The sequence below is a fragment of the Urtica dioica genome, chromosome 9 (assembly GCF_054948205.1).
Source record: "Urtica dioica subsp. dioica isolate 48M chromosome 9, U.dioica_male_clone48M_v1_H2, whole genome shotgun sequence".
NCBI classification, from domain to species: Eukaryota; Viridiplantae; Streptophyta; class Magnoliopsida; order Rosales; family Urticaceae; genus Urtica; species Urtica dioica.
The window spans coordinates 20,201,914-20,271,562 of NC_142764.1; the positions used below are offsets into that span (position 1 = coordinate 20,201,914).

The 69,649-nt window shown below is 36.5% G+C and overlaps 5 protein-coding genes, 1 long non-coding RNA gene and 2 pseudogenes across 7 annotated transcripts; 3 read left to right on the forward strand and 5 right to left on the reverse strand.

Moving 5' to 3' along the window:
* Window positions 1-2,861: 2,861 nt before the first annotated feature.
* LOC149385636 (copper transporter 1 pseudogene) lies at window positions 2,862-3,164 on the reverse strand (annotated as a pseudogene).
* Window positions 3,165-5,796: 2,632 nt separating this feature from the next.
* LOC149385637 (nuclear pore complex protein) lies at window positions 5,797-16,121 on the reverse strand. The gene is made up of 24 exons (XM_089626033.1): window positions 15,858-16,121; window positions 15,057-15,424; window positions 14,655-14,724; window positions 14,359-14,477; window positions 14,214-14,242; window positions 13,918-14,043; window positions 13,084-13,242; window positions 12,340-12,432; window positions 12,094-12,261; window positions 11,642-11,740; window positions 10,281-10,510; window positions 10,138-10,195; window positions 9,793-9,881; window positions 9,423-9,554; window positions 9,160-9,282; window positions 8,617-8,715; window positions 8,336-8,515; window positions 7,628-7,802; window positions 7,390-7,546; window positions 7,047-7,249; window positions 6,788-6,929; window positions 6,393-6,553; window positions 6,176-6,292; window positions 5,797-5,994 (listed from the first exon to the last, which is right to left on the reverse strand). The coding sequence occupies exons 1-24, from the start codon at window positions 15,935-15,937 to the stop codon at window positions 5,926-5,928; spliced, it is 3,246 nt and encodes a 1,081-aa protein (XP_089482159.1). The 5' UTR covers window positions 15,938-16,121; the 3' UTR covers window positions 5,797-5,925.
* Window positions 16,122-17,818: 1,697 nt separating this feature from the next.
* On the forward strand, window positions 17,819-19,727 carry FLU (Tetratricopeptide repeat (TPR)-like superfamily protein). 2 transcript variants are annotated; one of them, XM_089626035.1, is made up of 5 exons: window positions 17,819-17,969; window positions 18,309-18,415; window positions 18,667-18,832; window positions 18,938-19,258; window positions 19,339-19,727. In XM_089626035.1, the coding sequence occupies exons 1-5, from the start codon at window positions 17,867-17,869 to the stop codon at window positions 19,539-19,541; spliced, it is 900 nt and encodes a 299-aa protein (XP_089482161.1). In that variant the 5' UTR covers window positions 17,819-17,866; the 3' UTR covers window positions 19,542-19,727. The 2 variants fall into 2 exon arrangements, with proteins under 2 accessions (XP_089482161.1, XP_089482162.1); XM_089626036.1 differs by having other exon boundaries at window positions 17,832-17,969; window positions 18,318-18,415.
* Window positions 19,728-19,873: 146 nt separating this feature from the next.
* LOC149385639 (oligouridylate-binding protein 1B-like) lies at window positions 19,874-24,933 on the reverse strand. Its single transcript, XM_089626037.1, has 12 exons — window positions 24,601-24,933; window positions 23,220-23,281; window positions 22,737-22,839; window positions 22,525-22,601; window positions 22,383-22,444; window positions 22,188-22,275; window positions 21,955-22,030; window positions 21,842-21,872; window positions 21,430-21,560; window positions 21,047-21,130; window positions 20,673-20,849; window positions 19,874-20,581 (listed from the first exon to the last, which is right to left on the reverse strand). Exons 1-12 carry the CDS (start codon window positions 24,703-24,705, stop codon window positions 20,297-20,299), a joined length of 1,281 nt encoding a protein of 426 aa, XP_089482163.1. The 5' UTR covers window positions 24,706-24,933; the 3' UTR covers window positions 19,874-20,296.
* Window positions 24,934-30,259: 5,326 nt separating this feature from the next.
* On the reverse strand, window positions 30,260-32,462 carry LOC149385640 (jasmonate ZIM domain-containing protein 1-like). Its single transcript, XM_089626580.1, has 5 exons — window positions 32,072-32,462; window positions 31,801-31,975; window positions 31,101-31,513; window positions 30,944-31,001; window positions 30,260-30,657 (listed from the first exon to the last, which is right to left on the reverse strand). Exons 1-5 carry the CDS (start codon window positions 32,187-32,189, stop codon window positions 30,537-30,539), a joined length of 885 nt encoding a protein of 294 aa, XP_089482706.1. The 5' UTR covers window positions 32,190-32,462; the 3' UTR covers window positions 30,260-30,536.
* An 18,565-nt stretch (window positions 32,463-51,027) lies between these two features.
* Window positions 51,028-52,774, forward strand: PUP5 (purine permease 5). Its single transcript, XM_089627234.1, is given in 3 exon segments — window positions 51,028-51,208; window positions 51,623-52,443; window positions 52,446-52,774. Coding segments are annotated over 2 exon segments (1,131 nt in total). The 5' UTR covers window positions 51,028-51,208; window positions 51,623-51,641.
* LOC149385642 (uncharacterized) lies at window positions 52,686-55,295 on the reverse strand. The gene is made up of 4 exons (XR_016301467.1): window positions 54,928-55,295; window positions 54,491-54,617; window positions 52,867-52,956; window positions 52,686-52,789 (listed from the first exon to the last, which is right to left on the reverse strand). It is a non-coding gene; the product is annotated as an uncharacterized LOC149385642 (long non-coding RNA).
* A 2,934-nt stretch (window positions 55,296-58,229) lies between these two features.
* On the forward strand, window positions 58,230-60,577 carry LOC149385643 (pollen receptor-like kinase 3 pseudogene; annotated as a pseudogene).
* The last annotated feature ends 9,072 nt before the right edge of the window (window positions 60,578-69,649 follow it).

The following is a 69,649-nucleotide window of genomic DNA, read 5'->3' on the forward strand; positions in this document are numbered from 1 at the left end:
CTCTTAGTCTGTAAGCAAATATTTGTCAAATAAACAAGTTATTTTGGGCAAAATTGTATAAAAAAAAAAAGATTTATTTAGCAAAATAGCCAAATCAAACCTTTAACATTGTTAAATAGCCAAGGTTTTGTAAATACTAAGTAAATAGCCAGATATCATTTAAGACACATCTGCATTTACTAAAATGCCCACGCTTCCCCGCCCATAAGCACACGGTTGACTTAAAAAAAAAATAAAAGAGGTATAATAACTGCAAACGAGAATCCAGGAATAATAACTGCAATTAATTATCCATTATCTCTCCACCAATATTCAATTTGCCATTATTAAGAAAAAAACTCCCACACGACACAGCACAACCCCGAATCCAATCGGAATTGAATTGACCTTTCTATCGCTATCATCACCCCCGACGATCACCGCACAGAGCTCAGCTTCTCTTCTCTCCGAATCCCAGATCGGTCGGCGATGGCGATGGAGATGGGCGATCCGGAGGGGATCGACGGAGTCCGGATGACGTGGAACGCGTGGCTGCGGACGTGATCCCACACGCGGCTTGCGTGTCTACGATCCGATCCCACCCCGAAATCCCGACCCTTCCGTACACCCCGAAATACCGACCCTTCCCACACACGAGTGGACCTCGCCGCCAAGATCTGGATCTGCCCAGGTATGCATGTGTTGTAATACAAAATCATGTGTCATTCAGTGATTATTATGTTTATTGTAAATCCTTTTGAATGTTTAAATGTTGTTGGAACGAGTTTGATGTATAAATCTTGATGTGTTATATCTATATCTTGATGCGCAGTAAAATGAAATCATGTATCAATGTGTTAGTTTTCCCGATATACCATTGTGAATGCGTTTAGAAAATTGGGTGTTTGGATGTTAGAAGAAAAAATTGGAGTCGACATATTTTGCAGTAAATCTTCAGTAAATATTGGATAGTCTAAGTTATTTGGACCTTTTCTTTATTTACACATATTTACTGCTGAGTTTGGATGTTAGAAGAAAATAATAGTAGTCGACATATTTTGCAGTAAATATTGGATAGTCTAAGTTTTTTGGATCAAATATTTATTTACACATATTTACTGTTGAGTTTGGATGTTAGAAGAAAATAATAGTAGTCGACATTTTTTGCAGTAAATCTGAGTAAATATTACACATATTTACATCTCAAGAAGAACGGCGAACCAGTTGCAGTGAAGCTTGACATCAGTGAGAGACCAAAACGCGTTATAAAGAAACCAGCAATGCTAATGATGTGTATTTTGAGATTTATGTTTGCTAACTCTTTTGGTACTTTGGATTCTTCGTTAATCCAAAGAAACATATATATGAGTAAATTTTGTCATTACTAAGACCTATATTTTTTGATGTTATTGGTTAAACTGAAACATGACTTATGTAAATCTGGGTAAATAACATATCGACGCAAATGTAAATGAACACTCAACCAACATTATTTACATTAGTTTACTGATCCCTACAGAAATCAAGAATGCAATATAAATCTGGACGAAGAATATAAGAAATAATATATAAAAAGAAACAAAAAAATTACAACTGCCACGTCCATTTAGTTCCTAAAATAAAGGGATCATTAATAGACTAAATCATGTTCACACTTATATCAGGAAATACAATTCCAAAAATTTCGGGAATAAATTTCATCCGAAAATTCAAATTAGTAATTCAAAATTCAAATGCTCATGGGCAATTTCGGAAATAAAAAAACCTCTTATTGGGCCACGTCATCCGAATGACTATTTACTTAGTATTTACAAAACCTTGGCTATTTAGCAATTTTAAAGGTTTGAGTTGGCTATTTTGCTAAATTACCCAAAAAAAAAACCATATTTCGTGACCAGTTTGTCACGAAACATCTAGTGTATTTTGTGACAAAGGGGTCAAGATATTCTTTTGTTTCGTGACACAATAGTCATGAATTCGTATGTTTCGTGACAAAAGTGGTCATGAAAGTCCAATATTTTGTGACTTGGTTGTCACGAAAGTCCAAAATTTCGTGACAGATTTGTCACAAAATAGATGTATTTCTTGATCAGTTTGTCGCATAATTCAAATGTTTAGGGACAAATTTACCCAAATAATTGAGAAATGATTTTCTTACAAATAGTTGTTTACAAAGTGGTCGAAGAGTGGCGATGGAAATTTAAAAAAAAAAAAAAAAAAAAACTAAGAACTAATAAGCCGTGGATAAATTTGGAAATAATCATGACGTGGAATATTATAACATTTAAAAAAAATTCATGATCTGAAAACTTTAAAATATGTCATCTACTTGAATTTTATAATAATAACATTAGTCAATAAATACATTTCGACAAAATACTACAAGTCATTACATCATAATCTTTAGTTTAAAGGATGTCAAATATGTTGTCACTAACTCATTTTACACTTCTTATTAGTGGAATAGCCCAAGTTTCTTTTAATTAAGGAAATAGCCCATTTTTTTCTTAGCAGACAATTATATCATTCGCGAATCAGTTAATTAATTAACAGACTGAATTTAGTTAGGTTAATTAATTAACTGAATGTTTGGATTGGAAATTCACAAAAAAATTACAAAAATCAGAACTTATGTCAATTCCTATTCAAAGCATTCAATTAATTAACCTAATTCATAATTCAGTCAGTTAGTAAATTAACTTTGCTATAAAAAAAATCAGAACCAAAGCTAATTCTTAATTCAACCAATCAGTTAATTAATTAACCTAACTCAATTCTGTCAGTTAATTAATTAACTGATTCGCGAATTAGCAATGAATCAACAAAATAGCTCAACGATTCAACAAACCGATCGATCGAGGGTAGATAGAGCCGTAAGGGACTCAACAGCCCATGGGCGGGAGATTAGAGGTGACTTTCACGGTATCGCCGCTCCGAAAAAGACGACAACCGAAAACCACGAACCCAACGGCGTGACCAGTGACGGAGACGAAGAAGACACCGTCATTAAAGGATATGATGGCGAGCATAACGAGGTAGGCGAGGCCGACGCGCAACGCGTGGAGGAGCGTCTGGGTGAGGGCGGCACCAGTGGAGGAGGATCGCGTGTTGAGGAGGCGCGAGTGGAAGAGCCACTCGGTGACGATGACGAGCGCGAAGACGAAGGCGAGAGCGAGGAAGTACATGGGGTAATTTAGCTAGTTTAGGTTAATTGAGTTATTCCCTTAATTTATGAGAACTTTGGCTATTCTCTTAATATTAGTGGGCTGATTGGGCTAGTGTACAAAATAGCCCTTAAAGGATTACTTTCATTTTTTTTTAAATTCCAAGCTCCACTTGACCGCTAGTCTGTAAGGAAAATATTTTCAAAGAAACAAGTTATTTTGGGTAAAATTGTATAAAAAGAACCCTATTTCGTGACCATGTTGTCACTAAACTTTTTTGATTTGTGACAATGTGGTCAAGAAATTCTTATGTTTTGTGACAAAATAGTCGCGAAATTCCAATGTTTCGTGACAAAGTGGTCACGAAAGTCCAATATTTTGTGACGATGTGGTCATAAAATTCCCAATTTCGTAACCTGTTTGTGACAACACATATGTATTTCGATACCTCTTTGTCACGAAATTTCAATATATGAGGACAAAGTCACCAAATGATTTTTTTACAAATACTTGTTTAGAAAGTGGTCGAAGGGTGGCATTAAGAATAAAAAAAAAATAAAGATCATGAGATAATGACGTTGAATATTATAACAAGTTTTATAAAATTATTTATCTGATAACTTTAAAATATGTCATCTCCTTGAATTTTATAAAAATAACATTAGTCAAGATATATATTTTGACAAAATAATACAAGTTATTACCTCATGATCTTCTATTTAAAGGGTTACGTACATGGTTTTGTATTGTCACGAACCTGCTGAATATCGTGACAATGTTGAGCTGAAACTGAAAATTTAGCCGTTTCGTGACAAGATGGTCACAAAATTTAGGCTTAAAAGAAAACATGGTCAAGACCGGTTTTAAAAGAAACTAGTGTTCGAGGGCTTCACGTTGATACCATTTTTTTTTAAACAGAGGTTGAAATCAAGAGCTATGGACTTTTAAAATTTAGGTTTTTTTTTCCCTACTTCCTCTCTTTTCCTTTTTTTTAGGTTTAAGGGTAGATATAGAAGGAAAAAAAAAATCTCTCTCCTACCTTAGTCCTATACCTGACCTTTTTTTTTTTAAAAAAAAATGTCCGAAAAAGTCCATTGGCCTTTTGTTACTCTTACTCGGAGCAATTTCTCTAACCTAATATAGTGAAAATAGTCGAAAGTGACCGTTTTTTCTAACTTTGTTCAATATTACCCGCTGAACCTTCTAATTTTCATAACTAACCGTTTTCAATAACAGTTAACCAGATTTTAATAACGGTTAACCAGATTTTGTTGACTAGATTTCAATAACAGTTAATCAGATTTCAATAGTTGTTGACCATATTTCAATAACTATTGACTAGATTTCATTAATTTTTAACCAAATTTCAATAACGGTTTACCAGATTTCAGTAACAGTTAACCAGATTTCAATAACAGTTAACTAGATTTCAATAGTTGTTGACCAGATTTCAATAATTGGTGATCATATTTCAATTATTGTTGACTAAAATTCCGAAACATGAGGGTATTTTTGTCCGAAAAAAAAGAGAAACGATTACTAGTGAAATATTTTGAAAATATGAGTGATATAAAAAGTAAGTTGGTTGTGAAATTTTCTCCATAATATAGACTACTATAGATCTGGGTTTAAACAGCGCAATCTTTCTTTTTGCACAAAGCAAATATAAAACGTAAAGATGGAAAATGAATAGAGTTTGGATAGGGTCCGATAAAATCAAACTCTAGAAAGAATTTAAAAATCATATCCAACCCATACAATTTCTTTTAAAAGGAAATGAGTTTGGGTATACAATGGGCCTAGTGGTAGTTTGAGGTGAATAATGGGGTTATGAATTTAGTTTACCCATTTTATGTTTCGTTAAATTAAAAATAAACTGAAGATAAAGTACTTGAAAATCATAAATGAGTCTACCGAAGTTCTATAAAATAAAATCAAAATTAAGATTCAAATTAACACTAAATAAAATATAATTTTAAAGTCAAAATAACAAATAAAACATGAAAAATATATTTCACGTTACATGTAAAATTTGAAAATATAGTAGTAATTTTAATGTTAATTACTACATGGCATAATAGGATAAATGGTAAGGTTGATAACAACCAGACGGTCCAGACCCCCCACACTTACTTTTGATGGGTAATACTCATATCTTATTCTACACTGTCTATATGAGTAAGATTTTATTCAAGTTCTATCTATGACGAATAGGGTCTTACGAGTACGTTACTCCACGGCTAAAATAACCATCCCTAATATCACGTCATTCACTGTTAGAAAATCAACAAATCAAATTAAATAAAAGCTAGGCTACAGGTTTTAGGGGTTCTCTGGTAAGACTTGCTTGCAGTTTCTGAGTAAGCTTATACCGAATTTTAGTGGTGAAGTCGTGTGAAGTTATAAATCACCTCATACTCAATTTTCAGGATTGATTCGAATTAATTACCGAACTCGCCCCTTATCATGTTTATTACCCATTGCGTTGGCTGGGGCAAAATAAAAGTTTTAATACTTCGATCATTGCTTGACCGTAACTTGATCCGATGCCTATAAACTAAAATTTAGTAACTTTTGAATTCACCAGGTTAACATTACCAAAAAAAAAAAAAAAAATTAAATGCTTGCACCCATATGGGTAAAGAAATATAAATAGAAAAATAAAAATAAAAAGCAAATCTTGCATTAAAACCAAGCAATCTTGGAGTATCATTCTATAAGAGTTAAAAACACTGGAAACGACAAATCTTCTTGATGTCGCAAAGCAAAGACGACAAAATAATCAAGGAAACTCATCCTCTTGAAGCTCCATTTGGGATATTGAGTATTCCCTCTCGAATAGCAGAAACTCCTGGACATCACAAGATGGATTTTACAAATTAGCCGATTCGATACTTTAAAATAAAAATATAAATAAGTATTGTTCGTACGAAACAAACCAAATATGTAACTGGGAAAAATAGGTTAAGTTCAATACAATTCAGCTTTCATCCATACCATCATGTTTCTCAACGAATACATATGTAACTTACTTGCAATTGTTGCTCACTAAACAGCTGAAGAAATCCTGTTTCTGGGCTAGCCACAAGTTCAATTAACTCATCATGGCTTTCAGGTGCAATGCCAGACTCCATGAGCGACACGGAGAGCTAGAAATTTCAAATCCATGACAAATATGAGCACTCCAATACAGAAAAAACACGACACAAGAGAATAAAAAATGAGAGACTTCCCGGGGAAGAAGCTGACCTGCATGGATCGAAGAACGAGTTCTGGAAGGCAACACCGACGGCAAAGTCCCCGCACAATGTACGTCGCGGGGCCATCTAAAGAACTCTCTTTGATTGAATACCAAGCATCTAATCGAGAAATCTCTATCGAGACCCCAGCTTGAAATAGGGGAAGCTCACCTGTAGCAACAGTCGACTAACTGATTCAGTCAACCCTCTTTCAAATGAATAAATTACCCTATTAACGGATGATGATATTTTATCTTTGCTAAAAATCCATATGAACACGGTTCTCTTGCATTTTTTATTGAAGCATAAACCAACCCAACTTTTTTTACACAGAAACAACAATACGATGAGAAGAGTAGGATTGGAAAACACGAGGCGTGAAAGATTGGTAGAATTTCCGAATACCTTTGAATCCAGCAGCCATGATGGTACCAAGAATACCACCATCATTGAGTTCATTAGGACTTAAGCCATCACCTGCCACAGCCGAGCACCGAAGCACAACCTCTATGCAGCAACTATCCGATGATGATATCGAAACATTTACCTGGAAAATATGTCAAAAATAAAAGGTTTGCGAAGATATTGTTTCACTGACAGCTCATGCCTGGGTACTATATAGTTTTATCCATCGCGAGAGAATGTTGTGTGAGAAATAGCATACCATGAGTTGTCGATCGGACACAATATCCTCACTCACTGAAGAGTAAAGCGCACTCGTGAGCGCAGTACAAATGGAGGCATCTGGGTACATGCATTCGCCGGAAGGAAGGCAGAGCATTGCAGTGGCATGCAATTCCAGGAACACTGCCTCCATCATTTCACTATTGTCATCTTCGGGGAAAGCTAACCATGGATTTTCTTTCCCTAATAAAATGAGACGTCAAGTAAGTAAGCACTTGGTTTAACACAACTAAAACACAAACACACAGAGTACATTAAATGAACTCCACCATTGATTTGTCCGATTATAACGTTGAGAGAGAGAGAGAGAGAGCTGAACTTACTCAAAAGCAATAACAAAGACGAATGCAGAGCCTCCTTTGCTGCTAAAATGGCGTTTTGTTTTTCGTCCGATGAGAGTTCTAGAGATGAAATTTCTGCATTTTCTACTTCAAATTGGAGCCACTTGCGATACGTTGCATCACAGGAGTAATACTCGCTCTATTTTAAAGAAAGATGAGTTAATATGCGTTGGAAGTTTAGTACATCTTCTCCAAACTCCCTAAATAGATAGATACATACCCAGTCCTGAAATTCCCTCAGATTCTCTGAAACATTACTAGTCTCCAATGTATCAGAAGCTTCAGACAGTTGCTTCAAAGGTTCAGCAAGAAAACTCAGTAACATGTGTGCTCCTATGGGCATTGCAGGTACCCTCCACATTGATATCAAGGAAAATTCCCTAAACAATATATTGCTATATGGAAGAAGAAGAAGAAGAAGAAGAAGAAGAAGAAGAAAAAAAGTAAAAAAAAAAACAAATTAATAAATAATTAATAGGACAAAAAACATAGAACTTTAATTAATTTTCTTAATGAGGCAAACTTAAATCTATATACATGGAAAGAGTTTAAGAAATGCACGATATGGACACATCTTAACTAAAGCCAACAGTCATAAAAGAAACATCTCTAAACTCATCAATCATAAACCAGTGGCACAATGCTACACAATAGTTTATTGTTCTCTAGGACCATAGATGATAATCGTGATGTTATGAAGCATCAAGTGTACAGTAACTTGTAAATATGTAGACATAAGAAACAATTACGAAACCAGGTGATAGTTTACAGTTTCTTATAACGCCCTAAAAACTATTTAGATTTTGTCCTCAAGCAATGAACCTTTCCTTTTATTACTAGCAAACTCTTGGGGGTACTTGACAAAAAAAAAAAAAATAACAGTATTATTTTTCAGAATCCTCAACTTCAAATTGTATTTTTCTTGTACCTGTGCATCAATGCTCGTAGAAGAAGTTTTGTTCGAATATCTTCAACATTAGAGTGGGGTGTAAAGCATAGCCATTGGGTCACCGTAGCTTTTTGAAGACTCTGCATGCGATGCTGCTCTGCAACATCTGATTCCTTGTCATGTTCAACAACTTTGATCTCTCGAGATCTAGTCAAAACCCTGTTTAGATTTTTAATGATTTATCAGATCAATCGAATGACTTCAAATGAATATATTGTCATCCACGTTGAATTAAAATATGCACAAGAGAGGACAACCACCTCTCAATAATTTCTTCAAAGCATCCTTTTGAATCGTCCCCAAGCGAAAATGGCAAGTACTCCATTGCAGAAAGGAAGATCTTATACTTGACATGCAAGCTTTAAGAGGCAACAAAGAATAACAGAGAAATAATAAAAAAGTGATAGCCACACCTTATAACAATCAGGAAAAATTGATGAAATCACGGGGGTACATATCCCATCTAACCAATCATGATGAGGACCAAGCAACAAACTTTGTAAAAGAAACAATAAACCCCTTTTCTCTAGTAGAGAGAGAACAAAATTTTATGAAAGATATTAAGAAACAGTAAACCCCTTCTCTCTAGTAGAGAGAGAGAGAGAGAGAATCAAGTTTTACAAAAGATATACTACAACCTAAAAAAATCCCAATAGCAAGTCTCCGTTCAGATAGAGCAACATAAATAAGTATAATTTTACAACAGGTCATCTGAATCTAAACATCCCACAAGACACGAATTATGGTGTCTTTATAATTAGATACGAAGACCATGAAAACATTACTAAGAATGTAGTTGCTACCTGCTGTTGAGCCTTAGTTCCATCATGTTCACAAATAGGTCAATACACCGGTGACGTGCAAGTTGAGAAGCGTACAGCCCAACCAACTCCTCTTGGTGCGTTGAAAATAGATACATAGCATACCTGAGATCAAATCGACATTCTATTAATTAATTAATAAATATTTATCCCAAATTGTTCAAGTAGAAAACATGTAGAGCATTATTTACGGTACAAACTTACACTAGAAAGGTGCATAAGGACCACAGCGTGAAGGTACTTACATGTTCAAAATGAGATCGCCGACGTTTACGAGTTTGTCTTTAAAAGCATCTTTCATTTCATCATGCAGTAAGTATCTAAGCACGATAACCAAGTGCGCTCCGAATCGAATCATCTGAGGATCTCCATGAGGCCTAGTCACAGAAATGTGCATTTGAAGAAACGTATTAACATGGAGAAAAAGGAGTAAAACTTCATGTAATAGTTTCTTTCATAAAAAAAAAATCAAAAAAATAAATCCAAAGTAAAAAAAAAGGTGTTTATTTTTTGTGTAATTTGTGTTTTCTTTTCTCTGTGTCGGCGCGTGCTCTGATTTTACCGTTAAAATCAGATTATACAAACCATCCAAGGTAGTAATAATCATGATATTACCTAATTACACCCTGACCCTCTTCGGAAGGTGCTATCCATGACCATATAAGGTCCAACAAGCGTGGTATGTCTCCTGACATCAAAATCATCTGTTAAACACAATAGGTCAGTTGTAGGCAGGGGCAAGCAGAATGGATGTCACATCAAGTAAATTTCTACTCTGCCATTTTTATTCATATGAATCCAATTAACAAATTTCATACATTCGACAACATATTTCTCCAGTTACTATTACACATAAATAAATATTATAATAAAGTATAAAAAGCGCCGAATTGTCCAAGTGAAATTTGTATACACTTTTTAGTTAAATGGAAACTGAAGCAAAGGTAAAGAAGAGCATACCTCTATTTGGCGTTGTTGTTCCTTGCAAGCACGGGTAACACTTTCATGCAACATTTCGCTGGTAAATAGTTTATTTTCGTTACTATTACTCATACACGGGACAAAAAGAAGTGATTTTCAAACGAAAACTATCATTACCGTACCTTGAATGTAGCTTCTGGATAAAATCAGATAGTTGTCGTGGTTGCTGGTTCAAAACTTGTAGTGGCCAATGATCTGGTCTATTAGCACGCTGATGGTCCTTATCTCCAGGACTTCCCTCCATTCCATCACCAGAGTTTCTGAATTGATCTAGGCTTTCTGGTTGCACTTGAGCCAGTTCCAGATCCACCTGAACTTCTAGCCATGACTTTGCCATTGCCCAGCAAGCGGACTACAGAAAATATACAGTTTCAGAGCTCGACGGCGTGGGCTCGCATAGGAAATAATCCATGTATTTACAATTTCAGTAAGCAAAACATGGAAATAAAATTGTTTAGTAAATCATAAAAAATAAAATACATTATCAACACAAGAGAAAAAAAAAATAAAGTGGCAATCCATTGAAATATACATGGTGGAATTTTTAGTCCCGAGGTCTCTGCCTGCCCCACGACATTTGTGAAGCTTGAAACACTAGCAATTGCTAGGCTATAACCCGGCCTCTTGGTTATAAACCAACGGCCTGACTGCTCGGCCAGCAACTCTAAGGTAGGCGTGTCAAATTATGGTCATTGTGTCATTGAATAAAGTATATACCTGTTTCTTGTGATATTAAGTCTTTTATGCTGACAAGAAATGATAGATCAGTGGTAAGCACCTTATGTTCCCAGATGAGGAGATGGATTCCAGACTCATGGAAATTCCTTTACTTATTAAAAAAAAAAAAAAAAAAAAAAAAACTAGTCTTTTGTGCTTAAGTTCCGCTTGATGTTTATATGACTACCATTAACTTGTACCCTATACACATCTTTTAAAAGCCAGGAGTCTTCTCACCGAATTGCAATGCTGATGGATTTTCACCTTAATGCATGCTTCAGAAAGAAATACTCAGACAGTAAAACCCCAACAATGTTCAATAGAATTCTATATGAACAAAGTACAGAGAGGCTCAAGACAACAACCCATTGCCTACGTTATGTCAATTAGTATAATAATATAAATTCAACGTGAGAATAAAAGTCTTAGATTTTACCTAGAAACTAGATCCCGCATATCAAATCAAGTAACGTTTATGCTACTTTTTCTTCTTGATCCCTTATTATACTATAATTCAGTTAAATAATTTTTTTTTTTTTCTTCTTGATCCCTTATTATACTATAATTCAGTTAAATAATATTTGTGTTTCTTTAAAGTAGAACGATTCTTACCAGTCCATATCAGTAATAATTAAATATCCTAGTTTTATTAAAATGTTGATAAAAGCATTTCCTAGCGATTTTTCTCAACTTCCCACAGGAAAAAAAAACTTAAAAAAAAATTAGAAAACTAGCCAGCGACTCATTTCAGTAAGAGAATAATTACCTCCCAGTCTGTGCAAATCGGAAGCATACGTTGCAAGTTGCTACAAAGTGCTGCATAAACTGCCACTTCATACTTTCCACCATCTTCATGAGAAATTTTCTATACAGATGAAATTACATACATCAGTGAGATAAATTAAAATTAATAAATTAATAAATACTAAAATATTTACACATAAGGCCCATAAATTTAATTAGCCATGTTATCCAATTCAAAATATGAAAGAAAACTGAAACTAATATAGCAAACCTGAAAGAAAATCGACATTATGGACAGGACAATATGTACAAGACTAAATAATGAAAAGAACATGTTCTTAAAAAGTCTCTACAGCAAAATCATGCAGTTTATCAACATGTACAATTACACACGTAATAAGCATCAATACTGAGCACAAATGGAACTCGTTCCACACATCAATTATTGAATTGAAAACAAGATCATTTATCTACCTCTGAAGCGCAATAAGAAGCCCATCTCCAGAGACGCCATTGGTTACCTATTCCACTTTCCAATTCAATGGCTTGCAATGTTCTATCTTTCCCATTTTTTAGGAGAGCTTCAACAGATGGAAACTGGTCCAGCCCCCCAAACGGACACAAAGTTGCAGCTCTCCATGCCTATCAAATCTCGGTGTCAATCAGAAGAGAAACCCAAAACACGAATAACATGACATTATTTACATGAGCTTTGCTTACTTGTCCTGCGGATCTACAGAGGTTACATGCCTCTTCAAGTCTCCCAGCTCTCATAAGAGTCCAGAGGTCTTCTAGAAGACATTCATCTTGTTTCTGTTTGTAAAAATAAAGAAAAAGAAAAACAATATAATCAGATGATTTCTTCATTAAAGAAAATAGAAAATTTGGGTAAGCAGGTCAATACAGACACGACTTCTCATACCCAAATTTGGGTAATCAGGTTATTTCTTTTTGACGCAATGGAAAAAGGTAAAGAAAAAAGAAGCCTAAGGGAAGTTTTACCAAACAACCAGAATTTGATCATTCACATCATGCCGGGGCTGCACACTTTTTTAGAAAATTCAAAATAGCAGCAACTTCATTGAGTTCCAGATTGCAGATAACCCTACCCTTACTTTTTTCTATAGCTGTTGAGAGTCAATTCATGTGGATTTAGTTTCATGTCTATTCTTGCGAAACAAACTGCAGCCTAATGGATGTAATTTTTGTTGATAAAGGTCATCTTTTATCAATTAAAACAAACCGCTTCATGTGCTTCAATTTAAACAATATTCTTAATTGATAAAACCCGTCTCTTTGAGAATATAATAATAACTTTTTGTAGGAAAACGCACAGATCCATGCACACCGCAAGAAAAAAAAAAAAAAAAAAAAAAAAAAAAAAAAAAAACACACACTCAATTTTGGAGATGAAATTTCAAAACAAATTGCAAAAGAAACCCATAAGACAGCAGAGAATTGTACCTTGTCATCAGATAATGGATGAGCATGTTCTCGGGTCGGAGCATCAAAATCTAAATGATGAATGGTTCTTTTATTGGAGGCTCCTTTTTTGAGATATCGTTGTGTCTGATGCCAAATTCCAGAGCTGGGAAGATAGGAACCAACATGTGATCCTCGCACCTACAATTTATTACATAGCTTGTCCATCTCAGAGAAAACTTATATAAAAAATACATTAAGGATCAATATGAGAACAACATGACGGATCAAGGCTTTCTATAAGAAAGAGGCCAAAACATAATTTGAGACACCAAAAACTCATATTCATCTCAGAAACGAAAAATTTATTAATAAATTAAAATTTGAAGATTAGGCTCTAGCACGACGTTAAAAGGCCTTGACAGGAATTGGGAAGTGCAAAATCAATTTAAACCTTTGGATTCTGGACCATATGTAAACCAACACGCCAGCCCGGTATCAAATGAATAAACCAACCGCTAAGAGGGCACTCGACAGACTCTTGAGAAATCAGAAAAAGAAAAATCCCTTGAATTCTTTACAATTGGCAAAAAGCCAGACATTGGTAGATAGAATTCAGGAGACCATCTAAATTATATTTTTTTTTCAACATGGTCAGTAAAAAGTTAATTGTTACATTAAATTACGGAGAAGGGAGCAACATGCTTGCAGTAGAGATCAAATTGGCGAAACGAAATCATGTTAAAAAATAAAGACTACAGAACTTTTGAAAGCAGCAAGAAAATGCATACATTTAATGTCTTCCCTCAGAATATGACAAGAATCAAAGTCACCACTCCCAATTTATCAGCTGGCAAACACATATAGAACGAGTACCTTGCTTTCTAAGTCAAGTGCTTTGGAAGCTAAACCTTCTAGCCACTGAACTATCCGCAAACATAACTGAGCATTATGGTCCTCTGCTACAAATTGGCAAGCGTCTATATGTGAAGTTGGGGGCAACTGTGAAAAGCGTAATGGACCAGATGAGCAATTTTTTTTTTTTTTTTTAAAAGACCAGATGAGCAATTATATTTTCACTAATGTGTTAAGCTTAAAAAATGGAGAAAATAAGTAATAAATAAAAGAAGATCGACTAAAAGGATTCTTTAAAATAAGATTGAAAAGATCACCATTAAGAGTTCTTTCGGAATCTCTTCAGTTCCTGCAAGAAGAAGACGAACTATCAGACGAGACATACTTCGAAATTAACTCAGATTTCCCAGAAAGCATTTGCATGGGATGTCTTTTCCACTGAAATCAATAGGTTCGGTGCATTTCCTTTCTCATAAAGATACCACAAGAGAGACCATGAAGCTGCCTCATCAAGAAGAAACTGGGACTTTTGTCTCATTAGCTTGTCCTCTACCACCCGATGCCGAAAATTGGATTCATCCCTATAGTATATAAAAAAAATAAGGAATGAAGTAATCCTAGATGATACACAGGTTGAATGGTCGCGGTATTGCAGTTAATTTAAAATAGGCAGTAAGATTACTTTCAATAGATCAGTATATCATTCAGGCACTACATGCGAATCCGCATACGTTGGTGAGTATGCAGTATCAACATACCTAATCGCCTCGGAGACATGTCGACACGATTCCTCAAACCCTAGAATAAGGTCAGGAATAGCCATTCTTCCTGCACACAAGACATTTAAAAAAAAATTAAGAGATGTGGATAGTTGAGCTCGAAATCAGCAGGAAACTTATTTATCTCGTTGAAGTTTAATAGAAGTTAACTCCGAGAAATGAACTTCTAAATGCGGGGAATTGTATAGAATGCTCTTACATTAATTTCCGAGCAGATCAATGCTTAATCACCGCTATTAACAGTTATAGAATAAATCAAAACCCTTAATGCTGAACAGCAACCATATGAATTCTCATAATGACCACAATAGAAACATATATGTGAAGCTCAAAAAGGTTCAGGGAGCAGAAAAGAAGATTTGATTGTATTGCTTCAAACACCTTGGAGAGCAGAATCGAGCAGGGAAGCGAAGGAAGAAAACGTGTCATCCCCACCATCATCCAGTAAATTGTCCTCAGGTTTAGAGGTTCTCAGCACAGAGCGCACTGAATCAAGACCAACGCCCACTTCTGGGATTCCGAGACCATCGCTGGATGAACTCCTTTTCAACGTTGAATATGCCTTCAAAGGTGATTCTTCTGTGTAAACCCCGTCGATGCTCTCAGCCTCTCGTTTAATATTTTCGAGAATTAGAGCAGCATTAGTTGGACTATGTATATTATGCCCATCATAAAACAACCCTGCTCCTCCTAACCTCGAAGGTGTAGCTTCTCGATGGGAAGATAGGCTTGAACCCTGGGTTTTTTTCCTGCATAAAATACAGCTTCAGATGCTAAAGAACATACATACATGTATATATATATATATAGGAAACTACACCACTCCAATTTCCGATCCCGATAGGGCTACTAGTAAACATTCACAATGCTGTAATCACTGCTAAAATAAATCGATCTGCATTCCCAAGCTTCTCTAAGAGCTAATCCAATTACTGCGTGTTCGAAGCTTAATCACTGAACTGCTACGCTCTCAGTTTCTTTATAATACATATATCCCTCAAAAGCCCTAGCTTTATAACTAACGGTTGAACTTCACCAATAATTTTAGGGGGGTTAACACCTAATCTTCATTGCCTCACTCGCATTTCGAAATAAACAAAGAAATTCAAATATCAACAACTCCAAATAAAGAAGAAGAAGAAGAAGAAGAAGAAGAAGAAGAAGAAGAAAACACAATCGTACCCGTATCGGCGATATTGCTCTCTGACGGTGAGGTCGTCAGGGTCGTAGTACTTCCGAGAAGCGTCCATATCGACGTCCATTTCCGGAGAATGAGTAATCGCGGAGACCCTGAGTTGCAACAGAGAGTTGGAATAGTCGGAGAAGCTTAAACCCTAGGAACTTGGAGACAGCGCGGGAATTTCAGAACTTTGGGTCTCTCGTCTCGGTGACACTGCGAGCGAGCGACCGAAAGAAAAACGCTAAAGAGACGTCGTTTGGATGGGTCTTACACTCTTACGTTTCTAACTACAAAATTTCATTTCATTTTCATTCTTAAGAACTTTGTAATTAACTTCATTTTCAAAATATATATACTATATAAATTATAAAATATAAACGTTTTACTAAAAAGATTTAATTTTTAGTTAAAAATAAAATAATTGCCATTTTTCACCGAAAACAAATTCATCGGAAAATGAAGACAAAAAACAAAAATATGTGTTTTGATTGATGGATGGAAAAATTCGGATAATATGCCGATTGATAAGTACGTTTAATACACATTTATTATATGATTTTGATATTTATCTAAGCTGAATATGAAATATTTTTCTTATAGCTTTTTCAGGTTAAAAGTGAGATTATAGATTTTGGAGCTTCATCAAACAAAATCGGAGAAATTCAAGACAATACGAATTATTTTCGTGGAAACTTGAGCAAAACGAGGAACGATACATCATTTTCTGCATAATTTCGTTGATATAAATGGAGAATTTGAGGTTATCTCTTTACAGCATTGTTACGTGTGGTGCGTCTTTCTAAAAAAACACTAACAATGATCAAAACGAAGTATGACAACGAGATGCATAACATAAATTTTGTATCAAGACTCTCCATTATAGTGGATGTTCTCGCGCTTTGATCCCAAATACGTGCCAGGGAAAAACCATCTGCTTCCATGTGAGTACCCAGACAAAAGATGATAGCTTAGCTACGCTTGACCTCAAGGTCCGACCTTGGGTAGAATCGCGGACGCTCATAAGTTTTAGCCTGAAATCAAGCACTAACAATTTGGACGCTATAAGGAGTGGGTCGCGAGAACACTTACGAGCTCACACCAACTTTCACAAACCCCAAGAGGCAGAACCTTATAGTGCATTGATGCTTCGAGAATATGAGCTTCTAGGCACACCACACATGTTGCGTCCAATGAGATAGCGGTCGCAGATCCAGAGGCTAGCCCCGCTCAAACACAACCAAGGCGCACTGAGACCGCCCCCGAGGTTAGTGTCTCTCTCACCGACGACTTACGACTTACGACAGTGGCCCAAGACAATGTGGAAGACGATGTAGTAGGAGATGGCGCAGAGGAAACGACGAATGCCACCATAGAAGAAAGCGTAGAAGAAAGCAAAGATCGACCGTGAGACGAAGATGAAGCTTTGGTCTGAAGCGCCGACGCCGGAGAAAATCAATGCCGTCGAAGACAACATTGAGAATAGAAAAAAATTAGTAAAAAATGAGATGGGTGTTTGTTCGTGACGATCAGTGTCTACTTTTTTTTTTTTGGAAACGTGCGTGTATGTGATGTGGTATCACGTGAGAGACAGTATGAGAGAGAGAGAGATATGTTAGTTAGAATATTTATTTATTTATTTATTTTTGTTTAAATAATCGATAATCGAATTTATGGATCTTGAGAACCGATAACCGAACTGAGTTTAAAAAATGGATCGAATAATCAAGCCGAATTTTTGGTTATGTGACATGACAATGAATTTGGTTTCGGATCGGTTCAATTATTTGTTTTATCCGATCTTCGATTCGGTTTTGTATAACTCTGGAATAGTTGTGGCATGTGGGACCAATTTGGGCTTCGAATTTCGAACAATTGGGCTCGTTGACTCTATTCTCTGTGTGGCACATTACGTAATTATAACCAAAACAAGGGAAGAATTGCAAACAAAAGCAAAGAGATAGATATCATTGAGAAGCCAGGCAAGAAAAAACATCCATGTAATTTCAAAGGCATGGCGGTGATAGTCCGTTGCTCTTGCTCTCCCACTCAGTCCCTCGTCAAATCCCGACGATCTCCGCCGTTGGATCCTCTCTCCGTGAGACCCTATCCTTCCGGTCAGTATACCTCTCCGCACTCGACCTTTCCTCGCCGAAAAATATAAAAATTTACACTTTTTGCCATTTCTCTATAAGTCACTCTCACTCTTTACTATCCATGTTGCGACGCTTTCGAGCCCTATGTTGTTGCTAGTCCTTGATGGGGCTTCATTACAGGACTCGTTGTATTGCATGGTTTTGATTCACAGGAATGCATGTTTGTACATAAATTCAGTTTATGATATGTTTGCTCAAATTTCTTGTAGCTTCACTGACTTGTCAAAATGTAGATGCTTTATGTGCAAATCGGTTCATGTTCTAATTTTTTTTTCCTGTTTGTTTGTTTGTTTGAATCAGGGAAATTAGCTACTTGTCACTCTACCAGAACAAAAAAACTCGTTGTGTCATCATCCAAAGACACTGTCCATGGTGTATTGCAAAAGCTCAAATTGTCAGGTACGATGGTGAGTCTCCCAAAAAGATATTTCTTTAGTTGGCTATACAGAGTTATAGACATAGTAGTTTTTGTTGCTTTTTTTGTTATAGTAATATAATTGGATGGACATAGAATTGAGATAGAATAACGATCCCGATTCTCATGCACATAAATCATTGATCGATCCACTAACCGAGCCCAGTGATAAGTTTTTCGAAGAAAACTGTGTGAATTGAGGCCTCCCAACAGTTTGTTATTGACACAATTTTGGGTTTGCAGGAAAAATCAACGATGGAGCGATCGATGGCAATGTGTGTCGGCAATGCTGTGATGCTAGCCTTGGTTCCTTTCAAGGCATTAGCGGAGACGTGCGTAGCAGATAATAATGCCATGCCCAACATGCCTATTCTTCTTGGCGTTGCCCTTATAGGGGCCACCGTTGGAGGTTGTGATAAGAAACCCGAGTAAAATAAATCCCTTCTTGTATGGTAACCTCGTCAAACGAGGTCTTAAAATCACGTGTGTGTGTGTGTGTGTGTGAAAAAAATAGGATTGGTGGCCCGGCAGAGGAAACAAGAGCTGGCGAAGCTGAACGAACAGCTTCGGCAGATAAATACGGCTCTAAGAAGGCAAGCGAAGATCGAGTCATACGCGCCGAGGCTGAGCTACGCGCCCACCGGCGCCAGAATATCAGAGGATGAGATAATCGTCGACTCGGAGAAGCAGGAGTTGATTTCTCATCTCAAGACCGGCAAGAATTTCTTGAGGAACCAAGAGCCGGATAAAGCCTTCTTGGAGTTTCAGGCTGCTTTGGAGCTTGCCCAGAAATCGAATGACCCGACCAAGGAAAAGAAGGCCGCAAGAGGCTTGGGTTTGGCTGCTTGTTATCCTGTGTTTTTTTTTTTTTTTTTGGGTGTTTTGGTGTCTCTGACTTTGTTTCGAATGTTGCAGGAGCGTCGCTGCAACGACAGGGAAAGTACCGAGAAGCAATTAAGTACCACTCCATGGTTCTGGATATCTCAAAGAGAGAGAACGAGGATTCGGGTAGCCCAGAAGCCTATGGAGCTATTGCTGATTGCTACACCGAGCTTGGTGATCTTGAACGCGCAGGGAAATTTTATGACGAGTACATTGCGAGATTGGAAAAGGATTGATATCGCTTGCCTTGCGACTCCCCAAAAAAAAGGCTTAAGAGTATATGTAATAGAGGTTGATGAAACATATCGACATTTGACCAGCGGATTTGTTTCAAGTTTTGATTGTAATTTGCTTAAATTACTGGCACTACCCAGACCTGTACCCGGAATAAGTACTGTATTAGATTTCGGTTTGTAAGTAAAGGTGCCATGGAAAAATAGACTTGGAGAAATATCAATCGAAATGCTAGTAGAACGGCCAATGAATAAATACCAATTTTATTAGAACCCAACCGTAACTTTAACAAAATTCCCTAATCAAGAAACCAAAGAAGATATTTAAAAAAAAAAAAAAAAAAAAGTTTACAACTTAAGAAACCATAATTCCGAAGGTCGCACAAAAAGAAAAAGAAAGGAAAACTCACTAAAACCATGAAACAATGTTCATACTAGTTTAAAAAAAAAAGTATAATAGCCAACTCCCTCTGAATACCGTAACCACTCGGGATAAAGAAAAAAAAACCCCACAAAACCATACAAGATAACAAACAAATCCACAGGGAAAATAAAATCACAAGGGAACAGAGGGTGACTGACTGACAAATGACACCCCTCCCAAAAAAAAAAAAAAAACCAGAAGAAAAAATAAATTAAAAAAAAAGCTTCCAAGAGGTTTAGAACTCGGAGAAAGCCTGCATATGTAGTAGTAGGGGATACAGCGATAGATATATAAATATTTAGTAACTAATATTATAATAATAATTATAATGGCATTACTGGTAGTACATGAGCTGTTGAGCGGCGGCGACGTTCTGGAAGCCGCCGTCGTAGATGGCCTGGCTGGCTCCGGCGCCGCCCATTCCGGCCTGCTTCATGGGATGATGCTGAGCCTGCGGGTGCATCAGTGTCACTCCCATCCCTCCCATCTTGCTCATCGCTATCTGCCTCTCGTACGCCAACAGCTCGTTGGCCGTCAGCCCCGGGATCGACCCCGCCACCGGAGGAGGCAGCGGGTTCGACGCCGTGCCCGCCGGAGTCGGCTTGCTTCCCCACGAGCACTGTTGTTATTATTTTTTATTCGATCATCATCACTTCACATATCTCTTCGAATTCGGAAAGAAAAAAAAATAGGAATATAGCGATACCCACCTTGATTTGTCGTCCGCAAAGGAGCGACTGGGTGTTTCCCAGCTGGATGGCCATTGCTGCCTCGGAGTGAGTGTTGTACCTCACGAAGCCGAAACCCTTGTCGCGCTGAACACGGACCTCCTCCAGGACGCCGGCACCGAGTGCGTGAAAGTGGCGGTGCAGATCAAGTTGGGTGACCTGGATGGAACAAGGAGTGTGATTGTCAGTTTTATTTATACATCTTAGATGTTTTGTTCCTTCCTTCGGTATTGCTTAAGCCAGTTTGGAGTTCGGGTAAAACATAGAGCACAAACACTGCAACAAGCTTTACAAGGCAATGGAAAAGAATAATGATGAATAAGTTCTGGGGTATATGGATTAAACAAGTCACTTGCCTCTGGAGCAAGATTGCCAACATACACAGTAGTATACTGGGGGTTGTTCTCAGGGGCCTCGCTGTTTGTTGTCTCTTTACCATCCTCTGAAGAATCCAGGAATAAAACCATGAGTTTTTCATTTTTCTCACAGCAAAAACGAGTTCTCAGCGTAGCTAGCCAAATTATAATATTAAAGCTTAATGGGGGATGACCATTCATTTATTACAGCAACAGAAATCTCAGCGTGCATCCAGAAAAATAATGGTATATATATATATATATATATATATATATATATATATATATATATATATATATATATATATATATATGTATCTTCTATGATGTGAAAGTTATTAAGGTGCTGGGACGATTCATTTTTCCGAATTCAAATTCTAAACAGCAATTGACTCGCCTGAACCATTTGTTAACTCTACCACACTTTTCCCGTCAGTGCTCTGTTTGTCCTCGTTCGAAACCGCACCCTTAGTCGCCCAGTTACAACGTATCTGTCTACTCCCAAGCCACTTGCCTGGAGAACGAATTCAAAGAAGCACAAGAACGTGCTCAGAAAGGTAGGTAACAAACATGATATAACTATAATCAGAAAGGTTTAAAGTTAAAAGAAGGTATGAATAAAAAACTTACATCCAGGCAAGTGTATCTTATTCATATACTTGAAAATTTTCAAATTAAACTACTCTATTTTTTATAATGGAATGATACTACAAGGTTATAACCATAGTAAGAAAAAAATTATATATAGTTCCTAAGCATATTAAAGAATAAGCATACTGATAGAATTGTTCTCACCAGTCAAGTCATTGATTGCACTTTGAGCCTCCTGAAAAAGAAATGGCAGGACTCCAATGAGAATCAGTCTAGCATAAAAGAGGGAATAAATCTAAATCAAAATGAAAATTAACCTGTTGGGTGCGGAATGAAACAAAACCAAACCCTCTTGATCGCCCAGTTTTCTGATCCCACATAACTCTTGCATCTCTGAGACAGAAATATGGTAAAATTAGGGGCCATTATAAAACAAGTGACCAGAAACTTTTCAAGGAACAAAGAACACCAAATAGGTAGTCATAAGTGGTATAATGTTCCAAAAAAAAGTCAATATACAAACAAATGGAGTCATGGTGCTGAGGCTTACGAACAACTGGGATAAACCGAAAAGCATGCAAACAATGTAGCATCAGTAACCTCAGGGCTGAGATCACCAACAAAAATGTTGAAATGACCTGCGCAGATGGTCGGTTAAATTTCATCAGTAATCAGGGTGGAAAACTTATTCGATGCACATTCCAGACTCACCCAGATCAGTAGATATGATAAAATATTGATTTACCTGACGTGTCTTCCCTTTGACCACTTGCATATGCCCAATTCACTTTAATGGGCTGCCCAAACCTACAATGATAAATCATCATGACATGTCAGCATAAACCCATGCAAGTTTAATTAATAAAGGATGCAACTTCTTTACTCACAGATGCCTTCCATTGAGAGACAATATAGCAAGTGCAGCTGATCTACGGTCAAAATAGTGAACAAATCCATAGGATGACTGCAAAAAGAAAAGCCACGAAATGATAAGGAAACAACTTCAATGTATTGCTGAGCAAACCAAATTACTAAATGCACTGATACTGCCCCTTGGAAGGCAATTTTTGAAAACCTTAACTACAAGTGTAATATTTACCTTTTCCTTTCTAATTAGTTTGCAGCCTTCAACAGCACCAGTACTTGCAAAAACCTCTTGAAGAAGTGGTTCCGTTACTTGTGAGTGAATGTTTCCAACATACCTGCGATTTCTCAAAAATAAAGAAACTAGAAGTTTTAAAAAAAAAGAAGAGAACAAACAAAAAAATTTGTTCAGTCATAAGAATTTCCCTCGGCCATGAATAATAAAAGCACAATGCAGTGAACTAATGGAGGATTTTCTGGTTAAAATGTAACAAGTTTATGAACGTTGATAACACGGTAAAGGGATATAATATAACAGAATTAAATAATTTCAGTACTAATCTCTAAAATCAATTATGTGGTGCGGTGACGATCACAATCATGATCTGAACTTGCATAAATAAATATGTAGAAGTGGAAGCACAAACATACAACTAAAGATAGACACAGGGTGAAAATGAAGAAGAAGAAGAAGAAAAAAGTCAAAACAAGCACTCACACACTGCGGCAAGTACTTGGATCAAAACCAGGAGGCAGATTTCCACTTGGGATTGGCTCAATCTGCAAAAATAAAAATGTAAAAAGAATAGAAAAAGAAAAGAAAAACTAGAAAATAAACTAAGATGTCCCAATGCCATCATCCTATCATTTTAGTCCTAAAAACAAAACAAACAAAGCCAAGAAAACACAAGAATATTTAACACTTGAAAACAAAAGAGACGAAGTCGTACAAACGAAAACTGGCAGATGATACACCTAGATAAAATTGTTTACACCAGGAAAAAATTGTGGCATGGAAAAAAAATTGTGGCATGGAAAAAAAAGATGTCAAAAATCTTAATAGAATATCGAAAATAACCCACATCATACAGAAATCAAACAATAAAAAGAAAGACTTCTCAAAGTGCGAGTACTAAATGATGAACACAGATGTCACAAAGCATTAATCCCACATGATATTGCATTTGCAGTTCATCCCATAAAACCAATCACAAATACTATAACATTACGAGCAAATCTCGCGAAAATTACATTCATAGCTCATAAAATTTTCATAGCAAGGTGAAAAATATTGAATTTTTCCTTAAAATTGACCTAAGGTGGTGCAATTATATTGAGAAAAGAGACTAACACCTTAGCTTATCGTAATTCATATTTTAATATCCAGCTAAGGAACTGAATGGTCCTGAAACAGTAGCTTTCAGCCACATATATTTTATACCATAAGCATTGCAACTTCAAATACCTATCAACGTTGTTTGTCATATAAATCCAGAGAACTAGCGTTACTTAGGTTAACACAATAAATAAACTACGATCCTAGCAATATATACACATAGCGGAGTAATAAATTGGTAGTAACCCAATATACCACAAGGAACTGAGACACTTCGAAATCTATAGCAGCTAAGTAACAAGCAAACGAAAGCAGAAAAAAATGAAAAATCTGCCAATATATCTAAACAGAAAATTCCCAAATCATGCTTTTAAAGGACTTGAAATAGGCAAAATAAGCTCTGGGAAGCTTCGAAACAACACAGCCACATGCAAAATAATCAGTATCCGAGTCTTGAGACCATACGAGATAAATACATATAAAAAATTACGAAAAAGAGGGGGAAAAAATTAACACAATCATTTGATGATCCTTCAAACACCCACGCCACTAGAACAATCCTTCAGAAAAAATCGTAATCAAAGCATTCGATGATCAAAATCCCCAACTCCGAAACGGAGTCTCTCCCTAAACAACAATCACACGCAAAATACCTAACCCCCTCGAGACCCGCAGAAAAATCACAATCGCAAGCCACGACCTAATTTTAAAAAAAAAAACGGAAGCGAAGAGAAATCGAAGGCCATGGATGTGGATGTCGAACCTGAGGAGGAGCGAGGAGGCCAGGGTGGTAGAGAGAATGTTGCTGGATCAGAGCTTGTTGCATCAGTGCTTGTTGTTGCTGCTGCTTCAGCCTCTGGTGCTGCATTTCCCCGGTCTCGATTTCCCGAGAGACGATCGAAAATTTCTGAGAGGAAGTTTTTTCTTTTTCTTTTTTTTTTCGCTCTCTTTCAGAGGTTAGGGTTCGAACAGGGAAAGAGAAAGAGCGCGTTTGGGAAAATGAAAGAATAAATAAAAATGAAAAATGAAAAAGAGAGAGAGAGAGAGAGAGAGAGAGGAACGATGCAATTTACTGATTGATCAGAGACTCGTGATGATAAGGTACGGTGCTGCGGAGACTGATTCTTCATTCACTACTATTTATTTGACATCTCAGAACCAAAAAATAAAATAAAAAAACTATTAATTTGATTATTTGACATCTGTTTTTTTTTTCTTTTCCTTTTTGGTTTTACAAAAAGTAACTTTTTCTTTACCCCTATTCATTAGATATCCACTAGAATAGTCACAATTACAAATACACCCCAATTTCTTTTCACAAGGATAATTAATACCTCAAATCATAACAAATTTTTAAAAAAAAGCATAGAAAAAATGAGATTATAATATATTGTTTGTAAATTTTCAAACCACGAAAGATTAAGATACACATTAAAGTTAAAAATATCTTAAATTTTAATAGATGAATCCAAATACATGATGATCATGTACCTCGAGAAAAGATTTTTGCGTACTTGTACAGCTAAAAGCTCAAAAATAAAAACCTAAAAAAAAGTTATTCGACCTTCAAACCATAAAAGCTCACAATTGAAATGTCAAAACACCAAACGGATATCCAACCATTACAACAACGAAAACAATCAAAGAAAAAACATCAAACAAATGTAAAAAAAAAAACACTCATGTGGATTTCATCCTTTCGATACTCATACTCCTAACTTGACTACATACTTGTCATGTTGCAAGCCCAAAAATGGCATAGGTGAGGTTAGACATTCCAGCACCACTAGAAATGGAACCACGTTGGGGATGAGACTCGAAGACGCGATTATTGTAAATCGGCGGTACACCAAGGAATCCACCATCAAAGAGGTCCACCTGAAGATAGAGTCACATGAAGTGGATAATCCCAGACCCCAGACCCATATAAGTGGATCAACAGAGATGCCACAATACTGACCTACAAAATAAATCACACAACGTAATCCCTTAAACGGCGATAAAATACATGTCAAAGACAAAACGGTTAAAAACGAAAAGCAACATAGCTTTAGGGGGAGCAAAGAGGATGAGTCTGGAGCCACACCGATCAACAAGTCAATAGTGGCGTCCAACATCCATACGAGGGATGGGATAGTGGCGGTAGACTCTATAATAAAGCTTTTACGGCTTTTTGTATATAGAGAAATTAAGAAAGGAATATAAGGAAAATTGAATCTATATTTACAAAGTTACCATCTTTGATTTTTACAAAAGAAAAGTCAACTTTTAAATGCATGCGCAAAAAGAAAAACGATAACAATGTAAAAAATCGAACTAAAAATTGGATAAAATCGATAACCGAACCTATCTAAGAATGAAAATAGGTGCCACGTCATATATTTATAGACATGGGAAGGTGTTCCTTGGAGTTGTTTGGAGCTCAAATCTGCGCAAAGTGGCCGCACGGATGAGGCCAGGTCGGCCAAGTTGTCTAGTCTGACCAATCGGCCAAGTGAGCTGGTCGGTAAAACTAATCGGCCAAGTTAGCAGGCCGATCGGACCAGTCAGCCAAATGAGCAGGCCGATTGGACCAGTCGACCATGGGAGATAGTCAATCGGCTAGTTGGCCATGAGAAAGGGCCAGTCGTGTCGGTCGTCCAGGGGAGATTTCCGATCGACCCGGTCGTCCACATGAGATGGATGGTCGGACCAGTCGGCCAAATGAGCAGGCCGGTCGAACCAGTTAACCATAGGAGATGGCCAGTCGGCCAAGTCGTAAAAGGGAGATGACCAGTCGGCCATGGGAGAGGCCCGATCGGCCCAATCGTCCACAGGAGAGGCCGGTCGTCCACGAGAGTTGCCCGGTCGACCAAGGGAGCACGCCAGTCGACCGATTGGTTAAGTGGGCTGCCAAACCAAAGGGACATGCCGCAGGGCAATGGGCAATCGGCCTACTGGTCTGGGTGTGACCCGGACGTGAGTTTTGACCCGTCTTGGCCAGGGTCTAATGCTTGTTGGCCTGGTTGAGCCTGAGCCGATCGATTTTTGACAAACGATCATCGCTCTTTGGGAGGCTCGGAACGGACTGATAACAACTATATAAAAGCCTGTGTTAGTGTAATGAAAATGAGTGAATGAACAAATCAGTTATTGTTATTCTTTTTCATGCTTTCTTTTGGAGTTTATCCTCACTAGAAGAGGAAAATATGATACCCCTGAAGCAGGATCGAATCATATACTCTTTGAAAAATTCTCATGGTATAAAATATCTTTGGAAAGTATAAAAAAAGTTCCAAAGAAAAATATAGTGACAACGAAGGAATAAAACAAAAATAGAGTATGTTTTTTTTAGTTTTTTTTTTACCGCGTTTGCTTTTTTTCTTATCGAAAAATTTTCATCGCTTCTGCTTACCATCGCCAAATCTCTTTTTCATTTTTCTACTTTTCAATCTTCAGTTAACATATTCGAGTACTTTTCAATCTAATTTTTTTTTATTATTATAAAATCTCAAGGCAATCTATTAGAAAAAGGGCATAAAACCCAAAGGTACAAACATCGTACGTCTTTTAACACTGAAGGATGAGACCTCAAGACCATAACGATTCACACCTAGCATCGGACGAAAGCACTTCCCGTGTGAGCTTTTGACAAACGGAAGACAAGGCACACTAAACTTTGAGCAACTCAATGGCTCTTTTAATGTGTGAACCAAAACACTCGAATACCACTGACTGTGGAAAAAGACATTCGAGTATTTACACCACCAAAACCCCAACAGAGAACTCGAACTCTCCCAGGTCAAGCTTAGCCGTTGGCCAACCATTACGACGTCCGGCAACCCAAGGGCGACGGCTAGAGGCAGAGGAGAGAGTTTTTAGAGAATCCATATTTTTGTACGAAGAGAAAACGAAGAGGGATGGGTTTTTCAATCTAAACTTTTCTTTTGGTTAGTTTATGAACTAAGAGAATTGTTAAATTTTTATTGAATTAATGTCGAACAATGAGAATATATGCTCAAGTTGTTATTTTTGGAGTGTAATTATGTTTATTTTTTGGTCCATTAGGAAAATAGCAAATTTAAACGTTTGACATTGTTAAATAGTCAACGTTTGGTAAATCGTAGATAAATAGCCATTTTTATGTATTTACAGATGTAAATATTAGATAAATAACCACCTCTATATATTAGGTCATATCATTATTTACGGCTATTTGCCTAAGATTTATCAAACGTTGGCTATTTAGCAATGTAAATCGTTTAAATTGGCCATTTTCTTAATTTTTATGTTTTTTTATATGTACAAGACTTGTTGCAAGTATTGCTCGTGGTGCCTTGGTATTTTACAGTCGCACACGTGCCTTGGTAATTCTATGAATATATCAAATTTACAGATGATTCTATGAATATCTCATTTTAAAAATTTCAGATGACTTTAACTTTATTATAAATGAAACTATAAACAACTAGAAAAAGTTAAATAAATATGTAAACCGTAAACAATAATAAAAATGAGTCAAATAAAATTGTAAAGAACAAGAAGAAATAAAAAAATTCTTGAAATAAAATATCATATTCGCAGAATAAAAATGAAAAGTGAGATATTCACGATTATTTTTTAAAGGTAGCTCTTATAATTTCCACCACTATTGTATTATTATTTTCGGGCTCTTAGCTGATGGCTTAAACCATCTTAAAGCGTGTTAAAGAATGCGAAGTGAGTGTGAATGAGATTTCTACTAACTTAGGTTAATTGGTTATATTTAACTTAAGCCCTTTTCAAAAGATTAGGTGAGAATTAGATGACCCTTTTCTTCAGCTTATTAGATTAATCATCTTTTAATTTTAATTGAAAACTTCTCGCCAAAATCACTACAAAAGGGTTAACCTTAAAATATGTGTAAAATCCTCACCTCTAAAAGTGAGCATGGCTTTAAAAGTTGGTTTGCTGAGCAATGTTGGGGTCTTGCCATGACCGATAGGCATGTGTGTAGAATATTTACGCATTCATGAATGTCGAGGTGGGAATAATGCGTCTGAAACTCTGAATACACTGGACCCAAAAATTACATAAACTAAGATAAGAAGAGAATGTCTAGGAGAGAAAAAAAAAATGTGATTATATAAGTTTTGTTCTAACCCAAAAATTGTATGAGTTTTGTATACAGAATTATAAATGTATATTGTCTCATAACTGTGTTACGATACACATTTAAAATCCGTATACTTATCAACAAATGTATATTGATGTTTTTATGAAAGTATTATGATATTTAATAGATATATACTGATTACTTAATTATATATCGCAAGTATATAATGAAAACTGTATACTAAAGAATATTATCTCTTAAATATTTAAATTCAACATTTTTGATATGTTTTGAAACCACAATTATTTCTCCCAATAAAAATCATAGCTTACCATTTTTTGTTTATTTGTCTACTTAGAACTTAATATAATACCATACATCAATATTATTAGATTGTAGAACATGCAATGAATACATATATGAAAGATATATCACAACATTCGTAATCATCATTATTCTTTGACCAAAGAATAGTACATGACTTTCCTCTTTTTTTTTTTTCTTTTTGGAATGAGTATTGCTATTTGTCAGCGCGCTAATGCATCAATGTCAGACACTATTGTGGGACCCACATTTAAGATGGGACCCACCTTACGTGTCTGCAATGCATCAATCATTTGTTTTTCAAAATTTAATTGACCAATTTTATCTTTTAAAATGCGTTCTTAGCCACATCGTCTGTATTCTACATAGTGAGTTAAGATGCAAGTTTCACTTAATAGTATTTATTATTTAATCGTACTAACAAGGCTTATTTTCTTAAATAAATATTTATTAGTGATACGGCTTAAATTAGATAAAAAAAAATTATTAAGTTATTGAAGAGTTATTAATTAATTGGAAAGCTATGCAGTTATCAAGATTAAGATAATTAAAAAAATATATTAGATACGATTTAAAGAATTGGCTGAATTTTGTTTACACAATCTTCTTTTTTTTTTCTTTTTTTTTTTGGGATACCCCTTAGCCGATTTTTTATTTATTTAAATACTAACCTATGTTAACCCCTTTATGGGCGAGTAATCTATTCCTAAAAATAATAAATAAGACAATTACACACTTTATCTGACCTAAAAATCTTCTAAAATGTAATCGCCAAAATTTAAATGTTAAAAGGTAAAATAAAATAAAATCAAAGTAATTAACATAAAGATCATAATGCATATGCGAGAGGTCGAGAGTTCAATCTACAGGAAACGCAATATTGACGTTTGAAGATTAGATTTTGTGGTTTATGTTTAAATGTTCAATGTAATTGATGATATGCTGTAAAATCGAGTAATTAAAAAACATATCATAATTGGTCTGAAAGGAAAACAAAACCCAAAAGAATTCAATGGGAGAAGAAGATAGGAGACACTTTCATACGTTAACAAACGATCATTTGTCGTAATTCAAGATAGTCATAACTTCAATGACGACTAATTACAGACTAATACATAAAACGCTAACAAATACTTGTTTGATAGTGAATCTGGGCATATAAATTGAGTGTAGTTAGGAATAGGATATCATAAATTTTCATGAACAAGTATCCATAAATAATAATAATAAATCATAGCCTAATAAACATGTAACAAAATACTCTTGGTGGTGAAGAGCTAAGTCAGTACATAGAGCATACTCTATAACTTGAGCTCTAACTGCTTCTCTGAACATTCGCCTCCATGAGAACTTCTTTCATCGGACTTTGGAGGAACAATCGCCGGTCGATTCGGAACTTGGTACGGCGCTTTAGACCCTACCCTGAAAACATAAGCACAAAATAAATAAATACCAAGCAATCATAATAATAATAAAAAAAAATCAATACGCTCATGATTTGATAAATTTTCTTCTTTAAGTTTAGTAATATTTTTTTAGGTGACATCTCACCTCTTCGAGATGTGGCTCATTCGGCTCACAAATCTCTGATCGGATCCTATTATTTTTTCGACCGAGTTCTCTTTTGAACTGAGCTTTTGATAACATGATTCACATGATTTTATTATCTAAAAACAACAAATAGAAAAAATATTCCTATAATTTTTACCTGTCTTTCCTCTTCTCCAGGAATCGATGGAGCGAATTTCTTCTCGCGATAGGCAGATCTGCAAAACAAGAAATAAACAGTCAATCGCGTTACTAAAATTTATTTTTTCTAAAAAAAAAAAAAAAAACCACAATGAGTTCTCATATAATTAAATTACCAGATCCATTGGCAGTCTCAGTCGGTTGTCGTCGTCGTTGTTCTGGAAGGCTTTCGTTCTTAGTAACACTAACACCATTATTGTTATGGTTACAGAAATATTCTTCGTCGTTTCTTTTGTTGATGTCGATGACGATCTCAGGCTTATTTTTCAGTACTGCCACGTGGACCGGTGACTCAGCTCTCGGTTTCTCCTCCGGACTGGAAGGGTTGGTCAAGTCTATGGTCTCGACGACAACAGGGTTTGAGAGAGCGCCATTGACGTTTAAACTTCCTTTTCTGGCCATAGCTATGATTTCGCCGGCTTTCTCCGTCGGTAAATCGTTGAACACCAAAACCTGGCCGGAGTAAAATATCGTCATCGCTGCCGGAATCTCGTTCTGCTTCGTTGCCTGTGTTGTTGATTTTGTCGTCCTGAGATAGAAACATTTACGGTTTTTTTTTCCTTATATGCCCTTAAGCGCGTAACTAAAGCAAGTCAAGTCTTTGTCGTTTGTTTTGGACTCGGAGCAAGGCAGGGTGTTTTCTGTAATTCGCTTGATATATATCCATTAATTTTTTTTTTTTCAAGCACTTGGTTGAGATTTAAGAGGATTTATTTATTTTTTTGTTTATTTTTTTTGCGCTCAAGTCTAACCACATATCGCTCGATTTAGGAAGGAAAAATAAATATATAAAATCTTCGAAAATTTATTACACACCTGAGATCGGGTTTGTTAGAATCTTCAGCTCCAGAACCGACAATCTTTTGAAAGAAATCCGACGACTTCGACGCTTCGACGCCGTTTTGCTGGGAAGAGCGAGACCTGATTTGGCCGTTCATGTTCGTTGGGTAATTATTGGACATCGTCGAGGGCAAAATCGTCTCCAACTTTTCTGTAGCAAAAACCAAACGAAGTACTATCTTCAAAACCAAGTTTTCAATTTTTTTTTTTAATTTATAAAAAAGCCAACTATTCGCTTTTACTTTACCTTTCGCTTCTGGATTCCCGAGATTTCTCTTCTCCTTCAAGAATTGGCTCAGCAGAGTACATGCCTGAGTGAAATTCGATCTGTCCGGAGCTTTGCCGGTTCTCCGACCAAAACTCATCTCACTTTCAGACTATTTTTCCCACAGAAAATAGGAATTTCTTCGTTCTTTCTTTGTTCTTCCTCTATGTTGCTTAGCTTTGGCTTTCCGAAATCGAGAGGCGAGTTAGGAAGTTGAATCGTATTTTGGCTTGGGTCTCTGAAAATGATTTGTTGAGTTGAGGACAATTGTAGAAACGAAAGAGGTTAACTATTTATCTAATCTCTCTCTCTCTCTCTCTCTGCGTTTGTTCTCTGAACCTAATGCTATGCTTTGTCTTTTTCTCCTCTTTCTTTGAATAATTTATTCATGATTTTTATATGAAAAAATATATTTATCTTTTAGCACGTTTTATTTGCGTTGTAGAAAAATTAGATATCTTTCTGTCTCTGTCTTCTTTCTTTTACTTGTTTATTACTCTCTCTCTCTCTCTCTCTCTCTGGGTTAGTTTAGCCTCGCAGAGATAAAACCTATAAAGTAAATCCTTTAATTTTAGAACAATTGTGGAGTTCTCCATTTCAACTTTGATGTTTGCATATGAGAATGTCCACTAGTTTTTTATATGTATAAATAAAATAAAAGAATAAAAAAATAAAAATAGTATTATAGTTGCTCATATTAAAGTATTTTGTGAAATAATTATCAACTAGAGACATAAAATATAATACGGCCTAGTAAAAAATAGTAAATGATGCGTTTCTTGTGAGTAATTGTTAGTATTATTGTTTCTCTTTAAAATATAATGATTATTTTAAACTAATTACTTAACAAAATAGAATGTTCTTGCAACTTCTAAATCAATACCTGATTAGTAACTATTTTCTTATTATTACCACTTTACAAGAATATCACGTTGTTGGAGTTCAGCTCGTCTTGCAACTCAACTCATCTTCCCAGTCAATTAGTCCAAGTTGACGCGACCTTGGAATCACCACCGTCGTTGAAACTGTAATATCGGAAGTTGTGTATATTTATTACTCTGTTTTCTCGATGTAATTAGTTGGGATTGTTCTCATTTAATTCCTCTTTTTTCTATGTAACTCTATAAATACTTGTATACTCATCATTCATAATAACAAGTAGAATACATTCTCAGAATCTCGGAACTCTCTCTTTTCTTTCCAATTCTCCCTCTATTTCATATTCTACGTGGTATCAGAGCCCATAAATTCAATCACCGTGAACATCTTTGAAAACTCCTTTGCCATCAACACCACTTCATCCGCCTCGCAAATAATGCCCACTCAGTCAAATTCCGATCAATTTTCCCATCATGTCACGAGTCACCAACTCAATGGCCACAATTTTCTCCAGCGATCACAATCGGTACTCATATTCATCTCCAGGTGAAGCAAGGACGACTACCTCACGACATGGCGAAAGTTCCAAAGTGCGAAGATCCGGCATACAAGGGTTGAGGGTTAAAAATAGCATAGTAATGTCTTGTCTCATAAACTCAGTGAACCCCGAAATCGGAGAAATATTCATCCTTCACTCCACAGCGGTAGAAATCTGGGAAGCTGTTAGATAAATCTTCTCCAACTCATAAGACGCGTCCGAGCTATTTGATACTGAGAGCACTTTCCACGACTTATGTCAAAGAGAGATGTCTGTCACTTAGTACTTCAGCTCTCCCACGTATCTATAGCAGATTATCGATCTCTACGAACACCACCAGTGGACCTGCCCTAAAGACGCAAAGCTCTATAATCGTGGAGACCAAATGTGTGTTCAAACTATTATTCGGACTAAACAAGGACTTGGACAAATTTCGAGGTCGGATTCTCAGCACGAAACCACTACATTATCTCCGAAAAGCCTTCTCCATGGTCATACACGACGAAAGCAGGAGAAAAATCATGTGTGGAGGAAATCAATTCAATTCGAGCTCAGACTCGTTTGCTCTCATCACATGTGACGAAAAGCCTAGCAGCTCGCGCTTTCAAATACAACAAGCCTTGTAAAGCTAGGCCATACGGTGACCATTGCAGATGACTTGGTCGTACTTTATAATTATGCTGAAAATTCCATGGGAAACCACTAAACTTTAAGCCGTCATGAGAATTCTCCAATACCTCAAATCTGCCACTGGAACTGGTCTATGATTCAAGAAAAGAAGTAGTCGATGAATTGAAGTCTTCATAGACGCATACTGGGTAGGGTCTGTATTAGATCGAAAATCTACGTCTGGCATGTGTATCTATACATGGGGTAATCTCGTTACTTGGCGAAGCAAGAAACAAACTGTGGTTGCTTAAAGCATAGTAGAAGCCGAACTCAAGTCATTCGCAAACAAAGTAAGGTTCAATTAAGTTTCTGTGTGACAATCAAGCTGCCTTAAGCATTGCAAAGAATCCAGTTCATCATGACTAGACTAAGCATATCGAGATCGATTGTCACTTCATCAGTGAGAAGATATAACTAAAGATTATTGAAATGGAGTACATTCCGACCCGACATCAAGTGGCAAACATTTTTACCAAGTCTTTCAATCGAGCTAGTTTCTTCGACTTGTGTAACAATCTTGATCTTCTCAATATTTACCATAAAGCTTGAGGGGGAGTGTTGAAGTTCAGCTCGTCTTCCTAACTCAACTCATCTTCAGCTCGTTTTCCCAGCCAATTATTCTAGATTGGCGCGACCTCAGAATCACCACCATCGTTGAGACTATAATATCAAAAATTATGTATATTTTTACTATGTTTTTTTCCGATGTAATTAGTTGGAAATATTTCCATTTAATTTCTCTCTTTTTTAGGTAGTATTATAAATACCTTGTAAATTCATCATTTATAATAACAAGTAGAATACATTTTCAAAATCTCGGAACTCTTTATGTCCTTTCCAATTCTCTCTCTCTCTCTCTCTCTCTCTCTAAAATTCTACACACTTAACATACATGGCGTAGTAAAAAAATATATTTTATGATGCGTTTCTTGTGAGTAATTTTAGCATTATTGTTTCCCTTCAAAAAATAATGATTATTTTAACAACAAATTGTTTACGTAAGCCACCTAAACTATAGGAATTATAAATTAACCAACCTTTGGTAAATACTTTGTAAATAGCCAACTTGCATATGTGGCAACCTATTAACTGCCTATTTTTTTTTTACATGTTTGCCCTTAATAATTTCGACCAAGTTTTTAAATTAGGCAGTTAATTTTTTTTTAAAATTTGAATCAAATATTCAAACAGATTAGGCAAGTTTTCAAACGTGGATTTTGAATTTTGAAAGTGGATTTTGAAAGTTCTAGCCACATGTTTCTAATTGATTTGATTTCTATTTTCGGTTAATAGCATTAGATTACAATCTTTTAATATTTTCTATTTATTGAAAATCTGATATTTATTTTGGCTGCATTTTTTCTGATCCCTTTTTTTTGACCGCCAATTTTACATTCAAATTGTATTCCCTTCAGCGTGTTTGATAATTCCAGATTTTTGAACGTCCAAATTTCTTTCTCACTGTTTTTCATAATCGTCTATTCACCATGGCACAAGAACATATATGCAAATAAGCTTACATTTACAATGTATTTACATTTACTTCATCTCTTTCTCTTTTTTTATTTCGGTGTTGACCTTCTTCTTGGCGGGAGACTTTTTGGTCATTTCTTCTTATTTGTGTAAATAATCTCGGTCTGGAAAACCAAAACAATCATGCATGCAAAATAAATCAAAACTTGAAAAACAATAAAGGATAAGAAAAAATTTCAAACACACTTACACTCTTAAACACTCGGCATAGAGAAATAAAATCCAAAGACCCATATTTTTTTCCCTTTTTTCCAGATTTTAAACCCATTCGGCCATTAACATCTTTCACTCGAAACAAAATATTCAAAACCATTAACACTTTCACTCGAACTAATTTACATAACCATAAACGACAATCATTTTCCATTTTTTGAAACCCAATTCTGAAAACTCATTTTGATATAACGAAAATGTTTTTTGATCGACAAAAATTCTCAGAACAACCCACATATTTAAAAAAAATCGCCCGAACGGTAATGGCTCTTTCTTACCTTGTTCGTCGCCGTCGGGGTTCAAATCTCTTTGTTCTTCAATCACTGGTACATATTTTTGCTTAGAACTTTTAATGGATTTTAGGGTTTCGGTCGAGAGGTTTTTTTTTTGGGTCGCGTGAAGATTATGGTTGCGTGTGATGTTTGATTTTCGGTGTTAATAATGCTCCCTCGATTTGCACGAGTAATTATGACCGAATATTTATTTTTCATTTAAATTAATGGGCTGAAAATAATGGGCGGGAATTTGGCTGAGTTAAACAAGTCTTTTACTAATATGTTAATAAGTCAACTTGACTATTTACAAAAAATTATCCAAAGTGAGCTATATCGATCTCAATTCACTATAATCGTATGACTATATAACTTAATAACCCCTCATTAACTATCACCACTTTACAAGAATTATCATGGCTTTCCTTACCTCTCTCATGTTTTTTTTTTTTTTGGCTCTCGTCACTATTATCTAAAAAATACATGTATTATATGATAACGAGTTATACCATTTTTTTTTAAAAGGTATCCACGTGAAGATCTCGACAAGATGATTATTTTCAATAGTTAATGTTTATTGTTATTATTAATATGCACATCGTATGAACAATGATTTACAATGTGTAACTAATTGTGGTTACACAATAAAAGTTTAGTTTATAAATGGTAGTTACAACAGTTGATCAACATCTTACACCTAATAACTTTATACAATATAACTAGCCAAGTTCTATAAGTATATATTTTAAATGATAAAATATGACTATTCTCTAAGAAGCCTTACTCTATTAAACAAAAATAAATAACACATAAGAGATAGCTACAATTAGTAAGACCAATGGGTAGTACATGAAAAAAGTTATATACATAAATTTAGTATTTTTTCAATATATTATTTCAATATATTATTTCAATAAGTTGAGCTAAATATGTACATTATATTATATAAAATTTAATTAGAAAATTGAAAGGGTACATTATATTATATTATATTATATATATATATATATATATAAAGTAGAAAAATCCCATCTACATAATATTATATATATACATATAAATTATATATATACAACGTGCTTATAATTCAAAGTTGGATGTTTGGGGAGTTTTGAAAATTTGTCCTTACAATTATTCAATCTTGTGTGTCAGTGGAGCTAGCAAACTCACACACACAGAAAAAAAAAACGTGTACATTAGTACAATTAGGATAGAATGCTTTTTATTACGACTGTTGAGAGTTTACTTTGTCAACCACTCTTTTTTTTTTTAAAATAAACAATCTAGAAATGAATAAATGATATAAAAAAAAGTTGATATATTTTGACAGAAATTCTTTCACGGAACAAAGGAACACTTAGGGCAACTCCAACCTATTTTTTATATTTGGTGTTAATTCAACACAATTTTTGTGTTGATTTAGCGCCAATTTTTTTTTTCCAACTTCAACCACAACACCAAATTTCACAATAAAAATACTATTCACCATTATTATATTATTAAAATAAAACAATCTCTTTATTAATAAATATTTCAATAAATAATTATAATGGTTATATTTTTTAATTAAGTTATAATTTGTAGTTATAATTTTACTAAATTAGTCATTTGTAGTTATAATTTAACTAAATTAGTATTAAATTATAGTTATAATTCTAAGTAATAATTAAATAATTTTAATCTTTGGTATTTATTATTAATTTATATGATAATTAATATACAAAAAATTGAAGAAAAAAATTCGGGGCCTTAAAAGGAAATTCTGCCCGAGACCCCAGAAATTGTCGAGCCGGCTCTGAATAAGAGAGATTAAAATAATAGTCAAACTATTAATTTATTTAAGAAAATAGCCAATATTAATTATATTCTCGAAAAAGCCCTTTTTCCCTAAATCGAAATCGACCACCACTCCGATCTGTTTCAGCTGGGGATTTGAGAGTCATTGTAGGTCTAATTGACAAATGGGATTGCATCGAAGATCCGGAAAAGAAGGGCCCAGGTCGGTTCGCTGAGCACGAATCCGCGGGGACATCTGTAGCCGTAGCTGGTCTTCAAGCACAGAGTTCCGGTCAAGGCTTCAAGGCTCGGGCTTGGCTGCAGAAGAAAGCTAGGTTTCGAGAGACAGCTTTAGGCGGTCGGTCGGAGAGCACCGCCATGACGGTGAACTGTGGAGCGGCAGCGACGACGGATAGGACAATGACTGTGGCGGCGATTTCATGTTCTAGGGTTTTTCGTTAGACAGTTAATCAAATTATTATTCCACTTAACTGTCACAATTAATATGATTTACTGTGACAAACCTCTTTTGAAAACTATTTCGAACATCGACGAGTCTCGCAGTTGTGCCGATCCGGCCGTTCGAAGGTCGCAAGTCCAATTTTTCATATTAACCGTGAAGGTTAATTCGATTAACCATGATAATCATCCTCTGAAATCGATCTCGTACATCAGCAAGTCCCGCTGCTACACCGATCCGATCGTTTGAAGGTCGCAAGTCCAGTCTTGCAATCGCCGGAGAAGCTGAGATTTGAGAGCTTCGTCGCCGAATGTCAAGACCTCGTTTTTTATGTAGACGAGCGAGACTTCGTCGGAGAAAGGAGCAGCATTGGAGGTGATCCAGTTAACGGCGGTGTTCGGATCGGAAGCTAGGGTTGAGATTTCGTCGTTTGAAACTTTTATGAAAACTCGAATTCCGGCGTCGGAGATAGCGGAGATGACAGTTAATAAGATTTATTGCTGTTCATATTACGGTTAGTAAGATTTGCTGTTGTTTTTATTATGGACAATGAGATTTATTATTTTTCTTGTTACCGTTAATATTATTTATCTGACAGTTAATAATAACAACCATTAAGGGTATTGTTAGAATATTGAAATGTTATTATAACAAATTGACTACTTTCCAATATATGTTAATAATTAAGCTATAATTTTAAAATAGAGAGAGTCGTTTAGGCTAAATACTTAGCCCGTCCAAAAATTATGATATCGATGTCTCTTCTTATCTTTAACAATATTTTTACTAATGTTAAGAGGAAAATTTGCATATGGAATAACAGATATCTTTAAGATAAGGAGTGTCCTAATTTATTACTTAAAGCATCAACATATGTTATTCTCCCTGTAGACGGGCTGGAACTTTTTTTTATTTTATTTTATGATAAATGTGCTGGAACTCAATATTCTAAAATCTTTGAATTTTCTTGTGGCTGCTTTGCTATATGTTTTGCTCTGTTCCTTACTTCTTTGACGAGATACAATATATATATATATATATATATATATATATATATATATATATATATATATATATATATTATCTAGAGTAAAGAAATTAGCGTCCCATTATTAAATGTTTAGTGCCCGGTTGGACTTGTAAAATTATTATCAACGTCAACGCTAATTTACATTACATTTGTAGATAATTTTGTTCAAGGGTTTAACTATTAAATAAGAGGAATAGTTCCTATGCTGGAGGTATATAAAACAACAATTTTACATACTTAGATATTCACCCAAAACACTTGGTTATATAATGGTTCCATTTGACATAACTTTACTTAAAAATATATATATATATATATATATATATATATATATATATATAGATTTTATTTTTTACAAAAATTGATTTTTTCAAAAGCAGACTGGTGTTTGGTAAACTGTTTTAAAATTAGCTTTTACTGACAGTGAAAACAGATTTAGCTTTTGATAAAATAAATATGATTGTAGAAAAAGACCAAAATAAACATCTCTTAAAATATTAAATAGTAATTATTAATGTAGTGATTCGTACACACACACACACACACATATATATATATATATATATATATATATATATATAAATAGTATTGCAATCACACATACCATAAAATTGTGCTTTCGTTCAGAACTTTATTCTGAGTCAGAAATTAAATTAATATCAATTTCAGAATCGGAAATGATATCAAAGCCATGTTATCCAAACCCGCCGGATGAGTTACTATTCAAAAATACTATACACCACTAATTTAATCAAGTTTTTGAAGTTTAAAGATTGATTCTCTCGGAGAATTTTGTAAGTTTTCTACTTATATTATTTAAATTTTTTAAGTTTATGTTGGGAAGTTGTATTGGTAAGCCAATTTTGTGTTGGTCAACCTTGTTTAGCTAAGATATCATCTAGGTGGTCGCACAAGTGTTCCCTCAACACTCTCAGTTATTTCTAATACCTTTAAACAATATGAATAGAATCTTCAAAATCTTTGAGTCTACCAATCCTTCTACTTCAAATGACCTTGTTGAAAATCATTTATCAAATTCGAACTTTTAATCTAAACACGATTATTCAATTAAGCAAGAAGAGCGTATTGTTGCTTTAAATCAATAATGGTATGTAAAATGATTTTATTAAAAAAAGATTACTTTGACCATTCTAATGATAAAAAAAAAAAAACGAGAATGTTCTTAAGTAATTTTGAAAGTACTAAAAGAGTAGAGATTAGAGAAACATGATATTTAAATTTAAGAAACCTTAAGATTGGGGCCGTTTGGTTTAGTTTTCTAAACTCGTTTTCTGTTTTTAAATTATGTTTTCTGATTCTAATTGTTAAATTTAAAAAATAGATTTAGAATTACGTTTCAGAATATTTTAAATGTTGTTTGGTTATGTTTTCCATTCAATTGTATAGAGATAAAATAGAAAACAACTTTTCATTCTTTTATGTTTTCTAAACAAATTTCAAAGAAAACAGAAACATGATTCTAAATCTGTTTTCTAAATTCATAACCAAACAGTTTTTCTAAAACTGTTTTTTAGAATTTAGAATCAGAAAACAGAAAACGGGAACAGAAAACATAACCAAACGGCCCCTAATATTCTTTTCTTCACCTCGTTCTCTCACTATTGTAATATATACAACATAGATTTAAGTAAAATGATTTAAGACCAAATCGGGGAGAAAATTCGTCTTTTTTTTTTTTTCATTTTGAAAAAAGTCTAAAATTAGTATCTTGTATGTCGAGGATATTCATCTTTATTTTGTTTGTTTGTAAAAATGTCTAAATTGTATAATGTGTGTCGATGATAAGATTCCTCTATCTCGAATTTTGTATGTTTTTTTAATGTGTCGATGATAAGATTCCTCTATCTCGGATTTGAAACTCTTTCAAGTCCGATATTTTTTCTTATTTATGGAGGTTTGTTTTTAGTTTGTAAACAAGTTTCAAATTTGAGATCAATAAAGTATATTAAGTCTCTCTCTCTCTCTCTCCCCTACGGTCAGACTACTTATTTTACTCTCTTTATCAGAAAGCTCAAGTCCAGATATTCCTCAAAACTTCTACGTATCTCTTCCCTTAAGATACTCATTCTCAACATATCTACTCCACACTATTACATGTATATATATATATATATATATATATATATATATATATACTAATCGTAATTAAACAAAAGTGGACAACCAAAATTTATTTAATTTGAGTAATTTAGCAAAATAGCCAACTTAAACGTTGAAAATTGCTAAATAGCCAATGCTTGGTAAATATTAGGTAAATAGTCAATTTTATATATTTATAAACGTAAATATTAAGTAAATAGCCACTGCCATATTAAGCCACGTCATCATTTATGGCTATTTACCTAATATTTATCAAACCTTGGCTATTTAGCAATATTAAACGTTTAAGTTGGCTATTTTTCTAATTTTTTGATTTAATTTTTTAATATAAAATTTTCTTATTATTGACAAACATTTAAACTACGGATCTATTGTTCCTATTGTTGTTTCTATTTTTTTTTGGAGTGTGATATTTAATTGTACAATAAATACGCATGCTTTTTTTTTTTTTTTAAATTACATTTTGTTAGAGAAATTATAGCAGATAGTTTAGGAGCTGCGACTTATATTTTATGTGATCGTATATAGAGTTAGGACTCGGTACAAATATAAATACGTGTATTTTAGTTTTTTTTGTTATATCAATTTATGGACGATGATATAAAAGTAATTGTATTAAAAGTGAAAAAAATTCCACAAATATAAATATATCAATTACGCCACTCAAAATACTCAGAAAATTCCACTCGTTTTGCTATATTTATTCTATTCATATGTGATAAGACCACTAATGTTATAACAAAAGAGTACTTATCAGACTCGTAGGAAAATTATATGATAACTGTAATAGTATTCTGTCGCAAAAAAATCTCATATATATGCAACTTGACATAATTAATTGTTAGCTCGAAATTTCCACACTCCTTCACCGCCATGAACAATAATCGAACAACTATTTATAATTACAACTTGACATAAATGAAACTTAAATATTACTATTTCAAATAACACCAAAAGATAGAGTTATATCTAACTTTTATAGATTTGATTTGAAGGAACTTAATACAAGAACAATTTTGTGGTTAACTTACAATTTTCTTAGTATTAGAGATGATTTCGAGATGGAACCGTATGATACACTAACATGTACGATTTCCTTGAGGAATCGTACGTACAATTGTTGTTAGCCAGTTTAGGCTCAAACTCCTTTATTATTTGTGATTTTCACTTCATGATTTTTTTTTTTCAATCTGACTCTAGGGCGGAAAGACGCATCATTCAAATGAAGTGGTTATATGATTTTGAAAGGAAAATTATTTAAAAATGAAAAATAAAAATAAATCTAAATTTTATTTATATATTTAACAATATTTGTTGGCCTTTGATGTTGAATTTTATTAATTCATTGACTTATTTATGGGTATTTTGATGAATTTTATTGATTGTCATTAGGATGTGATTGTATTAAATATCTTCTTAAAAAAAACCACATGAATTAAAAAAGTGGAAAATACTAAATACGATGGGTGTGAGATAAATAAATATATTTTATCAGCTGAAATAAATTTTATAACTATGTATAGAAGAAAAACATTTATTCATTGATTTTGATACCGAAAGAACGAAAAATAGTTTTCAAATTTAAACTTCTTTGCGATGACGATAGATTAACTTTGATGCTTTTCTATGGTGAGAGAATGTCAAGCCTATTCAAATCGTTTCCACGATTAAGATCATAACAAATACATTAAGTTTTATGTCCATAATTTCATAAACTCAATTGAGCCATCGATTTACAACTGTGTATAGCTATAATATATAGTAAATAATTAAATATATAGTAACCAGTAATTCATGCATTTTCTTAGTAAAAAGATGCACACATGTTTGTTTACTAATTTTTAATTTTTTTCAATCTTACACTTTATAGTATATCCTCAGTTACGTTGATCATTAAACATTAATTAGAAAGAATGACTTTCAAGTTTTAAAGTGAAAGATTTTTACATTTCTCGAGTATCGAATCATTGCCATCTCACATGAAGTCGCCTCATAGAAATAAACGTGGACTATTAGAAAGGAAGAAATAAAAAATTTGTTCGCTTCCAACACTCTTCACTCAACTACTAGAAATTTCGATAAAGTATTGTTCACGGAAATAAAAATTTTCAGAATTGTTATGGTACTAAATTTTCTAAAATGTAGACTATATTTGAGGTTTAATTTTTTTTTTTATCATCAGGTGAATATTATCAGAAATAACCGATACGAAATGTTTCGTTTTGATTTTACTACTATTTCGAATGAAACCTTCCATTCCATTAAGGATCAAAAGTCTAGTTCGATCAGAATGAAATGTCCGTTTCGACTGAACGCTCATTTAGAAGGTGCTGCCACTCATATTAAGCATTAAATGTATGCACTTCTATACTTAATTACGTCTAGCTAATTAGTAATTAAGTTGTGCAGTTATGGTGAGTGGATAAATGAGAGGGTAAATGTGTGGTTCAGGGAGAGGAAGGAGGGTAGTTAGGGAAATTGAGAATTTACTAGAAAAACAAAACTGTTAGGTTGGGAGTAGAAACCAAAATGGGCACATGGCGTTAGGCGTGCCGACGAAGGACAAGAAGTAGAGGCGGGTCCCACATAGACTCGTACCAGATATCCAAGCACATACTCACACACATCACACACTACACGTTTATTCCATACCCACGTGATAAATAGATATATTGCCCAAAAGGGAAGTGGGTATTTACGTCATTCTACTCCATCTCGCGTGGGTTCCATGCATTTTTGTTTTCATATCTTGTATTATATTTTATTTATTTATTTATTTTTTTGTGGGTGTGTGTGGGGAAAACATTCATGTATTTTATTTTACATGCCACACCTTTTTATTTTTTATTTTTTATTTTATTTTATATGCTAGCGACAGTTGTTGGCTTGCGATTATTTATTTATTTATTTTGGATAGATTTAAAAATTGCAGTATTTTTAAGTATTTATAATTAATGATAAGTTGGTGTTATTTTTTAAGTTGGATGGTTTCAGAATTATTTACTTATAGTGATGATCCACTTTTAGTTTTTAATTATTTTTCATAGTTGAAGTTATCAATGGAAAATTTGGGAAACTATGTGTGGCATAAGCCGCATGAATGAAAGTTTAGATATTAAAGAGTAAATGCGTTTAATTTGAAAATTATGTACAACTTGACAAAAATACCTTCCCATGTAATGAGCATTTAATTCCGTGCGTGTAATGCAATTTAAAAAAAAAAAAATAAGAATGTTATATATATATATATATATATATATATATATATATTTTTTTTTGGGAGAGAATGTTATATATTCTTCAATTGGAAAATTCTCTCTATGAACTCTCTTTTTTCTTTTGTTTTTCCATGTCGATCTATTACTTACATTAATAGGTTCTCAAGTTCAGACCATACGATCAAACTATCGAAGTTTCGAGTCGGGGGATTCATCACCAAATATAAGCTTCCTAAACCATGGATCATCTTTGAGCTCTCTTCCCTTAACCTCAAAACTTTAACTTTATTTATATCTTTAAAAAAAAGTCTTCACAGGGCAACACGACCACCTTCGCTGCCATCGGAGTCTTCTTACCGTCGCACAATGTCGCATCCCATAGCAAGATTTTGCATATTTTTCAGGTTTTGGAATAAAGGTTCGAACATGATTTTTTTTCCAAGTATTGCTCTGTGGTCGTGCCGTGCAGTGGTGTACCATGTCGTGCTGTGCGAACGTGGGCGATGGATAGAGGTGATGGTGGGTATGATGGTCTGCGGTGGTGGAGGCATGCAGTGACGTGCGGTTCTCTACGGTGTGGTGTGGTACTATGTGGTGATGGTGTGGTGCGGTGACGTACGGTGCTTTGAGGTGACGTGCGGTGCTTTGTGGTGACGTGTGGTCCTTTGTGGTGGATTGTGGTAATGGTGCGGTACGGCGATATAGGTTAAGGTTGTTGTTGTCGATGAAAATCGGCAACGTGGAAAGCTTCGGGCAGTTCGACCCAAGGCCGGACCAAGTGGCCGCACCTGAGCCAAGTCTGGGAACTCGAAAGTCCCGAGTTGTCGTTCCTCTAGCCCGGAGGTGTTCTCAGAGGTGAGAATGAGGTGAATGGGGATGGGGGTGATTGCGCTTCTTGTGAGCAGCCTATGTACCCGAGTTGCAGGACCAAGTCATGACGTAGTTCAAGGCGTGTGTATACGCTGTTTTAAGGCGCGGAGCCTAGAGGGTGGTGTACTCGACAGAGGACACAAAGCGCAGAGGAGTCCTTGACGACGTATCAAGACACTAGAATCGAGTGATCCGAGAGAGAATGTGTGTTTTCTCTTTGAGATGAGGGAGATTCTCAGTAGAGAATTTCAGTCGCAACCGTGTGCGTTGGAGATGAGAGAGATTCTCAGTAAAAAAATCCCGGACGCAGCCGTGTGCGTTGGAGATGAGGGAGATTCTCATTAGAGAATCCCGGGTGCAGTCGTGCGTGCGAGATTAAAAGCTCTATTAGAGAAATTGTGTGCTAAAAGTCTCTGGAAGCACTTCAAAACTCTAAGAGCGAGTAATCTTGAGGAGGAATGAATGTGTTTCGCTCCCCCACTGAGAGGGGGTATTTATAGTGGATGTAGAGGCCTAGGAAGGCCATTGGACGCAGTTCCAGGAACGCGCGGTGGAATTTGACGAGCGCGGGGCGCGAGAGCGGGCCGCATGCGCTCATGCGCTATGGCGCGCCGCGCCACTTGTTAGGCGCATTGCACCTCCTTTTTTGAGGTGCGCACGAGGGGGGACTTCTAGGAGCGTGCTCCCCGTGCATGTCGAGCGTGGGGCGCGAGAGCAGGCCACGTGCAGGGCGCGCAGCCTACGTTGTGCTTGATTGTGATGCGAGCGAGCGCGAGCTCGTCTTGGGCCCGTTTTAAGTGGGCCTTGATGGGTGTTTTCGTGGCCCGGCCCGTTGGGCCTTCGAATTCGAAATTCAACGTAGAATTCTTCGTAAGTCACGAGGAATTTAATAATTTCTGAAAACCACCGACAACAGTTGTGCAGAGATTTGCTCAATGGTCTTCGTTCAGTAAGCCTACCTCGTTGTCTCCATCGACAGTGTCTCAAAACCTCGTGAACTCTTGACCCAAAACGTCGCTTCAAACGTCGAGCCGCCACTCTAGAAGACCGGAGAGGGTAACAAGGACCATATCGAATCCGTCAAGGAAAGCAAGCCCCGCTGAGATTTGGTTTCAGGTTTGCGGAAAATGTGGCCCTCAAATCTTTCTTGGATTCGTCAAGAGGAATCATTGATTCCTGGTTCCGATAGAGTGGGGCAAAGATTAAAATTTCGTATTCATTGTTAAATATCTTGTACTTCAACATGGAATACACTTTTTTTTGTTCGCCCTTTAAATATTTGTTCCTAGATATTGAAAGTTTATGATATTCTACCCATTTTGTAAGACAAATAATTTATTATTCCGTGAGGGCATTAACGCTCGTGGATGCAGGGCTGCGAATTTTGCTTAATTGAGTTTGTTTTTATGTTGATAAAATGAAAAACAAATCATGAAGAGAAAAACATATAAGATGAGAAATTTTCAAGCTCAAGAAACAACAAATAATAAAGAGCAAATAACCTAAATTTAAAAGTGTTGTCATTAACATTTTTATTAAAAATACATGTAGTTTTCAATTTTACTCCGTTAACCCTGTAAAAAGCCAATTTTACAACCTTCAACACATATATTTCCAAATTTCCCTTATCAATAGCATTTTCTTTTAGTGGCAATTTAGTTTTAATCGAGAAATTTCATAAAGTATGTGTAAAACTACACCCAATTTAACTTCTAATTGGTATACACATAAATATGGTTTCTATGTGCATTTTGATTAAAATACCCTTTTATCCTAGTTCTTTAATTTTTTCCCTATCTTTTCTTCTCATTCTCTCTCTTCTGGTCTTACTCTATATCTCTTTCACTTACGTCCGGATCTCCCTCATGATGAACCAAGTGAAACAAAAAAAAAATCACCTTCTCCAACCGTCTCAATCACCGTCTCAACACTTTGAAGGTCACGTTGTTACGGTCCCCTGTGATATAAAGTGATTGTGGATGTAAACATACCTTGACTTCTACCATATGAGTATATTTTTACCTATATTCAATTAAATTTTCGAAATGGTCAGTGCTGAAATAGCTAAGATTTGACTTTAGTTTTGAGTTTTTAGTGAAAATTCATTGATTCGAAAAAAAAAACTATTATAGCTTTATAAAAAAAATGGTATAGATTACCGTATGTCATTGCATGTGGCTGCAAATCTGTTGATCTAGTTGCGGTTATTTTTAGTTGTAGTATTGATGACGCTATAAGAAGTACAATTCAAGATGAATTTCAAAGACTTCTATTGCCACTTTTTTATTTATAAATTTTACAGATATTTGCTATTGATGCTTTGATAGAGATTGACTCGTGATTTTTACTTTGAAAGTAGTGCATAATTATCACTAGATTAAGCTAAATACTATATTACCAATTTATCAAATATTTATAATTTTGGGGGTGGATAAAAAGAAAGAAAGCAAGCACAGTAACACGCTTTTTTATTTTTTTATTTATTTTTTTTTAATTGCACAATAACACGCTTAACTTTATACTCAAGGGGGATATTATTTAATAAGATATGTTTGTTTGACTAATAAGTGGTCCTTGTTGCTGGGAAACTTTTCCACATCCTCACCGTGGGACCAAGAAATTGGTTAGGAGCATTTACATATTACATATATATATATAAACTTCAAGAGAATCAATTATACGCTAAACTTATTGTCAACTACACACAAAACACGTTTCATATTTTAATACGCTTCAACAGAAATCGTATCATTTGTCACAAATCTCATAACATTTTTTCACTTTTCACAAAAATACTATTTTGACTCAAAATGCTACCATCTATGTCAACAATGTTGACATCTATTTTTACCTTTCACTACTAGATGTCAACATTATTGACATAGATGTCAACATTGTAGATATATCGGTAGTATTTTGGGTCAAATTAGTCTTTTGGTAGAAAATGAGAAAATGTTATAAAATTGGTGGTAAATGAGACAATTTCTCTATTAAATATCTAAATGCCCACTACTTCATCAAATAGTTTTAAATTAAATTGATCTATTGGTAATTAGACATCTCTAACAACTAAGTTCTGAAAGTAAAAGCACATTTTATACTGAAACTTTAATCTTACCTAAACTTCAAAATCTACTCCAAAATAACATATTGAGGAGCTGTTGAAAGGGTCACGATAGATATAGCACAACACTATTTATTTATTAATTTTCTTTAAAAAAAAAAAAAACTTCAAAAACACTATTTATTAATATATTTATTTGTATTATTTACCTTTTCGTCCCTTAAAAAATTATAACTTACATAATTACCCATAAAAACTATTTATTATTTGTCCCTAAAGAATTTATTGAACTTGTTCAAAAATTATTTCTCAAATTTTAGATGTTAATATATTTTATGCGTATGAATTATATACACTAATTATTTTAAATAATTTAAAGACACAATACATTAAATAAAGAGGAATATAAAAATAAAATTACTACGAATGATGTAAATGAAAAATATATTAAATATGAAGAATTGAGCCTCAATATGACAAAAAAAAAAAGAATATATAAAGAAGATTTTTTTAGTGCTAAAAATGGAGTTCAATTGTAGATGAGTTACTATTTAATACGTCATTTACTATAAAATAAAGATAGATTTTTCGTTTGAATATGAAAACATCTCTAACACACTAAATAATAAAGTGATATGTGAAAAAATGAAGTTTGATGAACTCCAATTCAACTTTAACTCGTGCTCTGAAAATTATAAAAAATCATTATAATCAATGGATGTCAATCGAAATCCAATGGCCGTGCCAGGCGTGCCAAGGCCACGCGGACGCACCCGTCTCGACCACTCAAACCACGGGGACTTCTTGAGCCTCAACGGAGTATTAATGCTTGTATTATCATGAAAGAAATGGCATTATATTACGGGGAGTCTCATAAACTGTAAATGAGAGAATAAATACCAGTCATTTTCTTGAGATGATTAATGTTGTTATTTCTTCGATACCAAATTATGATTATTACCATTGAGATACCGGAATGAGATACTCATAGGTATGAGGCACCAATCGAAACAAAGTCATTCCAATCGATTGGTGCCTTTCGTATCTTTCCTCTCGAGGATCTTATCTCACTGCGTCATTTCGATACCTTTATTATATTAATACGAAAAAGAACAACAAGACCCAAATCCATAAAAGCATCCACCTCCGTATGATTGGTGACAGCTCTATAGCTCGACCACCACACTTCTGCACATTGAATCTTTTGGCACCGGCAGGCCAAGCCGTAGGAAACAAGAAGTATTTTTTTTATGCGATCAGGTGCCAAATCTTCTTGTTATCCCCACCTCTAGAAACCAGGGAACCACAGCATGGGGATGAGATCGTAGCGGATATAGATTCTTTGACAGAGGGGGGATGTAGTGAAATTCTCATAACCCAAAACTCTGTAGAAATTACTCCACGCTTATTCTTGTTTAGGCTCCCTCACAAGAACTCTCCAATATTCAAAAGGCAACTACACTAATTTTGAGTGTTGGAGAGTGTATTAGAGGCACTGCCTACGCGTCCAAGTAGCTATTTTTTTCATAAACGCAAGGAGCTCTGGAGCAAATATCCTAAGCACTTAGTATAGGATTTGAGACTTGATTCCTTGTTGGCCTAAGTGCGGTCACATGGTCCGGTCCTCAATTAAACCATTTAGGTTCTCGTGTTGATTGGTAAACATGCATCAGTGGTGTGCCGACCATGGTCAACGGTCATTCCACTCGTGCCAAGGCCACACAGACGGCATCCGTTTTGGCTCCCCCTTGACTAAGGGGCTCCTTGAGCCTCTCTCCCGCCTATAAATATGCCACTAACCCTAGAGAAGGGGTAACACATTCTCAAAACCCCGAAACTCTACCAAAATCATTTTAACACATATTTTTGTCGAGGCTCCCCTACAAGAATTCTTCAATATTTAAAATTTAATTATATTAAGCGTCGAAGAGCACACGAGACGAGAGAGGTTTAACTTCAAGCAATTTGGATTAAGTGGACATGTACACGAGAGTAATCATGAGGCACAGCCGACCCAACACAATTGAAGGTCTTATATAAAATTTAATAATTACGTCTCTTAAAAAAATTACATTTATAAATAAATGAGCCAATATTTATATGTCCTTTGATATTATGAAATGAGCCCTTTTATAGCCTTTATTATTTTTTAAAATTTTAAGCCCTTAAACGTGGGCTTAACTCGTCAAGGGAAAAGGCCGGCCCTGACTACAAGATCATTTAGGTAAATTCTATTATTCTTATTTACAATATTGTTAAAACAAAACAAAACTGAAGTAAAAGACTATCTCCCTCTATCTCAAATGTGCCCAATGTAAAGTGTATAACACCGCCAAGACAGAGAACACACTACTCTGATACCTTCGAGAGAATAAAAAAGTATATAACCAGATTTCACAACGCACGAAACTAGACAAACCACACGTGCGTATATCTCCTTGGCGACGCCTTGGTGGTGTGTCTGTAACATGTGTCGGTAAATAACTCCACTCTCAGTCTTCTTACTTGTACCAATTTTCACCGATGATTTCGTTCTCAACTAATCGTATTAGTCTTCTTTACGTTTTACATATTTTTCTCTAGGATGATTCTGCGACTGAAATCTGATTTCCGATCTGTTTGATTTTTCATACAACGACATGCCTCACACAGAAAACCAAAAACTTTTTCACAGAGAAAACGTAGAGAGCGAGCGATTCTCCAAAGCGACCAAATTAGAGAATCCACCTGTTAAGAAAGCTAATCAATTAAATTTCTTACATTAAAATATATAAATAAATAAAGAAATATTGTTGGCTGTAATTCTGGTATGAAGTAGGTATCACATGGTACGTTCATTTTAGTAGGTATCAGCTCTTTTTTTTTTTTTTTTTTTTAATTTGTTGATCAGCTTTAGCTTTTGAGACTGAATGGAAGGAGGACCAATATCATCTCCGCCGCCGCCGCCACGTCAGCGACGCTGTTCCCCGGCCTCGCTGCGGTCCCACTTAACGGCAGCGAAGCGATGGGCCGGCGAGACGTACCGGTCGAAGCCCGGGTCGCAGTGGGCGCTGGTGTTCGCCAGCGGGGCGGCGATGCTGGTGGCGTTCCCGGCCTCGAGCCTCCTCTCCCGCCTCTACTTTCAAGACGGCGGGTCCAACAAGTGGATCATCTCGTGCGCCGCCGCGGCGGGCTGGCCCGTCCCGGCCCTCGCCCTCGTCCCGCTCTACTCGGCCCGCGGACGAGAGGCCGCCGCCCCGACCCCTCTCCGGCGGAGCCTCGCCTTCTCTTACCTCGGCCTCGGGTTTCTGAGCGCCGCCGACAACCTCATGTACGCCTACGCCTACGCCTACCTCCCCGCCTCCACCGCGGCCCTTCTCGCGTCCTCGTCCCTCGCCTTCTCGGCGCTCTTCGGCCACCTCATCGCGGAGAATCCGATCAACGCGGTCGCGACGATCACCGCCGCGGTGGCGATCGTTGCGCTCGACTCCGAGTCTGACCGGGACCCGAGCGTGACGCGCGGGCAGTACGCGGCCGGGTTCGCGTGGGACGTGGCGGGGTCCGCGCTGCACGGCCTCATCTTCGCGCTCTCGGAGCTCGTCTTCGCGAAGCTTCTCGGGTCGGCCTCGTTTCACGTGGTCCTCGAGCAGCAGGCGGCGGTGTCGGCGGCGGCGTTCGCGTTCTCCGGCGTCGGGGTCGCCGTGGCCGGCGGGGGGCTCCGGGCCGTGGCGGAGGGTTTCGCGGCGGGCCCAGGGCGTACTGGCGGGTCGTGGCGTGGGCCGCGGTGGCGTTCCAGGTCGGGGTGACCGGTGCCACGGCTGCGGTGTTCTTGGCGTCCACCGTGTTTGCCGGGGTGCTTAACGCGGTGCGGGTCCCGATCACGGCCGTGGCCGCGGTGGCGTTGATGGGCGACCCCATGAGCGGCTTCAAGATCTTGTCCCTCGCCGTGACGGCTTGGGGGTTCGCTTGCTACGTCTACGGAGGCTTGAGCTCTTCTAGGAGTAAAATTTTGAGTCCGACCAGTCATGGTTCTAGTTCAAGCCCAAACAAGACATCACAATGACAAACATTGTGAAGCCTGTGCAATTTGGTAACGAGAATTCATTGTGCATCAAACACCGTGCAAATATTCTGCTTAAGAATCTGAATCCAAACCTGATTGTTTGTGCAAATCAGAAGGTCTATTTCTGTTGGCTTCAAGTGGTGGAAGCCCATCGCTATCATTTAGATTTGAAAACTTCAGGCCTGAAGTGGAAGAATAAGCAAGGAATGTTAAAACTTCATATTCAACGAAACGCTGATAGTGCAAAACACACAAGACAGTATTTACAAGCCCTTTGTCCTCCTTGAATTGGTATCGACTCGATTTAGAAAGATTCTCGAGAGAGAACTAGATTACAAATGAAAGCAAAAGTTTATAATATTGTGCCAGGGGTTACCGTTAATAGCCGGTTTGAGTGGGAGATCGCTCTTAAATTCAACTACAGATCGATCCTCTATTTAACTTTGTTTAACCGTCTCTTGAATGTTGTTTGAAGCCAGTTGCTGACATGGAAATACAGGAATATTTGAATCCCTACAAATCCTTTGTCGCATCGATCTTCGTACGGACTTTTTTCTCTCTTTCAATCCCTTTTATCATTCAGCCAGACTACAGTTCCGCTGCACATTTGCGCTTTCCAGTCGGAGAATATAACCGACTCTCTGTCTATGATACTTTATATGATGCAAAGAGTAGCAACACAATCACCGAAATTAAAACACCCTTGCTTCTTAAAAGCATATGATAGTAGGCTAATATATAGAAGGTTACAAATCCCGTAACTCACTTATACCGAGGATCGATGTAATATAAATTTCTGATAGCCAATGGATCAAACTCTCAGGACTGCATTCGAAGGCCAAGCGTAATCAGGACGAGGAAAAATGGGACTTTCACTCGTCATTTTGCGATCAAACAAGTTTGACTTCCCTTGGAATATATGGAACCCACTTGGCCTGTCAATCCCCTGGACTCGTGTGAAAACACAGCTGCGAAGAGATTTGCGAGTCTTTCAAGATGAGATGTTGAGATCCAACTCCAATGCATTGTGAACATTCACTACCACAGATTTTCTCACAGAAAGAGAAATCCATTAATGTAGTGATAAATATGGCGGTCTTAGCTCTAGTATCCCGAAAATGGAGATTTGCCTTAGTTTTCCCACCCTTGCGATCAGACCAAACCCGATGCTTCTCTTTTTATGGTCATATTGAGCTCTGTGAATCTAGTAACTGATTATTCTGTTTTTGTAGCAGGGTATTAATCCATTGAGCGTAACTTTCCTCAATGCTCAATCTCTTATCGTTGGCCTCCAATACGAAAGAGATGATTGATCGGGATGTCTGAATTTTTCAGTGTAACGAGTTTATCTTCCAGTTTCGATGTTTGTAGTTTCTCTTTGATCAGTTTATGGGCTAAATCTTCAGACATCAAAGGACTTTCTTATTCTGACCTAGCACGGATGCCACTCTTTTTTGTTTTCTGTCTCAACAATTAAAATATAACAGTTCCAAACAAATCTAAATGAGCGATTTCGAAAGACCACAAGTTGCCAATTTTAAAAATATATCACAACCTCAGTGAATACGAATGTAAAATTCCAACTCCATGACAACGACATCATTGGTGCATAGATTCACACTAATGATAAAAAAAATACTAAACAACGAATTTCTGATAGAACATAGTAAAAAAAAAAAAAAAACCATGATAACTTTCTTTCACAACATAACATACCAGTCCGACGATCTCTGAAGCGACCGATCTTGTTCGTAGAACAGAACTTGCAAAATGATACACCCAACTTTGCTGCCCAATCCAAGAACCTCCTCTTTACCGCTCTCATCAACCACCGCAAAATTACCTGACAATACCAAATGAACCCACGATGAGTCCGTTCTGAATAAAATTATTTACACATATTGAACATTATGTAGATAATTCAACATCTTCATGAAAATTCCTAATTGAGAAACTCACACAATTTCGTCTTTTTTTCCCTCAAGAAACTACTACTAACGTCTGAAAATCCCTAAAATCCACCATTGGTACTGAAACTTAGCCAGGAAAACTGCTAGCGAAGCGTCTCTTTTTTAAAATCCCTTACCTTCAATAACCACATTGTATTGTAAATAAAAACAATTTATGTCGATTTAATTACAAATTAGAACAACCTGGATAAGATTAGAGCCTCTAAGCGAGATGATGGTCTGGCCATCTTCAAGACTCAAGCTCTTCTCCTCCGTTTCTTTCTTTAGATTCTTTCTTCCTCCTCCTATGGCTTACGCTGAAGGAGCTCCACCGTTAGGGCATTTCCATTTCCCGCCGGATTTCGCCGCTCCGTCGTACGAGTAATGAATTCGATTGAAATGACAATGATGTTTGTTTAGGTCGCAATGGTTGAGGTTTGAAAGACACACCGATAAAGTTGACATGATCTTGCAAAAGCTCATATGGCAAATTGAATCACACTCGACGCACTTAATTTGGTTTTCAATGATTTGCTTCAGGGAGCTACTAAACGGAAAGGGAGATTTTAGAAACAATTAGAGCGAGAATTTAAAAAAGCATTGTGACAAAATAGTGTGGTATTAGAGCATCTTTAATAGTTTAGCTAAATGTATTGCTTAGCTAAATAGTATTTTTGTCATAAAGATTTTTCTAGAGCTAAATAGTTAAGCAACTAGCTTAAATTAGCTAATTTGCTTAGTGATAGGTGCGTTAATCACGCGTAAAACTCCTATTTCCCGAACCAAAAACCGACGAGTCCTCGAGTATTTTAATGGTTTTTAGTAGGTTTTTGAGTAGTTTCAGGTTCAAATGAGCAATAGAGCGTCTACAATCAATTTCGTGGAAAAAGGACGGGATTTGGAGACAAAACGGTCGAAATAGAGTCAAAAAGCGATAAGCAAGAAAGTTGGCGACTACGCGCGCCGCGCACCCTCCCTCGCGCGCCGCGCGATGACAGGATTCGAGACCGCGCGCCGCGCATCGACGATAGCGCGCCGCGCATACGGGGGCACAAACCTTGAAATCACACAGAGTCTTATGCGCGCTCCGCACATAACCTGGAGTTCGGACCGCGCGCCGCGCATGGACGACCGCGCGCCGCGCCCTCCTTCGGGTTTTGACGGACTTACTTTCCGTTTTTGATGTTTTTGGACGAATTAAACCATTCCAAAGGCCCAATATGCTCCGAAAATCACCCCTTGACCTATATATGTGACTCTAAGCTCTGAAAAACATATCTTCCCTTTTGTTTTTAGTTTCTATTTTATTGTTTGGTTGTTCTAGAGAGCTTTTGAAAGAGGAAAACGGCGTTCTTCAACGGAATTGACAACCCGACGAGTTCTCCTTCTCCGAATTCATTCGTTCTTCTTTCTTCTCTTCTTTTATTTATTTTATTTCTCTAAATTATTGTTGAACATCAATTTTATTTAATATGGATTCTATGTTGGTTTCAATATTTATTTTAGTGCTTTTAATTATTCTGTTATGTTTAGCGTTGATTATGAATACCATTAGAAGCTAAGTTTCTTATGGGGTTGCGATGTAGCCGGGATTGATAATGGTTGGGGGGGCTCGTTAGGGTTAAATAATCATTGTTTGCTTCATTATTATGGATTGCTTGATATGAATTGTCCATTATGCTTTCTAGTGCTTGATCACCATTAGAATTGTTATCTAGGATTGTTTAGCTACTCGAGAGAGAGTAAATAATCGTGCTTTTGTTCATGTCATCATAGTTGATCATAGGTTAGAAAATCTAGGCAATTTATGTAATCGTTTGAACTCTTGTTTCATTGCGTGTGATTGTTTAGTAGGATTAGATGCCGAGAGGATAGTAACCCGCCAATTACATAGGTTTGCTAGAACACTCGAGAGAGGCTAGTGAATAAGTTTGATAGAGTGAGATTAGCATCCATAGGAGTAGATTTTGTTGTTCAAACCCGAAAACCCCCCGACCTAGTTAGCTCCGGTGAAGTCGTGACCCCTACTTTCTCTTCTTGCAAAACTCGTATTTAACTCTCTGCTTTAGTTTTATTACTGCTTTTGTTACAACCATCTTCTTAATTTTACTTGGAATTAATTAGCATCAAGTTTTAGAAAATCGCTAGAGTAGCTAGTCTCTGTGGGATCGATATCCGTTACTTAAGTTAAGTAACACTATTACTTGTTCGATACGTCCGCTTGCGTGCTAGTTATAAAAATATCGCAACACTTAGATTTGCTTAGCTAAATCAATAGCCAATATGCAAAACAATGGTTAAGCAACTAGCTAAATATTTTTGATATTTACAAACAAATTCCTACAATTGTTAAGCAAGAAACCATTAAAGATGGTCTTAGTGATTTAGTTAAATAATCAATTTAAAGTCATGAATTTGCAAAATAGTAAGAGTTTATTCATAATCACAAGTGGATTGATTAGAAAAATTCTTTGAAATTTAAATCATTGATTTATCTAGTATTTAAATATATGATTTATTTACAAGTTTATTAGATATAAAATTTCTTATTAAAAAAATTATAAAGGATTATCTTAATTTAGTGAAATAGCCAAAATGTGCAACAATCTGATTTAAAAAAAAAAATTTATCGCCAAGATTAATTTTTTTGAAAGTGATAAATTGTTTATAATAATAGTAAAAAAAAATTAATTTTGGCTGTTAAAAAAAAATTTAAAAACATAAATTTGACTATTTTGTTAAAAAGTTGAAACTTTGGCTATTTTGCTAATAAATAAGTTTCAAACGACTATTTTGTTCAGTTTTTCCTACTAAGCTCAAAATTGATAATTGCAAATCAAATTTAGGTGGCCAAAACAAATTTATAAATCTTGGTAATGAGAAGAAGAGATAATTAATTGAGAAGAGGTTTATTTATCGCAATCACATCAAAGATTGAGTCAAAATAACTCCAAAGTCGGTGAATTGCATGATTCCCATCACGTCAAAGATCAGCAAAACTACATTTTCTTAAAATCCAGTTCAATTTACTTATAAACCATACGATTCAGGATATGCTGGATTATATTAATAATGAATCCGTGGTCCGACTCGAAATCTACCTTTTATTTATTTTATTTTTGGCTGAAACAGCTCGTATCTACTTGCAAATGTTTTCCATCAAATGATACGTCGCCATAATGGATTAATTAATAACCAAAAATAGTTAGATACTCTCTTGTCTTGTGGTCCTAAATTAAGTGACAATCTTTTCCCTATATACACATGATCATAAAATCTCTCTCTCTTGGTAATTTTTATTATTTTTTCCTCATTAATATGGACTTCCCAAACCTAATAATGGCTAAAACCATATAAGTACATTAAGCACCAACCGTTACAACGGTCTTTCAAAATCTGAGGCCAAAAGAAAAGACCCTTTAATTCAACCGACGAGCAACAACATCAAATTAAGCACAAACCCGAAAAAGAAGAAAAGAAAAGAAAGAGACAAACCAATGAGAGAAATGGCTGTGATTAAAAGCAGGTTTGTTCTCCGGCCGTGCGTCTTGTTCGTCATCCTCGTCGTGTTCCTAAGCCTTTGTTCTTTGTCGCGCTCTACGCCGGAATCCGAAGCTCTGATAAAGCTCAAACGCTCGTTCACGGTCACCAAGGCGTTGGACTCGTGGGTCCCGGGATCGCCGCCGTGCAACGGGACAGCCAAGTGGCACGGAATATTGTGCATCAACGGCGTTGTGACGGGGCTGAGCCTCCAGGGGCTCGGGCTCTCCGGCACCGTCGACGTGGCGGCTCTTCGAGCGATCAGAGGCCTCCGAATCATCAGCCTCTCCAACAACTCCTTCTCCGGCCCCATCCCGGAGATCGGAGGCCTCACGGCGCTCAGGGCGATATACCTCTCCGACAACGAGTTCTCGGGCGAGATTCCGGCGGACTTCTTCGCCAGGATGACCTACTTGAAGAAGCTATGGCTTCCGAACAACAAATTCTCCGGGCCGGTCCCGGCGTCCCTCTCCCGCCTGGCCCGCCTCGTCGAGCTGAGGCTGGAGAATAATCGATTCGGCGGGCGGGTCCCGCCTCTCTACGCCGCCACGGCCTCGGGGAGCCTCGCGTCGCTCAACCTGTCCGGGAACGGCTTCGTCGGAGAAGTCCCGGAGAGCCTCACCGTGAAATTCGGCCCGGCCGCGTTTCTCGGCAACCCCGGGCTGTGCGGTGAAGGTCTCGGTCGGGAATGCGGGAGCAACGACGGCGCCGCCAAGTCCACGAAGGTCATGGCCGCCGCGGTCACCTCCGGGGCGGTCGTCGCCGTCGTCGTCCTCCTCATCGTCCGGTCAAAAAAGTCAAAGCGTGGGGCCGGCGAGGACTCCGGCGGGTCGGGGACCTCCTCGACTCTCGAGGTCCACGTAAGCACCTTGAACAAAAGAGAGATTGACTCGGTCAAACGCGCTGGGACCCTCAACAGTTTAGCGCTAAAAGGAGGGTCAGACCCAGGACCATCAGGTAGTAACAAGAATAACGACAGTGGAAGCAGCAATAGCAGCAACGGAGGCGGATCGAGGGCGGACATAGTAATGGTGAACGACGAGAAAGGGGCGTTTGGGATGCCGGACCTGATGAAGGCGACGGCGGAGGTGTTGGGGGGGAGCGAGATGGGGTCGTCGTACAAGGCGGTGATGGCGAACGGCGTGGCGGTGGTCGTGAAGAGGATCAAGGACATGAATGTCGGGGGAAAGGAGCGGTTTCACACGGAGATCAAGCGACTTGGCGGAATCACCCACACCAATGTGCTCTCTCCCTTGGCTTACTATTTTCGGAAGGATGAAAAGTTGGTCGTGTCCGAATACGTCCCCGGCGGCAGCTTGCTCGATTTGCTTCACGGTAAGTGCTTGAATAAATCGCTATGCATACTTCAAACCCTTCGTATGAATAAGAATAAAAATGTTGGTTATCCATATTTTCATTTTAAAAAAAAATGTCTTCGAAAATATATAAACGTTGAATTTTGTTTTTCGCATGGTTTTTCATCGAAATTAAAAAAAAAAAAAAAATTCAAATTCCGCAAGATTTTAATAAAATTTCGACTAAAACTAAACACGATATCACACGGCCACCGAAATCGCGCCCATATGTCTTATGGGTGCGACTTTTACACTTTTAACGTACGAAAAAAAAATCGCGCCTAAAACCTCCTGATTGTTGCACTATGTTCACGACAGGCGAGCGCGGCTCGTCCCGCAGCGAGCTAAACTGGGCGTCGAGGCTAAAAATCGTGCACGGCGTAGCGAAAGGGCTGGCCCACATCCACTTCGAGCTCTCGGGGCTAGACCTCCCACACGGAAACCTCAAATCAAGCAACGTCCTTCTCGGCCCGGACTTCTCGCCCCTTCTCTCGGACTACGGGTTCGCACACCTCATCAGCCCCTCGGCCGTCTCGGCGGCCCTCTTCGCTTGCCGCGCGGACCCCGCAAATGCGGTCTCCCCGCAGTCGGACGTCTTCTGCCTCGGCCTCGTGGTCCTCGAGGTCATGACGGGCCGCGTCCCCACCCAGTACCTCCTCGGCACCGGCAAGCTCGGCGGCACCGACCTCGTTCGCCTCGCCGCCGCCGCCGCCGGCGCCGGCGACGAGGCCGCCGTGCTCGACCCCGAGATCGCCGCCGTCAGGGGCCCCTCCCTCGCCCGAATGCGCGGCCTGCTCCGCCTCGCGGCCGAGTGCGCCGACCCCGACCCCGGGAGGCGCCCCACTGCCGCCGGGGCGCTCCGCCGGGTCGAGGAGATCGTCGCCGCCGAGTTTGATGACGTGGCGGCAGGGGAAGAGGTGGGTCAGAGGAGGTTCAAGAGCGATAGTTTTGCGTTTTGAGTTTGGTGATGAGTTTAGTCCTGGCGTAATATAGGATTAGAACGATTGTTATTAATTGTGTCTTAGTTTTGTTGTTCTAAGTTCTAACATTACAACTTCAATTGTGTGAAGTTGTGCGAAATGTCTGACTTGTACCTGTATCATATATAAATTTTTATTTGTCCGGTGTCCGTGAATTTTCTGTTTTTATATTTATTTATTTTATTACTGCTCTCTCTTTTCAATTTATGTTTAATATCAACGAGAATATGCAGATAAATTATTTGTTAGATTTATCATTAAGAAACCTCATTTCAAAAAACATTAATTAGGAAAATTTTCCTCGATTTTTTTTCCCACGTGTAAAAAACGTGTAAAAAGTGCCTCTTAAATGCTTAATCGTAGTCAAATCATGCGGCTCTTCTCCGTTCCCACGTGACTCCACCCTTGTCTTTTTTTTTCGAGGGTGGAGAAGAGCAAAAATCTCTCCCGAATTTTTAAAAATTACAACTTTTGTCTTATATTTTCTTTATAAGTTTTTATATTTTTATCCTAAATTTATATGATATTTCTAAATTTGCGCCTCTTATTTGATTTCTTTCAAATTTGTCCTTGATTGGAATTTCTAGCTCTTCCAGCGGTTATAGAATATATTTCAGGTGATTTCTATAATAATCGCTTCAATTAAAGAGAATATGATTGTGAAAAATAGTAAACGAACAGAAAACATAAATTCCAGTATATCAGTTAAATTTTGTAGTATTAAGAGTTTCAGTCTTTTATTAAAATTTGAACAACTTTATTAGTGATAGTGTCCAAACCCACGAATTCAACCGAGATATGGAACAACTTGGCTATTACCAGACAAGCGCATAAGCATACTCGAATGAAGAAGCTTGAAAATGAGGTTTTGTAGTAAGTTTAGATGAAATAAAAGCACAAAAATGACAGAGAAAAAATAAATGGAAGGATTAATATTATGGAGACATTTCTTCATAGTATTCGGTATCAACATGAAAGAAATGTAAGATATTAAAAAATATTAAAGGATTAATATTATAAATGAAGGTCAAAATTACGGATTAATCTAGTTAACTATCAAAATTTTAGACAAACGATTTCTTTAAAATTCACATAACTTTATCTTTGGTGGTTTAATGACTTGGAACTATTGAACTCTATCGAGCTCTGAAATAAGTTGCTTTTAAATACCATTCCAAGAAGTGGCAACGAGGCTGCTTGTGATTTGTGTAAATGAGCCGATTAGTACTAGGACAATGGTGATTTTAGACGCGATAAAAGTCATGTCTAAAGTCCCTAAAACCGCTTTTATTTCACAACAAACGCGACACGGATCGCGTTTAAAGATCCATGTCTTAAAGAAAACAGACACGACAAAGTATAAAAAGTGAACATTTATGATTTAGAAACAGCGACTATTGGATTAGAGTCTATTGTTGATCATTTAAAAAAAAAAAAAAAAGAAGTAAATTCTTCATAACCTTTAGAAACTCCAAACAGGCCACTCTTTTCTTTTGAGCCAAAACAAAGAAAGGAAACCTATATATTTTTCAATATAGACCCACTACAAGTACTACAGTTATATTTGACTACTACACTTGACTCTGCTTATTATCATCACCAACCTACATCCCTTCATACTCCTTGACATAAATAAATGATAATTGAACAAGAAAATGACCACTTTTTTATGTATCTCAACTTTCATGCTTGGTGTGACGACCAATTTTTCGGACCGTTTAATTCTACTTGCTTTTTAAATTTTAAAAAATTCTTTAAAAAGCTCGAAGGATTTTTTTTTTTTAAACACATCTAATAAAGACGAACCAAAATTTTATAGATCTTAATAAAAAACAAAAACATTTAAGAAAAATATGAAGATTGCATATCAAACATTTCATGAGAAGTACTTAACCAAAATTGAAAATACGAATTTGAAACAAAACATAGCAGCAAAAATACTAAAACATAATCCATAATCTAAATCTCAACCAAATTAAAAAACTCTTTGAAACTTCATAACTTTAAAATAATTGAAAATAAAGCTGTAAAATTTATTTCTTAAAGACTTGTGGCGAAAGACTTATTTTGTAAATGAAAACCATAACCCAACCCTCTCTCTATTGATACCGCTAGTCCACCATGTTCAGTTCTTTGCAAGTTGTTTACCTACAATACAGACGTATATATTTTTTTTAAGAAATGAGCTTACGCTCAACGAGAATAATATAAAGCTCACAAAATAAAAAGTAATGTAATGCATGAACCGGTTATTAGTATTTTAAACTAATCGGTGACTTGATCTTTCTTTTCTTGATTCTATCAACTTTTAGTTCAGGGTGCCCCTAAGGTAATTGTATCTATTTCAATGTGCACTTTAGAGATGAAGATATAGGGTTGCAAGAGGTCCCACACTTCGCTCTATCTAATAAACATATTAGGGCATCGGCCCGAGAAATTTCTCCATTTGAGCCTCGGCCCAGGAAACTTCTCCTTAAAACCTCTCGAGGCGGTACAATTCCATTGCTTATCTTTATCTTTTCACTTTGAGAATTACGTTACATCCAAATATAACATGTAAATAAAAACTTTCATACATATGCTCATACAAAAACAGGACTAAAATAATAAAATATGTACATTCTCAAATCTAATTTAACTTAACATCACATAGCTCACCAAACATAAATCACTACTTTAAATTACATCTAATAAATAGCATCAACACATAACTTGCAAATCGTAGCTCACTCAAATATCAAACCACAAAAAAACAAACACACCGTCAGATAGTAAAACGCATACTTAAGTATATAAAATTACATATTAGACTCATAAATAATATGTTGATCAAATTTATTTTTGAACTAATCTGTGTTGCAGTGAGATTATTATCACCTTTGCTTTGGAGAATATGATCGTTGATCGTGAATGGGTCGGGAATACTAGACGACTCGGGACCTAACCAGACAAATAAAGAATTTGATTCAATACCCACTGGAAAATATTCTCATAACTGAAGAGGGTCGTTGGAAAATTTCATAAACGGGCCTAGCATAAAAATTACAGTAATACCCCTAACCCTCGGGTAAAAGACAGAAAATAAATTGCTATGCAAAAATCTACAAATATTCCAGTAAATATGAAAGTTTATTTTGAACACAAAGTTCTAAATCGACAAAGTCAGAATCCGTTTGAAAATGTGAGAAACTAAGCAAATTAACAAATCATAAAAATTTAGGATTTACTAAACAATCATATCTGCACTCTAATTTTGAAACGACTGTTTAAAAATAATTATCCATTCTAAAATCGTAAATATAATTTATTTTTAACAGGAAAGATACTAAAAAAAACTTTACAAAAAGAATCAGGTTAAAAGATTAACGAACAATCCATACTAAGCGTTTTAAAACGGTTTTGAAAATTGACGAGAAACTGTTTTACAGATCTGCGTACTGTTTTTAAAATAATCGAAAAATATTATGTATTTCATAAAAACATTATCCGATTAAGGATTTAGATAGAAGACATTTATACCTAGCTTTTTAAAAAAGAATCGATGAAAAATAACGATTTTTGAATCCACAGTAAGCGTTTTAAGAAACGATTTTTATTGAATCCGAACCAAATAAAAGAAATACATACCTTTTTTTTCAAGGATTGAGTTGCCTAACTAGAGCTACGAATTTCCAAAGAATAAGAGGAACGAGAGAGGGAGAGCAGAGAGGAAGCGTGAAAAAAAAAAGGATTGGACGTTTATATATAGGGCTTGATTAAACTCTAAAAGCACAAATCTAATCATACTCCAACTCCTAATATATTAACTGTACACATATAACATATCTCACATTAATATTCTCAAAATAGCACATATTATGTATGTTATATACACTTATAACACATATCAAATATATTATACAGCTTTATCATGTATATATATTCTAAGAGGTTATTTATTTATTTATTGTATACCTGTATCAATATATCAATAATATATATATATATATATTAATAAACTCTACCAAATTTTCTTTAGATTAAAATTCAGCTAAAAATTATAAAAAAATTCTAATGCATTTTACATATCTCAAATTAAATTTTCAAAACTAAATATTAAATTTTAAATCATTAATAGATTTGATTTTGGGGTTTCACACTTGGTATTCTAATAGTAAGCTCCATCTTATACAGACGGAGAAGGAGTGGCGAAGTTTCCGACTCCATATGATAATGATCGCCAAGGACTATGATTCAAGATAAAAGTTATTAATGAATAAGCTAAAATGAGAAAAATAGATTTTACAGTAAGCTATTAGTGAAGCGAAAGAAGAGATGTAAGGGTATCTACGCTCTCACTCGTGTTCATTTAGCTTTAGGTTATTAGGTTCATAGTCCCCAAATCGGCTCTGGTAAAATGAGTTAGAGAACTCTTGTAGTAAATATGTGAATTTGACTACACACTCACTATTGCAACTTGGTTGCAATATCTTTCGCATTCGTAATAAAGTATTTTACAAATAAGTTATTAATTGTTAAATAATTTCATAATATCACTAAGATTTAATGGACCTGAAAAGAGCAATTTAAATCGGTACACAAGGCCCAATGAAGCTTGTGGTAAGCGTGTAACATAGTGTACATGAACCTTGGATTTGTTTGAACAAAGTCCAATTGAGTATTTATATATTAAATATGATCCGATTTTGTGAATATTTAATACAGTAAATATTTATGAGAGTATCATGGAGATATTTCTCTACTTTCTAATTGTAGAATAATATATCTTATTGTGAAAAACAGGTAATATAATAATTATATTATTTAATAAGAATATCATAGAGATATTCTATATTATTCAGTTACCTGAATAATATATTCAAATATGAGAAGTAACTAAATATTAGATATGATATGAATATTTTATTTATTAAAGTATCTTGAACATATATATCAACAAATCATGTTATTTATTGACATCTATGTCAATAAATCAATAAACTTTCCAGTGTTGTCATTTGTTGACATATATATATATATATATATATATATATATATATATATATATATATCAATAAATTGTGTTGATTGTTGACATATATATGTCAAAAAATCGTCAAACAAACCCAAATTTCTAAAAAAAACATGCGAGATGCAAAGAAAATAAAAATTAGAAAAAAGTAAATTAAAAAATGTAAAAATGAATAAAAAAAATATTCTCTCTCCTCCTTTTATTAGTAGATTTGTCTCAATTATGTTTTGGGTAGAAAATGAGAAATGGATTATCAAATGATAATAGAATGGTCAATTATGAGCACTGATCATCTAGAAGAATTTAACTTCTCTATCAATATTAATGGATACATGATCCAATTTGTTTGATCATGATTCCTTTTACGTGTATAGTAGTGTCTTTGATGTTTATAACATACATATAATATTGATAATATTTTACTAATGAATTATTAGATTAGATATAATATTATAATGGGAAAATTAAAATTGGTCAAATTAAGTTACCAAAGTATTAATAGCCGTTCATTAATATTGAAAGCCAAGTTTAATTTACTCTTTAAATTTCATAAATAAAAAACAAAAATCTCAACTCAAAACTAGTGATCAAGCATATTAATTGAAATGATTAAGAGATTTTTGTGGGATAGTTATTCGAGCGGAAAATTAAAAAGAAAATATTTAAAAATAGGAAAACCAAAGATATATGTCTACACAGTAATCAAAATTTGCCATATTCAAGTGTAATTATTTTAATAATTAAAAAAAATAATTTATCTCATGCTGACTTCTCCTTAGAATGATGTATGCAGTTTATGTTATTTTCTTAAATTTTAGATATTTCGAATTTCGAGCAAAAAAAAAAAAAAATCATTCCCCTATAATTTTAACTTATGAAGTTTAAATGGGCTATATACATAACTCTTTTTATATTCACGAACATTTAAACATTTTAAATGTAAAGTATCTGGGCATTTTTAAAATTCGTTATACACACAAACAAGTTGTTTGCCTACAAACACAAGAGTTGTTTATACACTTACAAACAAACACCTTCAAAGAAAAACAATACTTATTCCAAACAATAAGCATTTTACCATATTAATCAAACTCTTAACATAATTATTTATAAATCAACAAAAACTAATAATTACAAATATTCTAGAAAATACAGCAACTAAAATAAAAGCACTTAAAAATTTGCTTTATCATGAGCTGCGTTACCTCAGTCAGATTTGCTTTCAACATCAACGGCTCCACCCGAGGCAGTGTGACTCCTTTCAGAGGCCTCCGCCAGGGGGACCCTCTCTCTCCTTTCCTTTTCCTCTTCTGCTCTGAGGGCCTCTCGAGCCTCTTTCGAGCGAGTGAGGAATCTGGAGCGATTTCAGGAGTCCGGTTCCGGGATCTTCATGTGTCACACCTTCTCTTTGCGGACGACAGCTTGGTTTTTTGCCGAGCGACCCCTGACGAGTGTGAGAGGGTTACTGACATTTTACGGACTTATTCTGAGGCTTCGGGCCAGATGGTGAACTTTCAAAAGTCCGATGTTTGTTTCGGTACGGAGGTTAGCGATGGGGAGGGTGAGGTCCTGGCTCAGATCCTTGGTGTCAGGAAGACAGACTGCCATAAGCGATACCTGGGTCTTCCCGCGTTCACTGGTCGGAGGAAGGCAGAGCTTTTTGGATTTGTGAGAGACCGTGTTTGGGCTAAGATTAAGGGTTGGAATGGCCTCTCCCTCTCGCAGGCTGGCAGAGAGGTCCTCATTAAATCCGTCCTTCAGTCGATCCCCAGTTACGTGGCCTCGTGCCACAAGATCCCGCTGCGTTTGATTAGAGACATTCACTCGGCGATAGCCAGATTCTGGTGGGGGGGGGTGGAACGGTGACGAAGAAGATCCACTGGTGCAAGTGGGAAGACCTCACGCGACACAAGTCAGAGGGCGGGATGGGCTTCAGAGATCTGGAGAAGTCCAACCAAGCCCTCTTGGCTAAGAGCGTCTGGAGGCTTCTCAGGAGACCGGATAGTCTGGTAGGACGTGTTTATAGACAGAGCTACTTCCCCGACGGTGATATTATGACGGCTCTCCCTGGCTCGTGTAGCTCCTCCATATGGCGCAGTCTTCTTTGGGGACGCGAGATCATTCAGTCCGGTTCGAGATGGCGGATCGGGGACGGGGAGTCTGTGTTGGTCATGGGCGACAGTTGGGTTCCGAGGGACAGACCGGCCTCCTGGATCGATCCCCCTTGGATTCCCCCCGATATGCGGGTAGCTGAGCTTATGAGACCCGACGGTAGCTGAGACGTCAATCTTATCACAGCGATGTTCGGTGAGGAAGACGCTGCGGCGATCCTGAGCATTCCGTGTAGGGGTGAGGGCACTCCTGACGTGCGACGCTGACATTACACTAAGAACGGAGAGTACTCCGTCAGGAGCGGCTTCCGTGTCGCGATGGAGAGAGCCAGCACTCTGGTCGCCAGCTCTTCAGACCCGACGGCGATGGAGAAGTGGTGGACGAAGTTCTGGCAGCTGAGAGTTCCTCCTAAGGTGAAACTCTTCTGTTGGCGAGTCTGTTTAGGCCAGATCCCGGCCAGAGCAGTCTTAGCTAAGAAGAGGATCACCTCTGACGACAGCTGCCCTGTCTGTCAGGAGGCGAGAGAGTCTGTTTTCCACACTTTTTGGGGTTGCAGGTGGAGCAGGAGAGTCTGGAAAGAGGTGGGCTTCGGCCACATTCTTCCGCCTTTCAGGGACGGCGATGCTTTCGACGCTATCCTCAGAGCGACGGAGACCCTTGAGGTTCGTTTCCATGAGCTTTTCATTACCATTATTTGGGAACTTTGGAACCACAGGAACAATGTCTTGGCCGGGAGATCAGCTTGGAGCCAGCCTCAGCTAGTCCAGTGGACGGTGAGCTTCCTCGAGGAGTACAGAGCGGCTACGATTGGGGAGACTCCGACGAGCACGAGGGTGACTACGACCCCCAGATGGACCCCCTAGTGACGGGACCCTCTCGATTAACGTCGACGCGGCACTCGCTCGCGACCGTGGAGACTTCGGTGTCGGTTGTATTGTCCGAAACCACACCGGAGAGGTGATCGCCTCGCATACGCTTTTCCTGGCTAGGGGGTTCTCCCCCCAGCTTGCGAAAGCGTATGCTGTCCTCCGGGGCATAGAGCTAGTTCGCAGCGTCGGTGGTAGGAGAGCGGAGATCCAGTCTGACTGCTTGGGGGTGGTGAAGATGATCGATGAGGGCGTGACGCTTGCGACAGAGCTTGGGACGATCTTGCACCGCATCTTCAGAGAGGTGAGGGAGCTTGAGGTCTTTCGCATTATGCATATTTCTCGTCTTTGTAATGTTGCTGCGCATAATCTAGCGCGCTACGCGGTTAACCATCACTCGTCCTCGACCTGGCTGGGTTTAGTCCCGCCTTGTTCGGAAGAGGCCATTAGGGCCGATGATCGCGAGTTGAGGTCCCGCGCGGCCTCCTAGGGCCCTGTTTTGTTTGAGTTTATTTCTGTTTCTTTACCGTTGGTTTTGTTTCACTTTTATCTTTGTAACCACGGTATTCCTCCGCCATACGTGAGGGCTTTTATGATATTCCGTGACACCGACCACGTTTCCTCAAAAAAAAAAAAAAAAAAAACAAGCATATTCAACTTACGAAACTTTTTTCGGGTTGGATTTAGGTTTTTACCTAAACTGTTTTCCTATTTTTAAAGTTTTTAGAAAAAATAAGGGTGGAAAGAGTGAAGTTAAAATTCGGACCTTTTTTAAAAAAAAAAATTAAAAAGGGATATTCTATCTAACTAGACAAATTGAAACGTAAATATAATAAAGTAGCAAATATTTGATTATTGTTGCAAAATAGCCATTAAACAATATTAACGGACCTAAACATATGAGTATACCTTTTTTTTTTATTTCCTTAATAAATTTGTATTCCATTTATCTATTTAAAATTGTTTATAACAGTTAGTTTATGACAACTTATTTCAGTTAATATGGCCTTTGCCAACTTCATCACATAATTTAAATTGGACTAGATCTACGCTAAAAATTAC

Excerpts from the sequence above, each read along its gene's own strand:
- LOC149385637 (XM_089626033.1), bottom strand. The coding sequence starts at position 15,937 with ATGGACGTCGATATGGACGCTTCTCGGAAGTACTACGACCCTGACGAC. Across the intron at positions 15,425-15,857 it reads GAGCAATATCGCCGATACGG|GAAAAAAACCCAGGGTTCAA; the intron begins GTACGATTGTGT and ends TATTTTATGCAG. Across the intron at positions 14,478-14,654 it reads CATGTCTCCGAGGCGATTAG|GGATGAATCCAATTTTCGGC; the intron begins GTATGTTGATAC and ends TATATACTATAG.
- FLU (XM_089626035.1), top strand. The coding sequence starts at position 17,867 with ATGGCGGTGATAGTCCGTTGCTCTTGCTCTCCCACTCAGTCCCTCGTC. Across the intron at positions 17,970-18,308 it reads CGTGAGACCCTATCCTTCCG|GGAAATTAGCTACTTGTCAC; the intron begins GTCAGTATACCT and ends TGTTTGAATCAG. Across the intron at positions 18,416-18,666 it reads TCAAATTGTCAGGTACGATG|GAAAAATCAACGATGGAGCG; the intron begins GTGAGTCTCCCA and ends TTGGGTTTGCAG.
- LOC149385639 (XM_089626037.1), bottom strand. The coding sequence starts at position 24,705 with ATGCAGCACCAGAGGCTGAAGCAGCAGCAACAACAAGCACTGATGCAA. Across the intron at positions 22,445-22,524 it reads TCTCTCAATGGAAGGCATCT|GTTTGGGCAGCCCATTAAAG; the intron begins GTGAGTAAAGAA and ends TTATCATTGTAG. Across the intron at positions 20,850-21,046 it reads TTGGCAATCTTGCTCCAGAG|GTCACCCAACTTGATCTGCA; the intron begins GCAAGTGACTTG and ends TGTTCCATCCAG.
- LOC149385640 (XM_089626580.1), bottom strand. The coding sequence starts at position 32,189 with ATGAGTTTTGGTCGGAGAACCGGCAAAGCTCCGGACAGATCGAATTTC. Across the intron at positions 31,514-31,800 it reads TCTAACAAACCCGATCTCAG|GACGACAAAATCAACAACAC; the intron begins GTGTGTAATAAA and ends TTTCTATCTCAG. Across the intron at positions 31,002-31,100 it reads TGAGACTGCCAATGGATCTG|ATCTGCCTATCGCGAGAAGA; the intron begins GTAATTTAATTA and ends CTTGTTTTGCAG.